The sequence below is a fragment of the Theobroma cacao genome, chromosome 9 (genome assembly GCF_053813885.1).
Source record: "Theobroma cacao isolate CCN51 chromosome 9, ASM5381388v1, whole genome shotgun sequence".
Taxonomy (NCBI): domain Eukaryota; kingdom Viridiplantae; phylum Streptophyta; class Magnoliopsida; order Malvales; family Malvaceae; genus Theobroma; species Theobroma cacao.
In genome coordinates, this window is record NC_142647.1 from 15,747,003 (window position 1) to 15,819,091 (window position 72,089).

General features: G+C 33.3%; 2 protein-coding genes across 16 annotated transcripts in view; one reads left to right on the forward strand and one right to left on the reverse strand.

Moving 5' to 3' along the window:
- The window catches only part of LOC18589353 (nitrate regulatory gene2 protein), a 6,774-nt gene extending 4,818 nt beyond the window's left edge, over positions 1 to 1,956 (reverse strand). The window contains exons 1-2 of one of the 2 annotated variants that reach the window (XM_007014292.3): positions 1,861 to 1,956; positions 1 to 620 (exon numbers count right to left, since the gene is read on the reverse strand). The exon at positions 1 to 620 is cut by the window's left edge and continues 618 nt beyond it. In XM_007014292.3, the coding sequence (XP_007014354.3) occupies positions 1 to 499 (499 nt within the window). In that variant the 5' untranslated portion in view covers positions 500 to 620; positions 1,861 to 1,956. Of the gene's footprint in view, positions 695 to 1,860 lie in introns of both variants that reach the window. The other variant, XM_088810353.1, reaches the window with a different exon arrangement.
- Positions 1,957 to 22,835: 20,879 nt separating this feature from the next.
- On the forward strand, positions 22,836 to 35,635 carry LOC18589356 (Pentatricopeptide repeat (PPR-like) superfamily protein). 14 transcript variants are annotated; one of them, XM_088810276.1, is made up of 10 exons: positions 22,836 to 23,915; positions 25,940 to 26,976; positions 27,343 to 27,464; positions 28,459 to 28,653; positions 28,754 to 28,987; positions 30,898 to 30,939; positions 33,173 to 33,234; positions 33,550 to 33,634; positions 33,747 to 34,842; positions 35,359 to 35,631. In XM_088810276.1, exons 1-2 carry the CDS (start codon positions 22,969 to 22,971, stop codon positions 26,889 to 26,891), a joined length of 1,899 nt encoding a protein of 632 aa, XP_088666402.1. In that variant the 5' UTR covers positions 22,836 to 22,968; the 3' UTR covers positions 26,892 to 26,976; positions 27,343 to 27,464; positions 28,459 to 28,653; positions 28,754 to 28,987; positions 30,898 to 30,939; positions 33,173 to 33,234; positions 33,550 to 33,634; positions 33,747 to 34,842; positions 35,359 to 35,631. The 14 variants fall into 14 exon arrangements, with proteins under 14 accessions (XP_088666402.1, XP_088666404.1, XP_088666409.1 ...); XM_088810278.1 differs by having other exon boundaries at positions 33,747 to 33,899; positions 35,372 to 35,626; XM_088810283.1 differs by having other exon boundaries at positions 28,733 to 28,987; positions 33,747 to 35,635.
- The last annotated feature ends 36,454 nt before the right edge of the window (positions 35,636 to 72,089 follow it).

Sequence of the window (72,089 nt, forward strand, 5' to 3'; positions counted from 1 at the left end):
GTCTATTGTTGGGAGAATAAGAGAAGAACGAAGAATTCATTGGTGAGGATTGCATTGCAAAAATACCATCAATGCCATAATGGTGTACTGGGGAGTAAGTTTCAATTCGGACAGTTTCAGGTGATTGAGGTCTCTCCTCAACTGAAACTGCAGGGTTGCCACCTGATCTCAGGTAATTTAGTTTCAAAGTGGACTTGGGATTAGATTGAATGGCTGCAGGTGAGAAGGATGAGGGAGAAATCGATATGAAACCAGGACTTGCTTTCTTGAGGGGTGTGAAAGGTGGGGTTATAAATGAATCTAATAAGAATTCACGGGGCTCATCTCCTTCAATATAATCTCGAAGAGCTGCAGAAACTCTTTTTAAGGATTGGATGTAGGCTACATGCCCCGAGGCAAATCGGGTTCTTTGCTCTACTGCCTGTTTAATGAAATTCTTTCGATCTTTACAAAGTTGAACTGCCTCTTCATCATCCAGTTTTGATGTAGAACATCCCATGATTTACTTCCTTCTTTACTCCCTTATAATACACTGTGAATTTTTAAGACTTGAACCAAAGCAGAAATCCCAAGGGTGCTCCTCAGTATTTCTCACAAGATTCATATGGATTTTTCCCAGGCTGTTCAGCAAAAACAAATGACTTCAAGAACTTGAACCATCTTGATGAAACATTATCAAGCAGGAAAAGATTTCCTGAGAAGTGAAGTTAAGGACAGGTAAATTAACACATAAACAGATTCTTTAGCTGATATGCTAGGGAACAATTTTGAAAAGCTATGGTGCTTCTTTCCTTAAATTTCAAGTCTTAGAACATTTCAAACCTGTGCACCAGAACAAAGAAATGGACATTCATTGAAGATTTCTCCATAAATTCTCCCAAAAACCAAAGAAAATGTTCAGAAAATTTGGTGTATCTTCCGAGTAAGAGATAATTTACAGAACACAAGCTACAAAGCCTAAGACAAAGATGAATAAATTTGTTATAAATGTTTGAGATTGCAGTGTTATAATTTAGAATAAAGAATATACAGTTTAACACAAATGATCAACGCATGAAAATTTACTAGCCTTTTAACAGTAATAACATAAGCTGACTGAAAATAAAATGGTAATAACCTAAGAAGAAAAATGCATAGGAACCTGAATGAAGATGAAAGACACAGAAATATAATCCAAAAGAGAGAGAGATTGCAGAATCACAATGTTCAGTTACAAGGCAGCCAGAAAAAGGACACAACAAAAGAAGGTAGATGAAAATTCTCAATGGAAAGAAAAGAAAAACATTAATTTAGACTTAATCAAATGTTGAAATTCTCAATGGTTTCATTTGATGAGTACAAAAACAAAGATGAAAATTCCAATCACTTGCTGCTATTGAAAATTCAAATGAACTGTTCATTAGAAGAAAAATCACCACAAACATCTGATTTTTTTCTTGAAGAAGGAAAGAATGAAGAATAAACAGTACCCACTTTAGAACTATGCAGAATGGGTTGGAAAAAAAAGATAATAGAAAAGCATTCCAAAGTTAATGAAAACAACCCACTTTTGTACATAAATGAAACATTAAAATAACTTTTTCAGTTACAAAAATAAAGCCAATAACCACAAGAATTCAAGATAGTAATCATATAAAAACATCATGAAAAAAACCCAGATAACAAAACAAAATTTAAAGTCTTTTGAAAAAAAAAAAGAGTCATTTAGGACAGAGAAACAACAAAAGTGCTTCAAAATGAAGCAAAACAAGCTAAACAAAGCATGAAAATTTAAACCCATAAAAAAAAAGAAAGAAAGATTTACCATTTCATTGTTATAATAGACTGTCATTACAAAAAAAAAAAGAAAAAAATTCATACCAGGGAAGAAATGTAGGCGGGAATAAGATGGAGTTGCTTGGGGTTTGATGAGAGAGAGAGAGAGAGAAAGAGAGACGTTAAGAAAAGCAACGGTCAAAAGCCAAGTAAAAGAGAAAGTGAGAAAATTAAAATATATAAAAAAAAACAAAAAAAAAGTTTCAGGTTGGAGAACTAACTAAAGTAAGAAAACGAGTGGGGGGACAAGGAATATGAACTTGTCAGAACGTTTGCCCTTCATGCTTGACTTTATTTCAATAATGCCACCCAGTCGTATTTCGTGAGTTCCGTCAAATGACAATTGTACCCATCCCCTACACGCTGGAATTGCCTTGCTGCGATTTGTTTGCTTTTGATTATTGTTTTGAATAAAATCATGCCACTTGCGTTTTAAACGGTTGGAATGTTTGGGCTTACAATGCATGATTGATGGTGATTGTGCTTTTAATATCAATGAAAAAACACAAGCTAAATACTGTTTTTATTTGTTTACAAGAGTAATATCATATAGACATAATATTTGAAACAAATTTTGAAGTATTTAAAAAAATTTAAAAATTAGAAGATAAATAAATAAAAGATCTTGGATCTATAATTAAAGATTTTCCATTAACTTTACTTTAAATTGGAAACATGAACTTGTGACATGTAAACTTTTATATTAAGTGAAATTTATACTTTATACACAAAAAACCATTCCATTAATGATAGTATTTGTTAATTAACATATATTAGGAAGAGATGGAATGATTATTGAGTTTGTAAGTAAGGGTCGCCCTTAGTTAGTATTATTGAGGCAAACCCACAATTGTTATGTGACCAAACATTGATTTAACCCATGCTCATAACATTAAATGGTTGAGATTTGATAACTAAGAATGGGATTTAGCCATTTTATCTCTCCATTCCTTTTGACCAACGTTGCAAAATGTAGCATACTGTGTTTGGTGAACCACTTAATACTTAAGTGTCAATAATTAAGGATCTTTGTCTTTGGCTTTTGACTTATTTTTAATCCTTTTTTTAGTACTTTACTCATTTAGGTATATGTAGTTCTAAATTTAGGATCAATGTGATTAGGATTAGCTACTTGATTCACAAGCTTGATAAAAGTTTAAAACAATTTACATATTCTTTATTTTCTCACTAAAGTTAACTTTTCCTTTTATCTTTTTTTTTTTTTTTCCATGGACACAAAGAACCTTCCATCCACTGCCAAGTGCCAAAAGGTGGAAGAGATGAGGATTGTACTGAACCGGATTTACATTTTAAACATCACTTCCAAAAATCAAATGTTTTAGAGCCGTTTGATTATATCCACTGATGGGTGGACCCATTAGTATTTTGGACACATGTCTTCTTGTCAATGGCTAATCATTGCATGATGAAAATAATTCTACCGAAAAAAGATGGTGCATAGTTTTGGTTAATTTAATCTCATTTCAAGGAGAAATTTGGCCCAAAACAATTACTGTAGAGAATTTTGAAAAGCAAAAAAGGGGAGTCGGCTCTAAAGAAAAAGAGGCACCACCGGTCCCAGAGAAAGACTGGGGATGCCTCGGTAACGGCATACTCCGAAATCCCCCACCACTTTATAACCAATTATCAGAAATGCCATTGTAGAGGAGTTCACTCATCCTACCACATAACAATTTGTATTAGATTTGTATCAGATTTGATCAAGAGTGGGTTTGGGTCCAGTTGGCGTCATTTTCTGTTCAAGTCATTTCGGCATTTATTCATTTGTTTGAATTATCTCGAATTTCGCTCATAATTAAACGGATTTTGTTTCATAAATCTTACTTAAAATTTTATTACTTTAACATGAATTAAATGTTTAGTTTTTTTAAATGAGCTTTTGCATGTAATTAAATTTTATATTTCATGAAAAATTATTTAATTTCAAGTTTGATCAATTTTAGTTGTTATTACTGGCTTAAGTCAGACTAATTTCGAATTCAAATCATTTTATATTAGGGTCACTTTGAAATTTAAATTTTTTTAAATTCAAATTTTTAATTAATTTTAACTTGGTTAAATTTAGATTTTTTTTGAGCAAGTATTGGAATTCGAGTTCATTCTACTTACCCTAAATTTGATATGTAACAAAAAAAATCCTCTATTATAAGTTGAAATGCAACCATTTATACTTAATTCTAACTAAATTAAGGGTTTCTTGCAGACCCTGTACGGTGGGATTTGCAAATATAAATCCCCCGTCCCCTCTCGTGCCCCACATTCATATGTTCACGCCATTGGTCCTTTTGTCTATTAAAATAAGATAATGGCAATTGCTTGTTGGCCCACTCCAGTTAAAAAAAAATAACCTTACTTTTTTTTTTTTGAAAAGGTGATAATTCATTCATCATAAAGATCATTGCTACAGCCAACAAGGAGGAAAACCAACGTCCAAGCTACCAGATAAAATTGCAAAGAAAACAAAGTACTTATCTACAACATCCAAAACCACCCTTGCCTTCCCCAAAAAGCAACATATACATCTCCCATCAAACAAAAAGAGATTAGCAAAACATCAAAACAAACAAGAAGAGGAGATCCGGACTTGACTCATAACTAAAATACCTATACAACCAGGTTGTTCATACACAATCTACAAAAGTAATAGCAAAAGTATAGAAGCTCCCTCGTACACTTCAAAAATCTTTTCTGTTCATTGGTTGTCCACACGAACCGCAACCTTTTCAGCCTCATGAAAACCACTTGTCCAAAGCGCCTCTAATGATCTTGAATAGACGGAAACAAAAAAAAAAAAAAAAAACCAACACAAACCACAATAGACAACAATAAGCTGCCATGACCAGGAAAAACCAACATTCATTGTAATCCTGATGCGCCCTCAACCCCTTCATCCAACTCATTAGTTACCCATATAAATTCTTTCGATCTTTGCACCTCGATTTTGGTTAAGTAATCTGCGACTTCGTTTGCTGATCTGGGTATTTTCCTAAAACTCCATCCCCTCAGTTGAGTTTTGAAAGACTCCATTTGCATCATTGTGATCTCAATCTCCATGGGGCCACTGATGGATCCTTTGCCCACTTCACTGCCTTTTTCGAATCACTTTCTATGATAACGTTAAAGGTGGTAGCCCATCATGAAGTTGCAACTATTTGAAGAGCCTTTTTGATAGCCATGGTTTCAACCGTATTAGCATTCATCACATCAACACACATCGAAAATTGTATTAAAATTCTACCCACCTCGTTTCTAAACACCACCCTAATTCTAGCCTCACCTAGATTACCATTGGAAGCTCAATCCACATTAAACTTAATGCTTCCGTTAAATGGTGGCTACCATGCCTCAATAGGTTTTCCAAGTTTGGATCTTTTTAGGGGCAGCTCTTATATTTGGCATTTGTTCCAAATTCGACACAGATATATTTAAATTTGGCCATTTGGCATTTGCCCACTAAGCAACATGTAACTTCATTATATCATAAACTTGTAAACAATCCCACATTCCGCTTTTAAAAAGAACATCATTTCTAGGAAGCCAAATTGACCATATTATCCCCAAAAATGCCATTCTCCATATATTCCCATTATTTGTTGTCTTACCAGCCACATTCCAACTAAGAAAATAGCCAAGTGGGTCTCTGTGATTAACCCACATCAGCCCCCAATTGTTTGCCCACCGGTGCCAAGTTTTCCATGTCTCATCGCAAGTGAAGAATAGGTGCGCCACAGATTCCAATTCTTTTCTAACACAATAAACAGCAGGCAACATCATGTCTAAGCAACCATTTCCTCATCAATTCCTCCCTAACTACAATTTTCCCTTCAATCAATTGCCATTCAAAAACCTACACTTTAAGTGGAGCTAGTCTCTTCCATAAATCAAGCATTCCATGGTTCAATTTCAGCACATGTCTACAAAACGATTTAGAGGTATATAAGCCACTAGTGGTGCCTTTTCAAATTAATCTGTCATCAAAGTTTTTCTTGAGAAATTGCTCATCTAGTAACATACTAAAATCAGCCCATTGGTTTTCCTCCCAACCAAAAGATTCCTTCTAATTTCAATTTGCCATTATCGCTTTTCCTCCACCCACTCTCCAAATTGTTCAATAGTTCCACGTTTAGTAGTTGCCAAAGTAAAAACTCTCGGAAAGCTTTCTTTCAAAACAACCCTCAATCTACTGTTCATTTCAAAAATAAATTTTTTTGCCATCACCAACCACAAACCTCATACCGTTCTTTACCACTCATGGCCTACCATCTATTGAAAAAAGTGGATTCATAATATTCTTCCAAACTCCCAAAATCATCTTATATTTCCTCCAATAAGCAACAAGTTTTCATTAGTACCTCTAATTTTTTCAATAATTATTTTCCTCCATAAGCTTTTGGACTCATTTCCAAAATGCCAAATCCATTTATTGAGCAACTCATTCCCAAAAATAATAGGACATTGCTCAAATATAAAAGAAAAAAAGAGAAAAAACACTCTCTGTTAACTCCATATGTTTTTTTATGATAACAAAATATTTTTTTCATTAATGTCTAACCTCACTATTTAAGTGTGTAGGATATAGTTTATTTCCCCTAACAAATTTGTTAATTAAGGGCAAGTCAAGATGCTTGCTAAATTTGAAGATGAGTTAATTAGTTAAAGAAAGAAGAAAAAAGTGATTAGTAAAGATAGAACATTATTAACTGATTAACAATGAGCCTTAACCAATTAAGGTATAACTAGACATTGACTTAAAGCAAGATAGAGGACCCTTAATCAGTTAGCACCAGGCTTAACTGATTAAGGAAGTGCTGGAAGCTGAATTTAAAGACATGCTATTTGGTTAAGAAGTTTGGTTAATCAGTTAGAGCACATAGACCCAATACCTTCAAATGCCAAAATCAAGTTTAAAAAGATAGTTGACCATTGAAGGGAGCCAAAATGGAAAAGTTCAAAATCTGAAGATTTTTAGTTAATTAAAGCTGATTTTAGTCAGCTATGGTTGAAAAAAGTAGAGCTTCAACCAGTTGAGGGAAGAGTTAACTAATTAAAGGAACACTATTGTGCAAAGAAAAATGAAAACAGAAAGTTTGTAATCGGTTAGAGCCTGTCGTAACCAGTTAGAGGAAGTTTACTAAACAAGAAAAGCTTGAAGACAGAGATCTCTTAATTGGTTGAGCCTCCTATAATCATTAACACAGAGCACATAGCAGTAAGACAGTACAAGGTAGAGAAACTGTAATCAGTTAGAGTTGCCTGTAACCAATTAGCCGAACTTTATCTATCCTTTTGAATTTAAATACTAGAGGACAAAATAACGGCTAGAATAGCATCAAAGTTGTTCGTAACAGCTAGAATTTGTCTTGAACAATAAAATCTGTCTTCCCAAGTATAAATTGAAGCTCCAACTATCAAAGAAGGTAGATTGAAGCACCAAAGAGCCATTTTGAGCAAAAAAGCCAAAGTACCTTCACCAAAAACACTTGTTTTTCATTTTTATCCTTGAAAAAGTGTTTGGGCTTGATTGTAATCTTTTTAAATCTATAAAAATAATTTGTTGTACTTCCTTTTCTTCTTTTTCTTGGGAATTAGAGTGTGAAAAGTACTCTAAAAACTATTATAAGGGATTAGAGCTTGGGTTAGAAGCTAACCTTGTAAAAGCTTAGTGGAAGCTGTTAATTCCATTGGTATAGTGAAGTTGGGTTGAAAATCCTTGATCAGGAGATCAAGGCAGTGGATGTAGGTCAAGGGGATCGAACCACTATAAATACTTATACATTGTTCACTTTTCTCTACTTTTCCTTACTTAGTGTTTTTTTAACTATAACAAGTTTTAAATTTTCCTTCCTCTAGTTAATTAGGAGCTCTATTAACTGAAAATGGCCAACTTTAAAATTTTTACTGCTATTTACCCCTTCTAACACACCAACGGGACCAATAAGTGGTATAAGAGCCAAACCCTCAATTTAAGACTTAACATCTTTAGGTGAGATCCATATGGGTTTGCCAAAGTCTGTTGTTACAAGCCATGTTAAAAAAGATTTTGTTGCATTTTAATGCCTAAAATATTATAGTTACTTACAAACTAAAACTTCAAATCCTCTCAACTCTCTTAATTTCTTTTTTTTTTTGACGATTTGGCACCGATTAAAGTGTTTTTAATATGTTTTCATAAATCAAAACACAAATTTTCTTATCTAAAATACCTATTTTGCCTAAAATAAAAAAAAATTCTCTTTGAAACCTTAGGTTTGTAAATTTAAAATTCTTGAGTTAATTGGTATCTAGCTCTCAAATTGATTTAATTAAAAGCTATTTCAAACACCTGTAATCATTTATATCATTTTAGTTTCATCCAAAATATCTAAAAATTAAATTTCTTAAATAACCACCCACCCCAAGCACATCAAAATTATCGCTTGGGGTTTTGAAAGAGCAGAAGAGAGAAATCGAGAGCATAACAGATGAATGCCAAAGAGAAAAATTGATAAAATTAGAGAGAACTAGATAGTGAGAGAAAAAAATCAGAAGTACAAATGGGGTGAAATTGTGATGAATGGTTTAATTTATTTGAAATAGTTTAAAGGATTTTTTTCAAGTTATGAGTAAATATGGCTAAAAATAATTAAATTTATTTTGATGGTTATTTTTGAAATGCTCTTATCAAGGAGGGTTATTCCTCACAATTTCCTTTGAAAAAAAATATATTAATAGAAACCAAAAAGAGAAGAGAAAGAAAAGGGAAAAAAAGAGAAAATGAGGAAAGAGAGATAAAAAGGTAATAGGCATTCATGTCACATCGTTAAATATCAATTATATATATTATTTTGAGGTGAATTATTTATTTTTTATATTAATAGACCAAAAATTAATTATAATTAATATTAAAAAGTAAGAGTAATTTATGTTTATATATGTTTATAGTCTAATTCTGCAAATGTAACACTTGCATACTCTTTTTTTCTAATTTAAAGTATTGAGAAAAACAAATCTACACAGAATTTTTTTCTTCTAATTTTATGTAAAACATCCATTTTTTTTTAGAAGCTTGTGCTTGTGCAAAACAAAATCATGTTGCAGGAGATGGTTTTTTTGATATCTCGGACATTGTCGTAAACAAAAACGCCATGCATATTACACTGCAGGTTTATTGAACGATTTTTTGATTGAAGATTAAGGATAAGAAAGTGTTTGAACAAGTATAAAATTATTACATGCTAAGTCAGTGAGTGAATGTTGATTTTTTTGTGCGTTTAGTGATTTGAATGCCATATTGTTTAAGAATGTGGTTTAGTGTTTTGTTGTTCAGTGTGCATTACTATATTCTGTTGAAAATGCATTTCAGATAGTACGAAAAGGTTGATATTAAACCGAATGAGGAACCGATCATGATTAATCCAAAGCTTCGAGAATGATGTAAACTAAAAATCCCTGATACGGTGGTGAATCGTAAGGAGAAAGATGTGAATCCAAAGCATGAACTGGTCATGCTACAGCAGGCCATATGTGACATGGCTGTGACATGGTAGATTTAGAATTTATGAAATGCTATGGTGAGAATATGTGATATGGCTGAGACACGGTAGGGTTTAGAGTTTGTGACATGCTATGGTAAGGTGAGAATATGTGACATGGTAGGGTGAGAATACGTGACATGACATGAAAGGAATATGTGAGACAACATGGTGAGAATATGTGACACGCTAGTGTGAGAATGTGACACACCATAATGTGAATATGTGACACAACATGGTGTGAATATGTGACATGCCATGGTGAGAATATGTGAGATAGCATGGTGAGCATATGTGACACGGCTGTGACAAGACAGAGTTTAGAGTTTGTGATATGCCATGGTGGGATTGTGTGACACGACATGGTGAGAATCTGTGACACGGCATATTGAAATCGTGTGAGATGGCATGGTGAGAATTTGTGACAGGCTGTGACATGGTAGAGTTTAAAGTTTGTGACACGCCATGGTAGGAATATGTGACACGACATGGTGAGAATTTGTGACATGAAATGTTGAAATCATGTGAGACGACATTATAAGAATCTATGACATAGCATGGTCAGAATGTGTGACATGGCGTGGTGAGAATCTACGACATGTCGTGGCTTGCATATGTGACACGCCATGGCTTGAAATAGAAAAAAATGCAAAAATAACAAGGAAACCGTTTGAAATTCCATGGCATGCATATTAACGGTTAAGGTGTTTAAAAGGCCTTCGCATTTTATTATATTATACTTTCATCATTCACAAACGTTTGTGTTTAAGGAAGTAAGAGAGTTTGATTTATTCGTCATTCTCAAAGGGACTAGAGTGTTCAACTTCGTTCTGTGCATACTTAACGAATCACAGTAATAATGTCAGTTCTCAATAAAGAGGTCAGTCAGTCGTCAATTAAAACTTTCTTCTTTTTGGTAATTTTTTGCTAGGTTGTTGTGATATGTTTGTGCTTTTGCATTTGCTTTTGCTATTTTCTCCCTGGTTTTATGGTTTCTGGGTAAATTGTAGAGAGAACTACAACATTTTGCTAACATGGTTTATGGTTGTACCAAAGTTTTGAAGAGGGTCTGCATATCGTGTAACTCGAATAAAAAGGTTTTTGATCTGACGTGTAGTGGGTTAATAAGCTTTTAGGGTTTTTAGCTTTTGTATGGGGTTTAGGGGGTAAATTGCATAATCCCTAGCTTATCACCACATTGGGTATTTTAGGTTAGTTTGTGAAACGAATCAGTAATTATAATTGGCGTGTCATGACATGGTAGGGTTGGCTTGTCACGACACAGTATGATTGGCTTGTCACAACATGGCTTAGCGTTGATGTGTAACAACATTTGACTTCGTATGCTATTGTTGAATTTTCTCACGCAAGTGCACGTATCGTTAACAAGTAATATAATAATGAAGTAGAGTATCGTTCCTACGGAGAATTGTTTAATTCCTACTGTTAACTACTAAAATTATAACATCCTAATTTTATTCAAACAATTAAAATAGAAAAGAAAAATTAAAACTAAAGAACTAAAATCAAATAGTAAATAAAACTCACTTAATTACCAGATCGAAGATTATAATATCCCTTAATACTTCATATGATTATTGTATCTCTTTCTTAACTTAGTTTAATGGATTAAATTGCTAACCTAGAGTCATAAATTATTTACAAGTCTCTGTCGAGTTTCTTATAAAAATACTTCTCCTTTAAGTCCTCCGAAAGGTTACTTTTATAGGCTTTCAAGTTAGGTCAAGTTGGGTGAATAAAGAAGTCAATTTCAGCTGACATGTCATCATCAGACTATGTAAGTCGCATCTTTGCCAAATTAATTAACATAAATCATAATTGCTTTAGGACTACTGTAGTATGTCAACTTGGATAAGATTTTTGACCATTTTAAAGATCAAACTTGGTAAAGTATTAAACATAAAAGTTGTAAATCTTTCTCTTAGCTTTCCAATGGTTCAATAATCGCTTCATTTGGATCTTTGTAGAGAAAGTTATGGCCAAAATACCAAAACATGTGCATTAAAAGTCTACACCTCGAAATTGCTCTCCTTCTTTTACTAAAATTCTTCTTTCAAACACCTACAAAAGCACAAATAAATCAATAAAAACCTATCTTAACCACATTAAATATAAAATTAATCAAGATTAGATTGACTCACTTAAAATAACTAATTTAAAATAATTAAATAAAATCTACTAATTTCTATGCATTACTACAAAAACTAACCTAAATTATTATCAAAATTAAGCCCAAATAACTCTATATCATAGAGTTATCATATGCCTAGCATGTAACAACATTTTTCTTGGTATACTTACCGTGTTAGCGCGTAACAACATTTTACTTGTATGCTTAACATGTAACAACATTTGAGTTGGTATGCATAGCGTGTAACAACATTTGAGTTGGTATGCATAGCGTGTAACAACATTTATTTCTTTCTTCAGTCTACTATATTACACATTATGGGTTAACTATTTGTTGGTTTATCTCACACGTGCATGTGTGATATGTTTTGTAGATATAGATCAGAGAGTATGATAACCTTGACACTTTACTTGTTTTGCCGAGGAAAAAGTGGGCATTCAAAGTCTCTATTAACACCCATTGTAAGTGGTTGCAACTACGTTACATCAATAAGATTCTCTAAGAGAAAGGGGACTACGATGCAATCAAACATACATGCTTCGTAATGCTGCTGGAAGTATATCCACAAAGCTACTTTTGCATTGGTCTCCTACAGAATATCATAATTTGTCAAATCACTAAGACAGAGTCAATGGACCATAAGTTATGGTTTGCCTCTAGTAAGACCTAGGAGCGTATATCAAAGCAGGAGTTCTGCCTTATCACCGAACTCAAGTTTGGTCCATTGCCCGATGTATTCACAATACCATACGAGGTGTTCCGATGGAATTCATGCTAGATACTGGAACGAGCAGTAAAGTGTTAAGCTGTAGGCATTTCTTGATATGTTTTATGGAGGTAACTTTTAGCAATCAGGAGACACAACCAAGATCGCACTCGTCGTGATTGCGAATAATATTTTATTTGGTCAAGACTACCGTAGATGGGTGACGCCTTGGCTCTTGTCATTGGTGGAGAACATCGATGCTTGGAATGTCTTCCTTTGGGGTCAATATATTTGGAGGCTGACTGAGGAGTGGCTATCGAAGGGGTTCGAAGTGTCTACCCTAAACTTGCAGAAAAATAATCGTTTAAGCTACAACATTTACAGATTTACATGGGTGATACAGGTACTGTCACGTAACATTTTCTTGTTTTTTTTTTACATTATAATTTATGGTTGGATTTTTTTATCATTTATAGTATGATAATGGTTACATTTAACTTGCAGTTTTGGGCAATGAAGGCAATTCTTGCCTTCTAAAAATTAGTTGCCTCTTTTACTCTGAAAGATAATGTCTACCCACATATGTGCAGGTGGCAATGCAATCAAAAGCCGAAATCTTCTACAAAGCGGTTGAGAAGTTGGAGTCATCATCAGCAGGTGAGTGAACAATTACTAATTTATGTTGTGAATTTGTATAATAATTATCATAAAATTTATCAAAATTCTTATTTTGTAGTTGTGGGAACACAAAACCTTGGAGCCTACCTCAGATGAGGCCACACGAGAATATTGTGTGGACATCGATATCCCCTTATCTGAGGGGCACCAGTATGTGCCAATAAGGCACATGGAGGATCGAGTGGAGTGAGGTTTAAGTGCAAGGGAAAAGATGAGAAACCTAAAAGAGAAAAGAGTCGCTGGTCCCGTTAAGCGGAGACACATTGCTTTTTCTGGAGATGATGAGCTGTCAAGCCTTGAGTTGACGGAGAAAGGGGACGACCATGACAATGTCAGTTAATCATCGATAAGGACGGTTTTTATGGATTATGTTCAACAATTTCATATGTGATTATCGAATAACACAGTAATTTTTATTATTGTAGTTGATAGATGTGACGATAGCTCCTCAACCACTGACAGGTCTTACTTAAACACACAATGCTAATGAGCCATTGGTAAAGACGGTTCTAACTATTTGTGTTCAACAATTCCATATATGATTATCGAATAACACAGTAATTTCTGTTATTACAGTTGACCGATGTGACGACAACTTCTCAACCACTGACAAGACCTACTCAGATGCACAGTACTAATGAGCTACCATTAAGGATATTAAAGTTCTAATGGTTTATGTTCAACAATTCCATATGTAATTAGCGAATAACATAATAATATCTATTATTGTAGTTAATCAATTTAACGAGAGTCAATAACGGTGTAGTCACCAAAAGTCAGTTGCAATGGATTATGCACAAGCATAGAAGAGACATGTTAGAGCTGAAAGCTTCAATTCAATCATTGAAGGACATAATGAAGACATTTGAGGACCGTATGGTTGGTTGGATTCTAGACGACTTGAATTTACAAGTATGTTAATCTCGCTTCATTCATATATTGGTGGTTTACATTTAGCGGGTGTAATCCTATTTTATATTTTCAGTTAATAGGTTAGATATTTTATAAGTTAACGAATTTTTTCATTTGTCTCATTCTATAAGGCGGTGCTTCATATCACCATGATGGTGAGCACCACAATGGTGCTAATGATGGGCAACATAATGAACTTGGTGTTCACATTAACCATGATGTTGTTGGTGCTGACGGAGAGAATGTAACTCATGTTGATAACGTTCTTGATAATATTGTGGCAGGAGATGTGACCCTTCAATCAGTTGATGCCGAAAGAGACCATACTCCTTAAGCCGATGCGATTATCCATGCATCTACGAGAAAGGAGAGGGATTTTCACTCAGTTAAGGCTGAAAGAGACCATGTTCCTTAGGCCAATGCGATAGTCAAGGCAGCTGCAGGAGGGGATGGGAACCTTGCATTAGTTCAGGTTGAAGGAAACCATGTTCCTTAGGCCGATACGGTAATCTAGGTAGCTATGGGAGGGGATGGTCACTTTGCATAAGTTCAAGCTGAAAGGGATCATGTTCCTCAGAGCACTCCTAAAGGCAAAGTGTTACAGTTGTCGTCACCAAAGTTGTTTGACGTCCATAATCGTGAAGCACTCATTTCAGACCCAATTGAACTAGCACAGGTCAAAATGGCCAGCAAATACATGGCAAGGTCATACGTTGACTTGTTGGTGAGCCGTCGGGATCTAAAGAACTTAATGGTAAAAGCGTACGAAGCTTTCAAGAAAGATGAACATGCGAGGTAAGCTTATAAATAACATTGCAAATACTATTTTTGAATGAAATATTAATCTACCAAGCCTTTTGAAATTCATTCTGTTACATGTGCTGGAGTAACGTTAAGATCTTAGGGGATCAAGAGCCTTACTTTTTCACAACATTAGAGGATCCCAAATAGGAAATGACAAGTGAACAAATTGACGCATGCTTTAACGTACTATGTAAGCGAATTACAGGGTCGAAGTCTAAGTTGTACAACACTCGTACATGCATGGTTGATACGATATTCTTTGTAAGTTTATTTGCATATTTTTCAATTATAAAAAAACTAAAGTTTTGGATTGCATGACATGTAAACTAATGTATACATATTTCACAGGACACCATCCGTATACTCTACACTACATATCCAACTGAAGCTAAACGATCGACTATGAAAATTTCAAATAAGTTACGGGGGTACGTGGAGGGTGATAGGCCGATATATGAGAAAAAATGGGAAGATGTCGATTTCATCCTCTAGCCTTGCAATGTGGGTGGGTACTGGGTGGTTACGAAGATCAACTTGGTCAAATGGTTGATCAAGGTGGTGGACTCCGCAAGAACTTTGACTGTTAAGGATAACGGAGTGCGTGCGACTCAAATGACATACCTTACGATGATGATGCCCATAATCTACCACCAATCTGGTTATTTCAACAAAACGCACAAGACATGAGATTCCACGCCAATGCCATTGGAAATTAATTTGCCAAAATCATTAGTGCATTGCCAAAATGATAGCATCAACTATGGTATGTTTACCATAAGGTAAATTAATGATATTTTGCAATCAGAACTGATCAGAGTTAAGTAGAAATTTTTATCAACAACTGTGAGAGTAAACCCTAAACCCTACACCATGAACATATCGGGAGTTGTATGTAGATTTTTTACAGATATAATTAATTTAATATTCGTACATTTTATACATTAATTTTTCAATTTAGACACAGTGCCTATAATGATCAGAAACTGATGTAAATTAAATTAATTGGTTATTTTACCTTCAGCCTGTGGGTTTTTTACTGATGGCATGTCACAACTAGCCTTAAACGACGTTTAACAAATGTGACATGTCACCATAATATTGCACTAACTCAATGTGCCACCACAAGATGTCAACAACATTTAACAATTGGAGCGTGGCGTGTCACCCCATAATACTAAAATGACTCAGCATGTCATCACAAGATGTCAACGATATCTAACAATTGTAGCATGGCGTGTCACCCTATAATACTACAATAACTCAGCGTGTCACCACAAGATGTAAACGACATCTAACAATTAGAGCGTGTAACAATATAATATGACTTAATGAAATGCTATTGTTGCTCAAAATTTGAGTCTTGTGAAATCATTTTTGGGTACGGTATCTTTCCATGACTTATTTATTTAAAATTAATTATAAAACTTGTTGAAAATTCTACTCATCTACATAAATTAAATTAAAATATTTGAATTAAATAATATATGATCTTACATAGTAAATTATCAAGTTCAGTAATAAACAATATGACAATTTTCTATTCATTGATCAAAACTAAATACAAAATTCAAATAATCAAATAATATATCTATAAAATAAATAAAAAAAAGACTCACCATATGTCTACATCACTCATGGATATAACGATGACATTTTCTTAGCCATTATTAACTAACAAACATAAAATGTGAATGAATGTAAAAAATTGCAAGAGGAAATTGTGAGAAAGGTATTGGACATGGCTCACACATTAGGTAGGCCAACAAACTATCTTCATCTACAAGACACCTTACATTCCTAGACATTGTCCTTCGTATTAGACAGGTGTTGTGTGTGTGATTGGTTTATCTGCAAGTTGAACATGCTTTTGGTCATTGCATTCGTGGAGGCGTCAATTGACTTGGAGATGATGCCGAATTTGTGGATGGAATTACAAATGGGGATGAGCAATTCTGTTTATTATGCTCATACCTCTTGCATTGTGAACATCTCCGTGGTTGGCTACCTTCACCAACCGATGGAATCCTTTTCCTCTTAGGTTTTCCCACTTGACCTTGCCAAGGTGGTGGCTAAAAGACGATATGTTTCACATGAATGGGGATGTCCCAGTCATTGGGATACCTTACTGGGCGAATGGACCTCACATAACCCTCCGCCAAAACGGTTGTCTTGTAGTAATCAGCACATAATTCAACGGCTTTACGTTTGCATTTACTGAAAAATACAATAAACTTAATGTTCAAGCACAATGTAAATGCTATGTTAATTGAGGTTCAAATAAAAAATAAAGATATATTAACCTTATTACCGCAATAGCATGGCTGCATGGCAGTAAATCTGTCTAGAACTCACAATATGAACATGTCTTTTTGGACAAGTTTACAAGTCCGTCCATCTTCCTGTTTTTAACTTCAAACTCTATTCCATTGCTAGGTTTAACTACAAAGTAATGTGCATTATTGAACCGTTTGCTCAATTGCTTGGTAGCCTAAGGGCTGAAGGGTGTTGTCACCTTGATGGCCTCTTCGTACCGGTTATGGAACCAACGCTAGAACATGTCTTTGATGAAATCGATCAGAACAATGATTGGCATTTGTCTTGCATGCTTCAAACATGAGTTAAGACATTCCGCAATGTTGGATGACATGAGTTGGTATCGCTTTATCGATGAACGTGTACGTGCCCATCCTCAAGCCTATTTTCATAAGGTCATAGTAGGTTCTCGCGTAAATATGCTTGAGTTGATTCATATGTATGTTGAAATCGAAAACCTTATAGTAGTATTAAAAAAGGGTGAAAATCATAGAATCGTCATCATGCTTGAACTTGTTTTTAAAGTTTTTCTTCAAGTGGTAACCGCATAAACCATGGTGTGTTTCTAGGTATGCATTTTGGATTACTTTCTTAATGCCGAGATGCTAATTAGAAATGAGCATAACATTTTCAAGACAACTAACCGCATCACGCATCTTGCTAAGAAACCACGTCCATGAGTCTTCGTCCTCAACATGGGCTAAGCCAAATGCAATTGGATATATGCATTCGTTCGCATCTTTGCATATAGCGGTAAACAAAACACAGTTGAACCTGCCTTTCAGATGTGTCGTACCAATTGCAATCGTAAGACGCATTACATCCTTAAACCTTTGGATACAAGCCTCGTATGACCAAAAACAATATTTGAATCTTTATGCCCTATTAGTAGCCACTACAATGATTGTGTCGGGATTTTCTCGTTCTAACATATAAAAATATAAGAGTGGTAGTTGAAATGACTCATTCGGGGGATCGAAAACAAGCCTCTCCGCATACTTCTTCGCTTGCCAGGCCTTACCATACAAGCATTCTAATCCCTATTGAACCCTCATTTCACCAATTATGTCCTTAGGGCTCAATGCTACTCCATTAGCTTGAACCTTCTGTGACATAAGTTAACCAATTATCTTCGCACTCGCGATTCGAAATCACCATTGCAAACGATCGACAATACATGCATGTACTTTGTGGAACGTCAGAACTTGACAATATTCTTCTTTAAGTAACTTCATTGCATACACATCGAACTTACATGCCTTGTCCTTGCAACCAACCTCAAAACGACCTTTACATGACCTTTTTACTTTTATCTCAAACTGTTCTTTTATAGCCAACATGTTTAAAGCTTGTTTCAGCTCGACTTTTGAGGAAAAAATGTTTCCTTTATATAAGTGATCATCGGTACATGTCAACTCCTCAATGGTAATTTTTTGGAAGGATAACCTTTCTGCACCTAAAATTAGCCACGTACAAGATATCCTTGCATTTCCCCTTTCTTGATAACTTTCATTGAGCAATGTCTAAGGAAAACGATCCTATTCTCACTAGCGATGGGGTTCTTGTATATGGGGTCATCACACTGAACATTTCCTATATCAACACTTCCAATAGGTTCCATTTCGCTTTTAACATTATTACAAATTGGAATGTCATTGTCATAAAGCCAATCATCATCTAAACTATCATCATGACATTCATCAAGCCCATTATCTGAATTGTTATAAGATCTATCTTCACCGCTAGGAACAAATCCTCATTTCCCTCATCAGATGCAGTACTATCCTTGAACGTCATAGTGTCATCCTCCAACATTGCAGTGTTATCCTCAAGTGTCGCAGTTTTATTTGAAAATGGCATTACATGCTCTACAGTTTCACCCAATCATTACATTTGTTGGACAGAAGCAAGTAATTGATTCGATGCACATGCTGATCAAAATTGTGCAACCAACTATTCTGTGAATGTCGTGTGTCTACTAAGCTGCACAAACTCGTATGCATATGTCAATTACTATTGTTGTGGGTTACGGATCTAATGTTGTGGTATATGAGAAGCATTGTAAATCTCATTTTGATTGAGCTGATTACCATATTGTACAGTTTCTTCATATGACATAACATTTGTATGGCATTCTTTATGTCACGACCCAAATTTCGGGCCATGACCGACTCATGGGCCCAATGGACGTAATCCACGAAGCCCAAGCAAGCCTATTAATTTGACATGTTTATCATTCCATCATAAACTGCTAAGTCACATTTCATAACTTAGAATCAAAATAATACTACACATTGCTATCTCATACTGGCATACCAAATGAGTGTATATACATTGTCTACAACATGTATCTTAACAATTTACATTAGGTTCATCTATACATAACAAAATAATACTCGACTTCCAACAAAGGGAGTCGGACGAATGTACAGCTACTGAATGCCAAGACACCTACCAAAAGATGGATACAAGTCTACAAGGACACCTCGTCTTAATTACTGGCTGCCTCGCGATCTGAAAACATGAAGTTGAAAACGGTGAGTACAAACCCAGTGAGTGAACAAGGAAGGGAACAAGCAACAATAAGGGAGAATTTAAAATCATGATGCACTTGTTTCAAAACAATACAATTTAGTTCCATTCATATTAAAAACCCCTCATCAAGGCCTTAATGATTAATCATTTGAAAATCATGAACCCGTACATAACGAACCATTGAAGAATGAAAGCTTCAATGATTCGCAAGCAAGTCGAATACGACAACGAATCTAACCACCCTGTTGAAATGTCCAAACCAACATGAAACGCATAACAATCTTTCACAATTTAACATGTCAAGTTTCATATGCATTACAACATATACCATTACTCATTAATTTCTATAATACACATATTTACATATGTATATATGTATACGTATACCCATCATCATCATGCACACCATCCCATCATCATCATCACCAGTTCATGCGCACTCCCTACTCGCACATGGCTGGGTCATCATCGGGTTATGTGCACTCCCTACTCGCACATAACTGGGTCATCCTCGGCTTATACGCACTCCCTACTCGCACATAGCCAAGTCAATGTCATTACACAACAATATATTCATATATATATATATATATATATATCAACACAATGTGGTAGTGCATGAATCAATAATAGTCACATGTCACAACATAAACCGTTTCTCAAGAGCTTGTTTCCAAGGCACTCATTTTTAAGAAAAGTTGTATAAAATCATTCAAACACTTTGTACAAAACAGTCACATTCCCAAAATAGTTTTGATAGGCAGTCCACTCACCAATTTATTGTTGAGCCTTTAGTTGACTCTATTTCCCCTAATGATCCAATTGGAAGGATGGGACTTCATTAGAACCTAGGATCACATTAGCATAAGCAATAGGTCAATTCACACACTATGAATCCTAAAAGCTATCTCTTAGCTAGTTTTCAATTGCCACATTAAATGGCTATCTATGTTCACTATCTTAATCACTAAAAAGTAATGAACATACTCAACAATAAAACAACTCATAATCCCAATTACTAGCCATTTTCTACAGTTAAAAATCAAGCTTAGTTCATCACTTACCCTATGACTCCTTTGTAGTTGAATTCTCTTCCAATAGCTTCCACACAAATAGGGTAATTCTCTTTTTCTCTCTCTAAAATGCCCAACTAGTGAGAGAAAGTATGGAAATAAGATTTTTCAAGGGTTTTAAGGAGAAAGAGTGGAAGAATACAAGGGTTCTAGTCAAAAGGGCTCAAAGGTATGAAAACTAGAGCTAGAGAGAGAAAATTATGCAAGCTCCATATCAAGCTTCTATGGAGGTTTTAAAGAAACGTGAGAGGGAAGAAGGAAGAAGAAGACAAGCTGCTGGAAAAATGGGAGAAGAAGTTGTTGGAAGAAGGATATTTATAGGCCAAACTTATCCATTCCCTTAAAATTACGAAAATGCCCTTGACTAGTTAGTTTGTTCTCATGCAACCCTTTGTGCAATCTTTTTACTCCTTTGACACCGAGACAAGGTCTATAATGGTCTAAACATACTCGGATTCATGAAAACTTAAAATTTTAACCCGAGGTGAAAAATGACCATTTTGCCATTACCGTGAAAATCATCAAAATTTTGGTTTCCTTTCCATTTTACCCCTAATTTCACCATCCATTTATGCCTTCGGCCTACTTAGATCATAATATTGTTTAAAAATCTTACTTTTATGGGCTTACTAAGGAAATGATGAAATTACCCCTGATCAGGGATATCGCGTATACTTCCCTTTACGAATCTATAAAGGTCAAGGTCTCACACTTTAATGGTGACATATACTACCAGAACATTCCTCTGTTCTAGTAAAATTAATGCAACATCCTTATCGTCCTTGATAATTGGGCGTGATAGCTCTTCGAGTGTACTGATCAATGCATGTAACTCAATCTCGTGAATTTCTGAGTTTATCCCAACAACATTTTTAACTAGCTTCATCAAGCTCGCAAATGACAAATCACTCTTAACCTCCGACATTCATGACTCTCCACCCTTATAAATGCCATCCACCCATTGACCACTGTATCTTATCACAAGTTGTATAATTGGAACCCCACTGAAATTTTGAAAACAAAAAATTTGTCAATCATTTTACACATTACATGTTGTGTTCTAAAACTTGTTAGTCATATTGTTACAAGCCATATTAAAAAAAAATGTTACATGCCATGTTCACAACATGTTACACACCACGTGATAACACATGTTATTTCAATATATTTTTTACACGCTATGTGCATTAGAGATGCATGGTGTGTAACAACTTTAGGCATTGTTTTTAATCCATGTTCTAATTGACACAAAAACTTTCAGAAATTAATGTGTTGTAGTAATAAACCCAATAACATACCTTGATGTTATCTCTACTCTAGGGTTTGTTTATTGATGATGATATGGCTAGATGCCGAGAGATAGACCACAACACGATAACGATAGTGCTCAACAGAGAGTTGACAGAGCTAATACAGTTCAGAGAGTTGATGACGATGGTGCTCAACAAAAAGTTGACAGAGATAATACAAATTAGAGAGTTAAGAGAGTTGAACGGATTGAAATAGCTGAGCATTTATTTTCTCTATGGCGGGAGGGAGATATCAGGAAATTAATTTGCCAAGATGTTGTTAAGGGTATTTTGGTTTATTCATGCTTATTTTTGGATAAAAACAGATAACTTTACATAAGTGGTTATTTCTAAAATTACTTTATGAGGAAGGTTATTTTTCACAATTTTCTCTAGAGAAAATGTAACCAGTTATGCAATTGATATGTAATTATGTTAGTTATTGAATTTTGAATGAGAAATACCATCATCACTATGATGCAATTGACGGGCAAGACAAAATTGACTATACATACATGAAGTCCATATTTTTTTATTCTTTTAAATAGTAAAATAAATAAGAAAAATGTTATAAACAAAAAATAATTCATAAATTAAAAAGTAATTGATATTCATACAAAGTAATTAATACTTTTTTCTTGGAACAAAATTTTTAATATATGATATAAAATAAAATACATTAATAAATGACTTTTAATTTTTTTGTTTTTTTATCTTTATATATAACCTGATGCTTTTTTTAAAAGCTTTACTTATAATGTCAAGAATTTAAATTGAAGGTATGCCATGAATTGACCAAATATGATGTTAAATAATTTAATTAAAGTTGATAAAACCTGAAATGATGCATTTGAATTCCATTTAATTTTTAAAATCAACAACTTGAGTTTGAAATTATTTGAATTCAAATAACTCAAACTTCAAAGCAAACTCAAATATCTGAATGTCGGAACTACTTGAATGATGTGAATCTAAAATATTTTGAATATGAAATGCCCAAAACTCAAAACATGGGGGAATCTAAAATCCACAATCCGCGTAAATTTAAAACCAAAAGAAGCAAACCCAGAATAATTCGACCCAAATACAAAGCAACCCGACCCGGCTCCATTGCCACCTCCCCGCACAACGGTTATATCATGGGTTGTTCAAGGTTGAAATGCGCGCAGGTGAGGTGACTACCCGTAGCCGCCATACAATGCTCAAAACAAAAGCCTCTACAGACCTGGTTTCCCGCCCAATCATCATTCTTTCGAAAACCCAACTCCACAAGTTTCGACAACAATCTTTTACAGAAAAGCTCTTATCCTTTTTGAAAAAATGCACATCCATCAAACTCTTACAACAAATCCACGCCCAAATGCTCATCAATTCCATCCAAAAACCGAACTTCCTTCTCTCCAAAATCATTGACCTTAACAACTTCGCCTACGCTTCCCTTCTCTTCTCCCAAATCCCTCAACCCAATGATTACGCTTTCAATGTCATGATCCGTGGCCTTACTACCACATGGCAACACTACTCTACAACTCTTCATTTTTATTATCAAATGAAATTTTTAGGCTTAAAACCGAATAAATTCACTTACCCTTTTTTGTTTATTGCCTGTGCCAATCTTTTAGAGCTAAGTCACGGGCAGGCAGCTCATTCGTCGGTGTTTAGACTGGGGTTGGACGTTGATTCTCATACTACTCACTCTTTGATTACAATGTATGCTCGTTGCGGTGAATTGGGTAGTGCTCGTAGGGTGTTTGATGAAATATCTGAGAGGGATTTGGTGTCGTGGAACTCAATGATTTCGGGATATTCTAAAATGGGGTATGCGAATGAGGCGGTTGGTTTGTTTGGGAAGATGAGAGAGGAAGGATTTGTGCCTGATGAGATGACGTTAGTCAGCGTCCTTGGGGCGTGTGGGGATTTGGGGGATTTAAGTTTAGGGAGGTGGGTGGAGGGGTTTGCTATAGAACATAAGATCAAACTGAATTCATTTATTGCGTCTGCTTTGATTGGTATGTATGGAAAGTGTGGGGATTTTGTATCGGCGAGGGGGGTCTTTGATGGAATGGAGGGGAAGGATGTGGTCACCTGGAATGCGATGATCACTGGGTAAGCAAGTCTTATTCTGTGCAGTTGTTTTGATATCTATTTACGTAAGTGTCAAACCTTAAGAAGTTTTCTTGTTGGCTTGGCCTAGTAAGGCCATAAGTTTGGGGATGGCACCTTAAAGACTGGGTATAACAATAAGAATGGTTGACATAAACAACGCCCAATTTACTAATCATATTAGTAACATGATTTTATTTATTAAACAAGTTATATGACATGACATGAAAAAGCCTGTTTATTTCAAACGGTGTGTGATAATTTTAATACTAGTTGACATGATAAGCCTGTTACATGATTTTATTTATTAAACAAGATATATGACATGACATGAAAGACCCTATTTAATTAAAATTAAAATGGGGTATGAAAATTTTAAGCAATGATAATGAATAAATTGGTTTAAAAAGGTTATAGGGGCTAACATTTTGATACAATTAATTAAATGGGTCAATGTAGAGCTTGTTTGGCCTAGTTTTTTTTTTAGCTGAAAAGTTATTATGAAGCTCTTATGAAAAATAATAGCTTTTAAAATTAATCTAAAGTTGTTTGATAAGCTGTTTGGCAAAATAAATTATTTAAGTTCTAATTTAAGTTAAAATTATCATAAGTCATGCCATCTTCTATCACCTAATAAAGCAAAACGGAGTAAATCTGTTTTGAGTTTATATACTTAAAATCAGAGAAATTTATGAAGAAACGGAATAACTCTCAAACTTGTATAGTTGTAATAGTATTAGATTTTTTGGTGCAGAATAGAGAAAGCCTTTAAATAGTACTTGAATGTAGCTTTGAATTTTGGATCTTCTTTTCTCTTAATCTTTGTGAGAACAAAAAAATCTTAGATTTTGTTATTCTGTTGCTAGGTCTTTTGTTTTTTGAATAGTCTTTGTAGAGAGAGATAAAGGAAAGGGAGATCGTGATTTTGTGTTGGAGAAGGGTGATTTCCAAAAGGAGGGAGAGGAGAGGGACATTGATTGAGAGGGGAGCATTTTTTGAAAAGCTGACGTATTTTTAAAAAACGATAAGAGAAAACTCATTTCTGGAGCTTTTCTTTAAGCTCTGTTTTTAGAATTTTGTTCTTTGAAATAAAACTGTTTGTTTTTTTTAAGAGCTTCTCAAAAATCTTGTTTGGCTTGGCTTCTGTTTTTAAGAGGTAGATAAGCTGAAAAAAAGCAAGGCCAAATTGGGATGCAGTCCATTTTGGATTAAGTGGCTCAACTCAAATTAGACAAAAAGTTTTGATTGGTTTACATGACTATCTAAACCTCAAATGTGCCTAACTATGTGTCGTGTTATTAGGTTGAGTCATAGATTACCAACAATAGTCAAAAGTCAAAACCACAAGTGAAGCAAAGGGGTTTTGCCCATAATACTTTATAAATTCAATTGTGAGGAGATCCATTGTATTGATTGGAATATGCTACCAACTACAAGATTTTGCTGTTTGAACTTGTGGTTTGTAATTATTCATGCGTGAAAATTAAATTGTTGCACTCCCTTTTCTTGGTAATTATTCATTCTAAAGAATTCAATCTGGTGTACTGATTGTTTTTATCCATAAGTATAAATGAAGCCTATAACAATGCTGTCTCTTTTCCTCCTGATATTTAACTTTTTTTCTTCTTTTTTAAGATAACTTAGGATGATAAAGTAGAACATATGGAATTGAAAAATAATTAAAGTCAGTTTACATCTGTATTAAAATTTGGAAATTATTCTGAGGACTATCTCAAAAGTGATTGATTAGTCAGCTTATTCGCTGAACTTGGATTCTTTTCTGACAGTTCTTATGTGAAAATGGTGGAAATTGATCCAACCAAGTTCTAGTTTGATGTTTGAGTCTTGTGTCAATCTTATTCAAGTCCAAAGCTTTCCTTTATGTTGTCTATAATGTGCACTAGAAATGCATTTTTTTTCACTAGCAATAAATTGTTTAAATAAGTTAAAGTTTTATCATTCTTATATCAAATGAATGTCTTTTGTTGAGTTCTATGATAAGTATCTGTGTTGTCAATACGTAACAGATATGCACAAAATGGAATGTCAGATGAAGCAATAAAGCTGTTTCATGGCATGAAGGATGCAGGAGTTATCCCAGACAAAATTACATTGGTTGGAGTTCTGTCAGCATGTGCCTCAATTGGGGCCCTAGACTTGGGGAAAAGGATTGACACATATGCATCACAAAGAGGCTTACAACGCAATATCTTTGTTTCTACTGCTTTGGTTGATATGTATGCTAAGTGTGGGAGCTTGGACAATGCACAAAGAGTATTTGAAAACATGCCTGTAAAAAATGAGGTTTCATGGAATGCAATGATTTCTGCTCTTGCTTTCCATGGGCGACCTCAGGAGGCTTTATCACTATTTGAATGCATGTCAAAAGAGGGTAGGGATGCCTGTCCAAATGATGTTACATTTGTAGGAGTACTTTCAGCATGTGTGCATGCAGGATTGGTTGATGAAGGCTGGCAATATTTTGAATTGATGAACTCTTCATATGGGTTAACACCAAAAATTGAGCATTGCTCTTGCATGGTTGATCTTTTGGCACGTGCTGGTCAACTTTATGAAGCTTGGGATTTCATTGAGAAGATGCCTGAAAAACCAGATGAAATTGTACTGGGGGCACTACTTGGTGCCTGTCAGAAGCGCAAAAATGTTGATGTTGGTGAGAGGGTGATGCAACTTCTGCTGCAAATGGAGCCTTCAAATTCTGGAAACTATGTTATCTCATCAAAGATATATGCAAATTCAAGAAGGTGGGATGACTCAGCAAAAATGAGGGTGTTGATGAGGCAGAGAGGTGTCAATAAGACTCCTGGTTGTAGCTGGATTGAAATCGAAGCTCAACTTCATGAATTTCTTGCTGGGGATGGCTTGCAGTATCATTCAATCAAGATTCATCAAGTCTTTGACTTGCTGAATGCGGAGATGAAGAGGGAAGGTTACATTCCAAAGGTTGATTGTCTATAGAGATAAAAAAAAAAGTTCAGAAACATGCTTTCCTCTTAATCTTTTCAATACTGAAGAAACATACTCGGAATTTCTTTGCTGTCAGGTTTGTCAGTTTGGGCAACTTATTTACTATCTTTTATTTTAACCTTATAAGTTGGTTATGTTTGCAAAGTTTTCATGGACGGCTTATCATCGCAAAAGCATCTGCTGCAAAGAAATGCTGTTTTGAAGAAGCGTGTCAATAGGTTAATTGTTTCAGTATTAAGATAGATCAAATATCTAAAAGTACAGGTTTCTTTAATTTAACTCTAGTAACCTTTACTCTCTCCTTAAATGTTGTCCTCCTGGTTCTGACTTTTAGCCACTTCTAGCTTGTCATCTTCTCACTTACAGAGTTATAGTTTATTGTTCTCTCTTATGGTTGATATATTATTATATATCTTATTTATGTCCAATCTAAATTATTCAGTTAAAACAATAAAGGTGGGGGAAGATCATGTCATCTGGAGTTATGGATCTATTAATCGTCAACATGGATAGTTGTTTGTGGTCAAGGACGGCCCAATGGTAGCCACACTTTATCTCTAACAAGTAGGTATTAAGTTCAAATCTCTGTACAACTTAGGTATTACATACATACAAACATACACACAGAGATACATATTTATTTATATTTGTATTGTTTTAGTAATTGGTGCATGCTATATTTAAATTGTTTTAGTAACTGGTACTAAGTACTGCAAATTATGGAATTGAATTCTGTTTATTTGTGCATTGTGTAAACTGGAGCATGTGTAGCCATTGTCCATCCCTTTATGACTGAAAGAATCTTCTTTGAATAGTCATCACTTCTTTCTTAAAGATAATTTTTATCTTTGGGCAGATGAGGTATCTTTAGGACTTATTTAAGTTCTATTTTAGCTGCATATTAATTAGACACAGAACTTCGTCGATTTTCTATCAATTCATGATTGTTAATCAACTTACTGCTGTACATTATTGTTCTCTTGAAAAACGTAGAGAAGAAAAAAAGAGCTTTTTAAATTAGATACTTCTTCAAAATTACATGCTGTAGTTTACTTATATTTTAGCCTTTCAAGTTTTGATAGCTTTCAAACTGGTTAGGCATTTTTTTCTTTATTTGTTTCACACTGATTGAGTTACTGCTTGTTTTGATAAACCAAGATTCCAATCATGTCTTTATCAATTATTTAAAATAATTTGGATATGGACTGTAAAAATCCCTCTTGTCACTTGCTTGAGCTGAGCATGCTTCTGGTATGCAAACAAACCAAGTTAAAACCTGACTTATTTGTGGCTCCAAAAAATAATGTGCTTGGTTTGGTGTAAGCTAGATAGGTGTAAATGAATTATAGATAAGGTTTTATCATTTATCCTCTCTTTTTCATTACAAGCATATCTATTTGTCGAACAGACAGTTCTAGTTCTAGTGGACCATTAATTTGTATGTTCATAAGCAGTACCTGTTGGCAAGGTCTGTGTTAGATGCACTGCATGACTGTTGTGTCTTCTGATAGTATTTTTTTTTTGTTTTAATTCTTTCTTTTACTCTGCTTGTTAACAGGTTGGTTCTCATGGGTTAACACTATCTCCTAATGTGTTTCATCAGGAATTGCCCATTTTTTAAGAGCTAAGACTAATGAGAATAGAAGACATGCCATATTTGATACATGTAAAAGAAATGGCTGACTATGTGGATTCAAGCTTAAGCTCTGAAGTGGAACTGCTATTTGTGGATCTAGAACAAGATACTCCATAGGTTGCTCCCTGCTGCACCCTTGTAGTTTATTTGATTTTTTATATTCTTTCTGAATATGCATCTTTTACCTTCTGAGAAGATCTTTGAACTTTTGTTTCAGATGAGAACAGTTGAAGACAAAAATTCACCAGGGGTGCTGCTTATATTATTTCAGAAGTTGTTCTCATGATTTTTCTTCTTCAAGGAATGGGAAATTATCTCCTGCCAGTTGACTGGACAAACACATGGAAAATATTAGTTCCTCCACTGAGCTGATAAATTCTTTGTTCTTTGTACTTATTGATGTCAGTAGCTGCATACCTGACACTATGATCACTGTACCAACTTTAAATGGGTAATTTTTCAATCATTCTTTCTGTCACTTGTCTTTCTCCTAGGATATGATTGCAATATGCTTATCACACTGTAGTTGTCTTATTCAATATTACTCGCTACCTTCTATGATGTTGAGGTGAATCTGAAATATCTCTGAGAATTTATGATGTTGACGGTTTAGGAAAGTGCATTTTGGGGTTGGATACATTATATTTACTTCTTACCTGTGTTACTGGGAGCCATTTTTGTCCATATCTGATCTAATCAAATTGTTGCCTTGCTGGAACTGTTGGCTAGAGGCTGCCAGGTTTGAGACCTCCTGTTGAGAAAAAAAACTGATGCATTTACATTTGTCTTTCTATGTGTATTTAGAATTCTGGATAAATAATATATTGTCTATATTAATATTGTACAAGCACTTAACCTATATTGTCTATTTATTAATTAAATGATTTTTAAAATGTAAAACTTCTAGGAAGTTGAATTTTGTTCTGTTTTATAGCAGTGTCTGAACATGGACATCCTCTAATTCATGCACTTTTTTAGCTGCACTGCATGCATTCTCACAAAGTATTATTCTAAAGGAAGGGAGAAGGGAGAGAAACTGGTCTCGAACAAGTCATTTTGAAACAAAACACTAGAGAAATAATCTGAAAATCTCAATCAAATTCACCAAACCTGAAATGTCAATAACAATTCTCAAGATAAAAATCTCAAAATAAAAATCTCAAAATATTTAAAGCATAAGGCTTAAAATTAAGTATTCCAATAATTCATCATTCAAAAATACTAGAAACTGAAATAAAGCAGGTACATATAGCCTATGTCACATGGATTCATCACTTTACCCTAAGTTCCTTAGGTACAAATGTCTGATACTTCTTGGACGCTTTAAATTTATATGGGTATGATGCTTGGATCCTCAAAAGGTAAGGCAAAAAATTGCCAAAAACATGACATACCTGTGTTCGAAACACTGAGTCCTTGTAACATAACTTATCGCTAAATTGCAAACTCTACTATAAACTCAGACCAATATAACTTTATTGTCCTGAAACTTGAAATAATTAGAATACTAATAATACTATAAAACGACCCAAAAAATCTAAATCCTAAATATATGTAACAATTACAATCAAAGCCAAAAAATATCACAAAGTAGCAAAAGAAAATCTTACATTATATACAGCCTCAACATCTTTCCATCTTGCATCAGACTCCCAGTGGGCACTTGCTGCCGAGGGTCAAGCTTTGTTTCTAAGAATTCATTGTTGTGTTCTCTAATAGTTTGTTACACTATTAGAACATCACAAATTCTGGGGCAGTTTGCTCTGTTCTTAAGTTCCTACATGAGCTTTGCTTATGTATTTCTGCTCAGAATATTGAAAGGCCAATACTGTAATACAGTAAAACCATTTTGATTTAGATCAGGTGGTTTCTATATTTATGATACCATATGAATGTCTTCTTGCTAGAGTACTTGGATTTATATTCTGCTTCAGATGGCTTCTTGGTTATACGGTAGTCTGCTTGGTCAGCAAGGATCATATTGGAGATGCTATAAATAACCTTTCCACCAAATCCCTTTTTGTCTACAGAATTTTGGTTTGCAGGTTTTATTCATCCTGATTCTTGTCTTGAGATTTGTTTAGCTACAATTATAAGAATGAAGGTCCATCTCGAATGGTATCCGGTCGGTACTAGTGCTAAGTACCTCTCAAATTTTTTGTTGTTTCTTTGTTAAATTTCCTGGAAATTGCATTTTCATCATGCTGAGTATGAAGGTTAATCTGGTCCCAGGAGTCTGAAAGTGTACAAAAGTCAAAAGTGTGTATTCTATTAGTACAATGTTAAGGAATCAGGTTGGAGAATAGCTTCCTCCCCTTATCTGAGTGTATTTACTAAACTGTAGTTCTTTGTTGGTTCCAGGGTAACTAAGCAAGTTCTGTTTCACACTAGTGGGGAAGAGAGGTCAGTTGTGTTATCAGCTATATTGCTTATTTTTATTTCTAGTAATTGGGCAGGGGATTTTGTATCTGTGTGATGAATGATAGCATCAATGAAAAGATGCACAAAATCCTGATGATTAAGAAATTCAAACAACACAAAAAATAGATTCTAACTTCAATTCGTTTACTGTCTGAGAAATAACTAGAGATGACATCATTTGAGAGCGTAATGTTCTCATGTATTGCATATAATCTTTCATTGTGAAGCGGATTTTGAAAAATGCAAGGGAAAATTACATGGAAAAATCTTTATCAAGTTATAGTATGTTTGTGGAATAAATAGAAATGAAATAGAGTAGTTATTTTGTGAGAATAGAATAGTTATTTTGTGTGAATATGATAGAATAGTTATTAGGTAGTTTGGTATGAAGAATGGAGTAGGGTATGATTTACTATTATTACTTGTTGTGTGTTTGATTAGTAAAAATAATCTTAAAATATAAAAAGAATAAATAATAAAATAAAAAAATCCTTTATTATTATAACATATATTTTTATAGAAAAAAAATTACCTTTGTTATAATTTAAATACATATTTATCCAAAAGAAAAAATTACCCATAATTAAAATTAAATCACATTTATCCCACTCGTTAAAATTACCCTTAATTATAACTTACTCACATATTTTTACAAATAAATAAAATTATTCTTGATTATAATTTAATCACGTAACTATCTCAAGTGTCAATTGAATATTGTGTAATGTTTATTTTTAGTTAATTCTTCACACATTATGGATAATTTTCATTGCATTTTATTAATGTATTGATTTTCATTGTCGATTTTAATTTTTATTGATAAGAAAAAAGTTATTTTTAACTCTTGGAAAGTGGAGATGCATCATAAATTGGTTATTCATTGATTAGGTCATAAATACATCCTTGTTTTCTTACAAACATTTTAACTGGACGCCAAATAATTGTAAGGAAGAACAGATCCATTGCATAGTTTGGCTTCATAGTAATAACATGAAAAACCATAAACAATATTTCAGGTTTTTTACTTGCAGTTTTTAAGTCATTTTAATCTCCCTCTCCCCTTGAACTTGATGCATACCCAAAGAAACTAGAAATTGTAAAAATTGAAGACAATTATTCATTTACTCTGTAACATCCCGATCCTTGGCATGCTAGAACGATTGAAGTTGCTTACTAGGCTTATGAGTGAATATAGGGTCCCAATTAAGAATATCAAAGATTTCAATTATGTGCTAAGTAGAAAATGAAGGAGAAAGGCCTAAGATAGATAAAAGAATAAAGATGGAATGGAAGGAGGATGAAATGGGAAAATAAAAGGAAGGTAACGAAACAATGGAGGATTACATTTTATTAATGGTGGGCTAAAAGTGAGTAAGTGAAGGATTGAATTGAAAAGAATTGAATACTAATAATAATAATAATAATAATAATAATAATAATAATAATAAACGTTTGAAGATCAAATTGAAGATAAAAAAAATTTAAATTAGACAAAAAAATTGTTGGAGGATTAAATTGTAAATAATAAAATATTTGATGACTAAATTGCAAAGAAAATAAAGTTTGGAGGGCTAAATTAAAAAAAGTAAGTAAAACTTGGAGGACTAATGAGTAATTATTCCAACATGTTTTATTTATTTTTCTTTTTGTTACTAAGACCGCATTACTTTGGCAGAATATACATGCAATTTTTTTTTCTTTTCTTAATTAACAATGCCAAGTCTTATTGGTAGCAAATGCAAGAAATCCTTATCTATTGGCTGTCTATTGCATGCAAATCTCGTCTTATTACTTAGATATTAACGGCAAGGATGGGAAAACTGGATTGAAAGGCCATTAATTTTAGTCTCTCTTCTCTTGCCAAAACTGAACCTACCTTGAAATCTAGAAACTAGAACACTACAAGCATTCAAAGTTTCAAGTCTCTCATACCAATGGTGAAAGATCGGTTGAAGCTAAAAATAGAAAATAGGGAAGAGAGGGCTCAGGCAAGAATAAAATAAAGGAGAAAGAGAGCTCGATTGAAAAGTGAAATGCAGAAAAATGGAGAAGGCTCAGCTGGAAAAAAAAAGAGAACAAAAATAATGATTGGGGTTTGACTGGAAATGTGTACTAGTTTTGTTGGGAAAATGGTAAGGGAATTCAAATAAAAACTGATATCGTTGACCTGTTTCGAATCAATTTAAAGAGTTTAAAAGTTTATTTATGTTTGCAGCCCATTCATATATAGTAAGCTGGGAATTTGGATTGGATACCAAGTTGCCTTGATTTCTTGAGGTAGGGAACCTTAAGTTATGATGCTGAAATTGAATCTTGGATTTTATTATTAATGAATGGAGCATGATAGATGGTTTTGAAATTATGAATATATATTGGATATTTGATGTTAGGAAAAATTGACAAAGATGTGGTATAGTGGCTGGAATGTTGATTTGAGGTTGAAATAAGTGATGTTATTGAAATTGATTGGCCTCCAAGGGTAAATAATTGGGTGTGAATATGTGCTATATAAATTGATGTGCAAAGTGATGATTGAATGATGACATGGGGTGCTTGAAATTGATCTAAAATATTGGAAATGCTATAATACAGGTTCGATTGAGAGCTTAAAGCTTGCTGGAGAACTAAATCCAAGGCCCATCAGTAAAGATTTGGTTGGGATAATTAATTCTTGAAGGTAAGAATGGTAGGTGAAATATGAGACCGAAGCTAAGAATCCTTTTGCTGGAAGCATGTGTAAAATGAAATGATATTGACATTTATTAATGTTTGTGAAATATTGTTGATAGGACTTGAATGAGCATAGATGCAAGCTGCTGGAAAATGTTTAGATGAAGGACTCATTTCCAGTTTTGAATTAAGATACTTGGCCCTTAACTTAGATACAGCATTGGTCATTCCAGGTGTATTTGGTATATTGGTGAGAAATCCCACCAATTGAGGTGAGTGGGTGAACTATCTTGAACTATACTTCCATACGAAGTATAATATGTATATATCTTCTCGGATACTTGAATCTATTGTGGAAAGTATGAGCTGGTAGAAAACAATTAGGCTTTTTTGTGATTGTGCCATTGTTTTATCAATTGTCTTGGAAAAAATTAAGTATGTACATACTAGACTATCTATATTGATTTAAAAGTGGGAAACAAGCCATTGACTGCGACTTTGCTTCAAAATCTGCCTTGCAAATGATTGTGCGTTGTTTAGGCCGAGAATGGCCATTGAGTGATTCAAAAAAAAAAAGAATTCAATTTTCACTCATTTGAAATTGTGAATATGCATGATGGTTTTTGGATAAGCACCATGGCTTTTAAATGAATTTGTGCATACCATATTGAATTATAAAGTATTTTACCTACTTCTCATTAGTGTGTTTTATGCTTGAAATGAGTATGATTGTACATTAATAAGCACTCGGGTATAGGTCCTATTGCCACACCAGGCTTGTGTGGTCTTTGTGAACAAAGTAATTGATGCATATTCATAATTTCACTCATTTGAAATTGTGAATATGCATGATGGTTTTAGGATATGCACCATGGCTTTTAAATGAATTTGTGCATACCATATTGAATTATAAAGTATTTTACCTACTTCTCCATTAGTGTGTTTTATGCTTGAATGAAATGAGTATGATTTTACATTAATAAGCACTCGGGTATAGGTCCTATTGCCACACTAGGCTTGTGTGGTCTTTGTGAATAAAGTAATGGTTGCTTGTTGATTGATGTTTGAATGTAAAGAGGAACTTGAAGCCCCAACTAGATATTCGGTGGCATGAGGAGTCCCACGAGTAGTTAAAGGGGGACTTGAAGTCTCGATTTATATTTGGTAGCATGGGGAGTTCTCACGAGTAGATGACGATGTTATTAACATGAAAAAGTAAGTCTAAGGGTTATATTAAACCTACTTGAGAGTCGTTCATTATTATCATCTATTATGCTATTCTAAAAGGCATGAACAATGGCATTGTGATTTGAATCTATTTTACATGGCAAGATTTTACATTTACATGTACTAGTGACTTGATTTAATGTCTTATATGCACAATGTTTTGAAACCACATTATGTTATATAATTTCCATGAGTTTTAAGATAATTCAAGTAAAATATTGAGTTTGAAATGATTTTAGCATCCTATGGTTATTATAAATTCTATCTATTACTTGGTATGCACATATACAAGTTATTTTGGAGCAGTTCTACCATGTAGCATATTTTAAAATAAGTATGGCATGAAACATATATTTTATTCATATTTGGAACCTTTAAATTTGCAAGGCAAATGTTATCATTGGTTAAAGTTTCTTTACTGTATACTGATTTATAAATTATCTTCTTTATGCTTGTTTCCCTTCCTCACCCTCTTACTGAGTATGAAAGGCTCACGCCAACTAGTTGACAATGGCAGATAAGTGAATTAATTGGAAGCAGCAATGGTGAGGGCACTTCAGCTTACTGCATAGGTAATTGGCGTCTCATAGCATTTCCCTTGTGTCACTCCGCTATCTAGATGCTAAGTTGTCTATTGTTTTTAAATAAAGTGATGTATTCATAAAACTATTTTCACGTCGAGGTCCTTGGATACTGTTTGATTAAATTTGAATAGTGTAATGTTTAAAGGTTTACATTTTAAGACGTGTTGTACATATATTTTAAGTCTCTTGTTAAGAATTTTCATGAGTGTTTGAGAATTAAATTTGCAATTTTGGTTATATAGCATTGTTAGTTTATGATAAAGGAAAGAATTTATTTGGTGAGATTGATATATTTAGAAAGCTTGTCGGGTTGTGTAGGCTTGCCTACATGACTTGTGCGCCGGTAACGATCGTAAGAGTGGGTCATTACATAATAAGATTGAATGGAATAATTACTTGATTTTATTTCTTAGATTATTTCTCTCTCTTTATATATATATATATATATATATATATATATATATATATCAGATTTACAAATATAACACAAATAAAAAGTTGACCTCTACAACTCAAGAGCTCATGTCTTTTTTTTTTTATGAAAGTTCATTGTGTATTAAAATAGAGGAAACAAAAATAGTTAACTGTTGAAAAAATAGAATTAAAACAAATTTTGATTTGGGATACCTTGAGTAAGGTATACTTCACCAAAATCCCCATAGAAACCTTGTCCAGAATCTATACAAGAAAACCTTGCCCAGAATCTATACAAGAAACTATGTCCTTAACCTTCCAAAGTAAACAAAACTCTTAACACAATGTATAAATGGAATCCATGGTTGGCTTTCCCCATTAATACATCCTTGTACAATTTGAAAAATTCTAGGAGAAAATAACAAACAAACATTCCCACGCAGGGGACATAACACAATCTTAAATATCCACAACTATACAACAAAAAGACTCCATTAGATAGCACCATCAGTATCAATAGTATTTGCCTTAACATCAAAAACATACATTCCCTTGATGTTTTTATCAAAACACAGACCTAACATCCTTCTTCACCCTTTAGCCTTTCTAGTTGAAGCTTGATCCATACTCATTCTAGCGTGTTGATGAAGTCATTCTCACATTGCATCTTTGCCTTGGCTAGCTTATCAGCCAGTTTGTTGTTTTCTCTAAAGGTGTGTTTTACCTCCCATCCTGTTATGTCAAGCTTCAATCTTTCAATATGAAGGATCCACTTGTTAAGTCTCAACGAGCCTTTCGATGGTTGATTGACCCATTTTATCGCGTTACTTGAGTTGCTCTCAATCATAAGAGAGGTGAGATCGGTACTATTTAGAGGCAATAACCATTATGAAAGCCATCATAATTGCTTTTATTTCAACCAGGTTCGCATTACCAATTTTGATACCCTTTGACAACAGAATTTTGACATACCCGTTCTCGTCCCTCATTACCCCTTCGATCCCTACCTCTTTTGAACTTCCTCGAACAGCATCATCAACATTGAATTTCATAACTCCAGAAGCTTGTCTGTTCGATCCTTCCACTTTTCTGTCTACCTTGTTGGTTATTAGAGTAGTTCTGAGTGTAGGATTTCGATACGTATCAATAATATCCCCATAGTCCTTTGGCCACTTTGCTTTGGTGCACATGGTAATTCATAACTTATTAAGCTTAACTACTTGATTAGAGTCCCATATTACTCCTCTGAAAACCATTTTATTTCTTTGAAGCGAAACAGACCATGAAATAACATAATAAGCCATCATCCATATTTGTCTTTCCCCTTTAACAATTGCATTGTCATTCCACAAGCTGAAAAAGTCCTTTATATTTTTTGGTGTAGCCCAAACAACCCCCCATTCCATACTCCATTTTGTCCAAACTTTTCAAACTTCCATATGATGAAGAAACAAATGACAAACAGATTCTTGTTCCTTGAAGCATAACGGAAAGCTTGCTACTTCATTGCTGATCAACCCTATTTTAAGTAATTGATATTTTATAGCAACTTATTCATGTAAGACTTGCCAACAGAAGACTTCAATGCGATGAGGAGCCAAATTAGACTAGGTCTTTTTCCATATACTTTCAACATTATTATCCTTAAGAGGTACTATTTGCATAAAGTTTTAACAGTGTACTGCCTTGATGTAGATCCTTTCCAAGCCACCTAGTCTTGCAAGTTTCTGTTTAGATAATACTTTGTAATGGAGTCCTTCAAATAAAGCCATTGGTTCTCTTTCCACCTCGAAAGGAATCCCTTTCAATTTCACATCCCATTCCCACTATTCACTTTCCTAGTTACCATAATCACATATAAACCCTTCCTTGTTGCTTGCTAGGGCAAACATTTTTTGGAACATCCCCTTTAAGATCCCCTCCTTCCACCCATTTATCATGACAGAAGAGTATTTGGCTATCATCACTAGCAACCAGCTGCATATTTGAATTTACTTGTAGAAAAAAAAAATCATTAGTTGGAACTAAAGGTTTCAAGATATTTTTCCATACCATGGATACTCTCTTGTTTGTGTTTGACTCAAGAAGAAGATTGGTGGGATTGCCTTCTATTTTCTCCACTATTACCTTTCTCCATAAACTTGACGTTCCACTCTCATGCCTTCAAAGCCATTTAGTTAACAAGTTTCTATTTTTCAACTCTAAGTTGACAATTCCCAACCCTCAATTCTCCTTATAGTCATAAACTTTGTTCCATTCAATTAAATAAATTTTTTGTTTCTCATTACTTTCTCCCCATAAAAACCTCTTTTCTATTTTCTCAAACTCTTTTATCACTTCTTTGGGCATTTGATAGATAGACATGAAAAAAATAAAAAGACTAGCCAAAACTGACTGTAGAAGTGTGACTGTTCCTCCAATAGTTAGAGTTTTTGCTTTCCATCTTGTTAATCTAGCTTCAAAATTTTCAATAATCGACATCCACATTTGCATAGCAAACTGATTACCCCTCTCATGGCAACCCTAGGTAGGTCGTTGGAGTGTTACCAATTCTACATTCTATCTTTTCGGCTCCTTCCTTTACCACCTTTTCATCAACACCCACACCTATGAGGCTGCTTTTTTGGAAGTTCATTCACAACCTTGACATTGCTTGAAAAATCCTTAGTACTCTATTGACATTGATAAGACTCTCCAATTTCGATATGCTCAGCAAATTGTAAATGGGAGATTTAAAGCTCGTTTGATCCTATAGGTATTCCCCTACATAACCCTTGTTCCATTCCTTTATCCATCAATTAACTAAAAGCCTCCTCCATAATATTTAAAAGGAAAGGGGATAACAAGCATATTTACTTTAGCCCTTTCCCTATCCTAAAAGGTTTAGTAGCCACTCTATTGACCAACATTGGGATTTTTGCGTTCGTCATTCTCCCCATCGTCCATTTCCTCTATTTCTCCCTAAATCTCATTTTTCTCATAACCAAATCAAGGAAGTCCAATCAACACTATTGTAAGCTTTTCAAAGTTGACTTTCAACAGAAAACCCCTTCTTCACCTTTTTTTAGCCAATCAATCACCTAATTTGCAATTAATACACAATCCATAAATTGTCTTCCTTTAACAAAAACAAACTGCTTTTCTCATATAATTTCCCTAATAACCAACCTTATCCTATTTGCAAGAAGTTTGGAAACAATCTTATATAAGCCGCCAATAAGGCTGATTGGTTTATACTCCAATAGTCCAATCAAATTTTCAACTTTAGGCATAAAAGTAATGAGAAACTTATTGACCCTTTGTTCAAGCTTTCCCTTCTTAAAGAACCTCATCACATATCTCATGACATTCTCTTTCATCACCCCGCATTGATTTCTGAAGATGTTGAGGGTGAAAACATTAGACCTCGGGACTTTGTTTCCATCATAACTACATATCGTTTCCCACACCTCTTCTTTTGTTACTTTTTTTTTCAAGAAAAGCCATGACATCCTTAGTCAATCTTTTGAAAGGGCAATTAAAACTACTTAAAGTTAGCATTCTCTTTCTTTTGTAAAATTTAGCACAATGCTTGGCTAACACATTCTTTATGCTCTCGAGGTCCATTAACTTATCTCCACCAACTTCCAATTGATGGATCAAATTGTGTCTCCTTCTTATTAATGCCATAGCGTGAAAAAATTTTGTATTTCAATCACCCTCTAGCACCCACCTCACCCTCGATTTTTGCTGCCATGATTTTTCTTCAACCTTGTAGGGATCCCACAATTCAACTTTCTTCCTAACCACCTCTTCTCGGATGTTACTTTCTCCCTTACCTTCTTGGAGGGCCTCATTTATGTTTTGAAGTTCACTTTCCAAATTAGAAATGTGCTCTTGAGAATTTTCAAATACTCTGTCAAACTTTGAGAACCACTTTCAACCCATTAAGCTTCCTCCATAACCCATTATTCCTTTGTATTCCATTACCTTCTTGGCTTTAGTATTATTTCAGCACTTCTTGGAAACTCTTTTCTTCTATCCAAAAATTAAAGAACTTGTCAAGTACTCTAATAAACTTGTCCTAGGCTTAACACTATAAGATTAAGCTCGAAAATGGAAGCTAGCAAACATCTTTGAATTAAATTGCTCTCTTTTTCTAGAATTTCAATATCCACTAGAAATCGGTTCAGTCAACTAAAGGAAGGCTCATATCTATTACTATTACATGTGAATTTGCCTCCAACTAATGGTAGGTCCATCAGGCTAACTTCATTATACCTCATAATTTTCAATTGATCTTCTAATAACACTTCTGCCGATTCACTCTTCTTATTTTCTTACTACATTAAAATCTTTTCCTAGTACCCATAGAATTTTTACTCCTTCCATAATTTCATCCCAAACTTCACTTCTTGCTAATTCTTCATTCGATGCATAGATATTGCCAAATCCGTTCTTCATATTGTAAACCATTAACTCTTCAATCATAATGATGAAATGTCTGTGCATAATACACTATTCTAATGTGAAAAAGCCTCCTGCCACATACACATCAAGTCGCCAAACCTCCCTACCAAGGCCATCGCTTTGCCACACACCCTCTTTTTTGGCCATAGCCTCTCGAACAGCCCCTTATAAACATTTTGCATTTTTGTTTCCTAAATGAATTCCATATTTGGTTTATTCTTCCTCAGTAGTTTTCATAGAACTTTTTGTTTTGTCCCCTGCCAATGCCTCTAATGTTCCATGTTATTAAACTCATAATTCAATAAAAAAACTCACCACATACCCCACATAACTGGAAACTTTCACTTGATGTTCAAATCTACCCACTTTCTGTACCTTGTTCTGAGAAGACTTTGAGCACTTCTTATTTTTCCTCCTTAAATTTAATCTCCAGACTATTGAATGTGTCAAGTGTTACTAACGCTTCTTTCCACATGATGTCATTCCTTAGTATAGTTTCCAAATCAACCTCAACAATTCCTCTTCGTATGCACCGATCAATTATTTCTTCTTCTCTATCTCATGTTGTTATCCTTTTCTTTCTTCTTGACTTCAATCTCTTCCTCATTGCTTATTGCTAGCTCAAACTTCTTTTCGCTTGCCATCTCCATTACTAGATCACCCCTATTAATTTTCTCATTCTGGCTCATCAAAACCTAACATCGTTGACTTCTATTCTCTCTATCAACTAAGCTTTCACGACTTCTTTTATTCGAGATTTCCCATCCTTCCTCATCTTAGACTTTGATTTTTTAATTTTAACCTTTGATTTCCCTTTCTATTTTTACCCCTTGCTCTTGATTAAATCCCTCAAAATGACATCCTTGGATATAGTTGCCCCAGGATCTTTCAACCTTGGACTTAAAAATTTTGAGTTTTCGTGTCTTAATTGTGTCGTGTCAATATAAAGTATTAGTGATTCTATGGGTAAACACAAACATGACACGAATAATTATTTGTTTCACATTTGAAACACATACATGGATATGTTTAATAATTGTGTAACACTACATGACACAACTAACATGTTTATTTAACGTGTCAAGATTTTATACGACACGACACAATTACTAAACACAATTAAACATAGTTTTTTTCTAACATGATTAACACGTTTAACACGATTAAATTAAAATATTTATAATTAAATATAATTTTATTATTCAAATTAAAATCAATAATTATAAAAACAATTATAACAAAATAATAATAACATCAAATATAATAAAATTTAGAGAAAATTGTGAGAAATGGTCAACCTTAAAAGGCCACTCCAAAAATAACCCCTAATATAAAATTAATTATCTTTACCCAATTTTTGCCATGACTTGATAAAAATGCCCTGAAGCCATTTCAGATAAATTAAACTATTTATCACAATTTTCCTCATGATTTCTCTCTCTAGCATCCGTTAACTATGCTCTTGATTTCTCTCTCTCGTCAACCAGTTCTCTCTAATTTTATTGATTTCTCTCTTCCGCATTCATCTGTTGTGCTCCTGATTTCTCTCTCTCACCATTTAAGTTTCTTTAATTTTACCACTATCACTGTCCCTCTCTATCTATTTCTCACCATATCTTCATCGATTTACAGACAAAAGAGTAGATAACATGAATGTATGTTCTTGGGTTTATTGATTTACATTAATAAAACCCCAAATTGATGGGTTGAAGTAATATAAGTGAAGTCTGTAAATTAGAACACTGTCTAGAGTAGTTACATGCCATGCCTGTATGTAACAACTTTAATGCACTAGGCTTGTAAAAAATCTATTGAATATGGCATGGTTTAAACATGGCATGTAACTTGATCTTTATCTTGTCTTTCATTAGGACATAAACTCTTGGAGTTAAAAACCTTAAACATGGCATTTAATAACCATTTTCTTTCAACATAACGTGTAACAACTTTTTTTCTCAATATACCGTGTAGCTTGGTCTCTATCTTTGCATTTCACTAGGACATAAACTGTTAAAGTTAAACACCTTAAACATGGCATGTAATAAACTTTTTTTTTCAACATGGCATGTAACAACTTTTTTTTTTGACATGGTGTGTATCTTGATCTCTATCTTTGTATTTCATTAGGACATAAACTCTTGAGGTTAAATACCTTAAACATGACATTACATTTTTTTTCAATATGGCATGTAATAAATTTTTTTTTCAACATGATGTTTAACTAGGTCTCTATCTTTGTATTTCGTTAAGACAAAAACTCTTAGAGTTAAACACCTTAAATATGACGTGTAACAACATTTTTTTTTCAACATGGCGTGTAACAACATTTTTTTGAACATGACGTGCAACAATATTATTTTTTAAACATGATGTGTAACTGTTGGTTCCATTAGTTTTTGATGATAATGAAACATTCTCATTTATGTATGTCTAATACCCTTACTTGAGTGTGCAGGAAAGTAATATATAAAATTAATTTATTGACTCTTCAAAGAGTATTTTTGAAAGAAAAAGAAGGACAAAATCAATAAGATGTAATTGAATAACAAGGAGGAAGCTTATTGGTGAAACAAGGAAGAACATTGGTTGACCAAGTTTCAAATTGGAGAAATGGCGGGCTGAAGAGTTTGAGAAACAAAATCAACTTAGTCGACCAAGACAGTCGACTAACTGCTCTCTGCCAAGATCTGTAAACCAGAAACAGAATCAACTTAGTAGACCAAGTCAGTCGACTAAGAGCTCTCTGTCTGCAATTTGAACCAGAGCACTACAAGACAGATTAATGGCTAGAACTCGCCCTCAACTGTTTCCAATAGCCATAAACTGTCAAACAACCATCAGAGTTGTATCTCCAAGTATAAAAGGGTTTTCCAACAATGAGAAACTAGTTTTTAGAAGCCTTGAATGAGATTTGAGCTATAGAAAGTAGAAAAACCAGAAAAGCTTCATTGCAATTGTTTGCACTTAAACGTCTACTCTTTGTATTTATATTTAGCACTCAATCCTGTACCAATCAGATCAACCAGTGATCATAGGTACCTTCTTTTACTTTTTCTCTTGTATTCTTAGAGTGAGGGAGTCACTCTAAGGGGTTGTTCAAGCTTGGGATAGCTTGATTGTTGTAGGTTGTGGTTGAGCCTTGGAAAACCACATTGGGTTTTAGTTGAGCCAGTGAAAAACTAGTGTAAAAGGTTGTGGCTGAGTCTAGTAAAAGCCATTATAAAGTTTGGTGAAAGCTTGTGAATTTCACTAGTCCATAGTGGATTTGTGGAAAAATCCTTGGTTGGATAATCAAGGTAGTGGATGTAGGTCTTGGACTGAACCACTCTAAATTGCTGTGCATCTTATACTCTGTTTTTATTTTCTTAAGTTCTGGAAATTAGTTTCCAATATTGTCAAGAGCCAAATTGTACTATTCACCCCCCTTCTAGCACATATTATAGGGACCAACAATTGATATCAAAGTTAGTTCCTTATTTTTAAGGCTTAACATCCTTTGGGAAGATCCAAATGGCTCAACAAAAAATCATAGTTGCTGAGGGATAATAAACAAATAGACCACCTCTGTTTGATGGCTCTAATTACGGTTATTAGAGTACTAGAATGTCAATTTATATTAGGGTTATAGATTATGAAATGTGAGAAATCATAACTGATGGACCTTTTATGCCCTCAATCGTGAATGTAGTGACAAATGAGTTGATGCCCAAGCCAAGGTCTGAATGGATTGAGGCTGAAACTAAGAAAGTTCAAATAAACTTTAAGGTTATCAACACATTACATTGTGCATTAACCCCCACTGAATTTAACAAGGTCTCAAGCTGTACAATAGTTTAACAAGTGTGGAAAAAACTTAGAATAATCCATGAAGGGACTTCTCAAGTAAAGAAGTCCAAAATTGCTCTCTTAACACATAGTTATGAAATGTTCAAAATGGAGCCTGGTGAAGACATCACCAACATGTTTGATAGGTTTACAAACATCACAAATAAATTAAGTCAGCTAGGCAAGCCTATCATTGAACATGAATTAGTTAAGAGACTGTTTAGATGCCTACCAAAATCTTGAAAGCCAAAAGCGACTGCCATTAGAGAGGCTAAAGATCTGAACATCATCACTTTCGATGAGATTTGTGGTTCTCTTCTTACTCATGAGCTGGAGCTAAAGGAAGAAGAAGAATAAGACCTAAGGGAAGCAAAGGAAAAGAAAAAGAGTATTGCACTTAAAGCCAGCATCCTTGAAGAAGAGCTGGAAGAGCTTTCCTGTGATGATGATGAAGAATTAGCTCTAGTTGTAAGAAAATTTTGAAAGCTAATGAGTAGAAGAAATCGAAGGCTAACTAAAAGAGGTTTCAGGAAAGACCAAGGTGCTTCATGGAAAATAAGGAACAAAAATGACTCCAACAAAAAAGAGGAGATGATCTGTTACGAATGCAAGAAACTTGGTCACTTCAAGTCCGAGTGTCCATTGCTGAAAGATGAAACCCCCAAGAAAAATAAGAAATCCAAGAAAGCAATGGTGGCTGCTGCATGGTCGGACAATGACACATCAAGCTCTGAAACTGATGATGAAAAATTTGAGAAAATAGCAAAATCTGTTTAATGGCACAAGAGGATGAAACAGAGGTACCTTTATCCCCCTGAATTAATTCTTATGATGATTTACAGGATGAGTATGAGTGCCTTTATGATGAATTTGAAAAGCTTTTTCAAAATACAAATCATTAAAGAAAAAGGCTACATTTCTTGAAAATGATTTGGAACAAATCAAACAAGAATTTACTTTTGTTTTTGAGCAACGAAATATTTTGCAATTTGAGTTAAAACACTCAAAAACAGACTTTGAGGTTTTAAAACTAAAGTTGGAAAACAAGTCTAAAGCCTTGCAAATAACTCTTGATGAAAATACAGCTCTTAAATGTTTAAAAAATGAATCATCAAAAAGAGATGCATACCACAATAAAAATTCAACTGAAGCATTACCTAAATGTTATAATTGTGGTAAACATGGTCATTTATCATATGACTATTTTAAGAAAAGAAAAGTGCAAAAAGTTAAGAAAATATGGGTTTCTAAGGGATCCTTTGTTGCAACTAACACTCAAGGACCCATCAAAGTATGGGTACCTATAAAGAAAAACTGAAATTCTGTTTTGTAGGTTGAGCTGGACTTAAAGGAGACATGTTCAAAAGCTCAACTCAAGAAAAAACAGCCGTGGTACTTGGACAGTGGTTGTTCACGACACATGACAGGACATGAAATGCTATTTGCTCATCTGGATAAGAGAAAGGGAGGAACTGTATCCTTTGAAGATGATTCAAAAAGAAGAATTCATGGTATAGATGCGGTTGGTAAGAATTCTCAAACTCAAATTAGTCATGTGTTGTTGGTTAAAGGCTTAAAGCATAATTTACTAAGTATTAGTCCATTATGTGATAAAGAATTTAGAGTGTGCTTTGATTCAACTAAGTGTGAAGTGATAGATATGAGTACAAATAAAATCTCATTTATAGGAAATAGATTGAAGAATATGTATGTAATTTTTCTTGAAGATCTTATAGTAAATAGTGAAGTATGTCTTGTTACAAATGCTGAAAATGATAGTTGGCTATGGCATAGGAGATTAGGACATGTGAGCATGAATACTATGTCAAAATTAATTAAGAAAAATCTTGTTGCTGGACTGCTTGAGTTAAAATTTGAAAATGATAAGATATGTGATGCTTGCCAACTAGAAAAACAAGTTAGGACATCCTTCAAGTCTAAGAAAATTGTGTCAACATCTAAACCTCTTGAATTACTTCATATTGATCTATTTGGTCTAATAAGCACAACTAGCTTAGGAGGAAAATCTTATGGCTTTGTAAAAGTTGATGACTATTCTAGATATACTTGGGTGTATTTTCTTGCTCATAAGAATGATGCTCTACAAGCATTCTTAAGTCATTGTAAGAAAGTAGAAAATGAAAAGGACTAGCCATAGTTAGCATAAGGAGTGATCATGGAGGAGAATTTGAAAATGATGAGTTTGAAAAGTTTTGTAATGAAAAGGGGTTGGATCACAATTTTTTTGCACCTAGAACACCCCAGCAAAATGGAGTTGTAGAGAGGAAAAACTGAACCTTGAAAGAAATGGCTAGGACCATACTATGTGAGAACAACCTACCTAAATATCTTTGGGTTGAGGCAGTAAATACAGTAACTTATATTCTTGATAGAGTCTCAATCTTGATTTCAAAGACTCCGTATGAACTATATAAAGGTAGGAAACCAAATATTTCTCACCTTAGGAGTTTTTGCTGTAAATGTTTTGTATTGAACAATGGAAAACAGCCCCTAAGGAAGTTTGATGCAAAGAGTGATGAAGCAATATTTTTAAGATATGCTTTAAACTCAAAGGCCTATAGAGTTTTTAACAAAAGGACCTTGACCGTTGAAGAATCAATTCATGTAGTTTTTGATGAGTCAAATGCATTGCAAAGAGAAGTTCATGATGATGATGATGATGTAGAAGTCTTAGAAAAACAAATGGAGGAAATGAGCTTAGAAAACAACAAAAATAATGAAGAAAGCTCACCTAAAAGAGAAAATGAAACTCCACATTTAGAAATATGGAAAGAGTAGAAAATCAACATGATGATCTACCAAGGAGTTGGAGATTTGTGAGAGATCACCCACAAGACCAAATAATTGATGAGATTTCACAAGGAGTTAAAACTAGGAAAGCAACTAGAGAAACTTGTGAGTTTTCAGCTTTTATATTTCAAATTGAACTTAAAAACTTTGAAGAAGCTGAAAAAGAGGAAAGTTGGATAATAGCCATGCAAGAAGAACTTGATCAATTCACAATGAGTCATGTATGGTCATTGGTACCTAGACCTTCAAATCACCCTATTGTTGGTATAAAATGGGTATTTAGAAATAAGGTAGATGAGCAAGGAAATGTAATTAGAAATAAAGCTAGGTTGGTAGCAAAAGGATACAACCAAGAAAAAGTAATAGATTATAATGAAACTTTTGCTCCGGTTGCTAGGATTGAAGCTATAAGGTTGTTGCTAGCTTTTGCATGTTTCATGAATTTTAAATTGTTCCAAATGGATGTCAAAAGTGCATTCTTAAATGGATTAATTCAAGAGGAAGTATATGTAGAACAACCACTTGGTTTTGAAGACTTTGAAAAATCTAATCATGTTTTCAAATTTCATAAAGCCTTGTATGGATTGAAACCAGCTCCTAGAGCTTGGTATGAGAGACTTTCAAAATTTCTAATTGAAAAAGGGGATGATAGAGGCAGCATCGATACTACATTGTTCATTAGGAGATGTCTAAATGATTTAATTATTGTACAAATATATGTGGATGACATTGTATTTAGTGCAACTAATGAGGCTTTATGCAAGAACTTTGCTAAGAAAATGTAGGGTAAATTTGAAATGAGCATGATAGGAGAGTTGAAGTACTTCCTTGGTCTTCAAATCAAATAAAGTGAGGAAGGAATCTTCATCAACCAAGAAAAATACACTCATAATATGCTCAAGAAATTTGATATGCTGAAGTTGAAATCAATTTCTACACCAATGAGTCCATCCACCAAACTCGACTTAGATGAAAAAGGTAATGATGTAGATCAAAAGCTCTATAGAGGTATGATAAGCTATTTTCTCTACTTAACAGCAAGTAGACCAGATATTCAGTTTAGTGTGTACTTATGTGCTAGATTTCAGTCACAGCCTAAAGAATCACACCTAACAGTTGTTAAGAGAATTTTTAGATACCTCATAGACACTTAAGAACTAGGAATATGATACTCTAGAGACTCAACTCTTAGCTTAGTTGGATATTCAGATGCTGACTTTGCTAGCAGTAGAACTGATAGGAAAAACACTAGTGGAACATGCCAATTTTTAGGAAGGATGCTTGTGTCTTGGTCCAGCAAAAAGTAAAACTTAGTGGCACTATCTACAGCAGAGGCTGAATATGTATCATTAGGTAGTTGCTGTGCACAAATCCTTTGGATCAAGCAACAATTAAAAGATTATGGAATAACTATGCATAATGTACCAATATACTGTGATAACACAAGTGCAATCAATATATCAAAAAATCCTATGCAACACTCTAGGACAAAGCACATTGAAATTAGACATCATTTTATTAGAGACCATTTGGTGAAAAATGATATTAAGATAGAATTTGTGAATGCTTTACATCAATTAGCATACATTTTTACCAAACCCCTAAGTGAAGATAGATTCTATGAGATTAGAAGAAATTGAGGGATGATTAATCTGAAGGAATTATAAGAAAACCTTTGGCTCTCACATAGAAACAAGAATGCTTTCAGTCGACTAAGGATTTCTTAGTCAGCTAAGAGTGGTCTAACGACCTTAAATAATAAGACTCAATGAGTTTGGAGAAAGAAGAGTAAAATGTGGTAAAAATTTGGGTTTATCGAGTGTAAAAAGAATAAAGAAAAACTGTCAAAGGTAAATAACCAAAATTTAGAGGGAAGTTTGAAATTATAAAGAAATAAAATAGGGTAGCACTTAAAAGGAAGGTAAGCAATTTTTCTGAGTCATAACTGTTAACTACCTCTCCTCTGAAACCCGTTGCTCTAAAAACAAAAACCTAAATCTTTCTGTTTGCCTCTGAAACTGACTCAAACCCTCAGAAATTTTTGTAACCAATATGGCTAGAACATCTCAAAGTAAAGAGATATCAGAGAAGAAGAAAGGGAAAAAGCCAATGGAGGAAGATACAGGAACAAAAAGTTTGAAAAAGAAACTGAAAATCATGTCTGGTTTAGTGAAAGATATATTCGAGAAACTAAGAGAAAAGAAGTAGAAAACTTAAAAGAAGAAAGAAACAGAGCCCTCACTCCATAAAGGTACCAGTTCTTCTTCATCAAAATTTAGGAATAAGTTGCATGAGTATAGATTTAAAAATATCGAGAATGCACCAATCTCTTATGGAAAATTCATTAATTGGAAGAGTTTTGAGGAAAATGTAGAAATCTAGACCAATCTATCTGAGTACTTTGATGAACTAAAACTAAAAGGTTACAACACCTTTAAGAATAGGCCTTATAGTCCAAGTCTGGTCAAAGAGTTCTATTCTAGAATTGCTTTGAAAGGAAGGAATTAATAGATTTTTGATGATTATGTAGAAGATGGTTTGAATATTTATCTGAATGGAAAAGAGTTTATTATGACTGCTGAGGATTTAGGGAACCTGCTAAAAATAGAGTATGAAGAAGGTGAATTTGAACTGCTTGAAAAATATGATCCGTCCTCATTGTGGGAGATCATCACTAGAAGAAAAGAAAAATATTCTTCAAAAAGTAATTCTGGTTTGATAACCTACCCTCAGATCATAATTCTACACTATTTCATTGCAACAAATATACAAGGCAGAAGTGGAAGCCTTAGCTACATCAGCCTCTAGGACTTTTGGCTGGTGGAGCATGCTTTCAATGGAGTGTCTCTGAATTTGAGAAGATTTATGATTGAGAAAATGAGAAGTACCTGCAGACTTGATAAGGTCAATCTGCCATATGGGAATGTGATTACATCCCTTGTGCAGAAGAAGGGAATATGGGCAAAGAGGTATGATATGGACTTGGTAAAAATAAGAGATCAAGCCATTTATTATGGTAGCTTGGTTAAAATGGGGTATGTGCTCGATGGAGAAAAGTTCATTAAAACCTCTAAAACTGGTCCAAGAAAAGAACACAGTCTGCTTGCTCAACTTGAAGAAGCTCCCTCCAAAATTTCAAATGAAGTGATTTTTAATTTGCTCATGAGGATTGATGGTAAGTTGACTGACCAAGGAGTGAAGTTACAGAAAATGGAAGATAAAATCACTGAGTTGGAAAACAAGCTGAAGGAGAAGGAAAACATGCCATCTGAACTTGTGGCTGCAGATAGTTCTGCCACATCCAACACTGCACCTGCACAACAAGGTGATAAAGGTTCAGCTAAGTCAATAAAAAAATCTGCTTCTCATGTTAGAAGTTCTAGCATTCAAGCTGAAGGTTGCACCTACAAATCTACTAGTCCTGCTCTGCAGATTGAGGACTCTCCCCAAGGGGTTGATCAGCCAACCAAGACACCCTCTCATGAACCTCAAAGCAAAAATGATTTAGAAACAGAGAAACAACAGACCGCTCCTTCAAATTCAGAAGAAGTTGCCATCATGGATATCTTCCACTAAATGGTAAAGGAGGGACAAGCTGAAAAAGACACTGTCAGGACGAAAACTCAAAAAGATGGTGAAGGTGTAGGAAAAGGAAAAAAATCTGCATCAGCAACCAGAGTAAAGCAAAAGCAGGGAAAGCCAAAGCCACCGCAGCACCACCAATTGAGGCAAAACTACCAACCAAAGGCAGGAAGACTATGGCAACCAAGACAGCTTTTCTCAAGAGAAGAAAGTCTTCCAGGTTGGCAGAGAAATCCATACCAGTTTCAGCTTCTTCTCCAATCCCTATCTCAGACAAGTTCTCACCAAAACCTTCCCCAATACGGTCATCACCTCTTCGAAAGCCCTCTTTTTTTCCTCTCAACCCTTTCTACAGCACTGAATCCTCACCCTTTGACACGTCAGATAAATAGAAGCCCCTCCCTTTGATGTTGATAAAAAGAGGGAGTAGAATGCAGGAATCAGAGAATAAACTTAAAAACAAAATGTTAGGGTAGAGGAACCAAAAATGAACCTAGGAAAGGAAAGAAGGTAGAATCAAGGGTGAATGAACTTAGAAAAATAGGAGAGAGGAAGCAAAAATAATCTAAGGCCAGTTTCAGAATACTTGTTGATTAACTGTTATTTGTGCCATAGTGGCACTTAAACACTCAGTTTTAATTCTATTATTTATGTGGTTGTATGTGAAAAATGAATGCTGATATGACTATGTTGCTTAATTGCTAAAAATGGAAGTCTGCTGATATTTTGCTGTTTTGGTATTTTGACTGTCATGAATAAAATCTGCTGGTCCTATGCTTATATTGATTTACATGCTGATAAATGATTTTGTTATGGCATTGTGAATAATTTCTGTTTGAAAATAGATATAGATGGTGTGAATAGTATATCAATTAAGACATGAATGATGTATACAAAATCTGAAATCAATAAGCTGATTGACAGCTGCTGGAACTTTGATGAAAATTTGACAACATTTACTGTTGAAAATTTAATGACAAATCTGTTAATACTTACTTGCTGCAAATCACTCTATGTTGATGCACATATGTATACTTTAAATGCAAAATATCATTTTCTATATGACGAAAATAAAATTTGCTGGAATAAAATAAGCAAAATATGCACACACTAAGGGGGAGCTTATACTTAAGGAGAGCAATCCTCATTTTTTGTAGAAAACTAAAAAGAATTAAAATGATACTATGCTGTTAATCAAGGAATGTTTTGTCATCATCAAAAAGGGGGAGATTGTTGGCTCCATTAGTTTTTGATGATAATGAAACATTCTCATTTATGTGTGTCTAATACCCTTACTTGAGTGTGCAGGAAAGTAATATATAAAATTAATTTATTGACTCTTGAAAGAGTATTTTTGAAAGAAAAAGAGGGACAAAATCAACAAGATGTAATTGAATAATAAGGAGGAAGCTTATTGGTGAAACAAGGAAGAACATTGGTTGACCAAGTTTCAAATTGGAGAAATGGCGGGCTGAAGAGTTTGAGAAACATAATCAACTTAGTCAACGAAGACAGTCGACTAACTACTCTCTGCCAAGATCTGTAAACCAGAAACAGAATTAACTAAGTCGACCAAGTCAGTCGACTAAGAGCTCTCTGTCTGCAATTTGAACCAGAGCACTACAAGATAAATTAACGGCTAGAACTCATCTTCAACTGTTTCCAACAGCCATAAACTGTCAAACTACCATTAGAGTTGCATCTCCAAGTATAAAGGGTTTTCCAATAATGAGAAACTAGTTTTTAGAAGCCTTGAATGAGATTTGAGCTATAGAAAGTAGAAAACTAGAAAAGCTTCATTGCACTTGTTTGCACTTAAACATCTACTCTTTGCATTTGTATTTAGCACTCAATCTTGTACTAATCAGATCAACCAGTGATCATAGGTACCTTCTTTTACATCTTCTCTTGTATCCTTAGAGTGAGGGAGTCACTCTAAGGGGTTGTTCAAGCTTGGTATAGCTTGATTATTGTAGGTTGTGGTTGAGCCTTGGAAAACCACATTGGGTTTTAGTTGAACCCGTGAAAAACTAGTGTAAAAGGTTGTGGCTGAGCTTGGTAAAAGCCATTGTAAAGCTTGGTGAAAGCTTGCGAATTTCACCGGTTCATAGTGGATTTGTGGGAAAATTCTTGGTTGGATAATCAAGGTTTTGAATGTAGGTCTTGGACCGAACCACTTTAAATTGCTGTGCATCTTATACTCTGTTTTTATTTTCTTAAGTTTTGAAAATTAGTTTCCAATATTATTAAGAGCCAAATTGTGCTATTCATACCCCCTCTAGCACATATTATAGGGACCAACAGTAACTTGGTCTCTATCTTTGTATTTCACTAGGATATAAACTCTTGAAGTTAAACACTTTAAACATGGCGTTTAATAACTTTTTTTTTCAACATGACATATAACAACTTTTTTTTTTCAACATCATGTGTAACTTGGACTCCACCTTTGTATTTTACTAAGATATAAACTCTTGGAGTTAAACACCTTTAAATTGGCGTGTAACAACATTTTTTTTCAACATGGCGTGTAATATCATTTTTTGAACATGGCATGTAACAACATTACTTTTTAAACATATGATGTGTAACTTGGTCTCTATCTTTGTATTTCACTAGGACATAAACTCTTGAATTGAACACCTTAAACATAGCGTGTAACAACATTTTTCTAAGTTTTCTAGGTTAGTCTTTTGTTTTTTTTCTTTAGTTGGTGGGGTTGCTATGAAGGATCAAAAAGTTTTGATAGTTGCAGCCTTGAACATAAACTCTTGGAGTTAAATACCTTAAATATGATATGTAACAATATTTCTTTTTTCAACATGGTGTGTAACAATTTTTTTTGAACATGGTGTGTAATAATGGTAATTTTTAAACAAGACGTGTAATTTGGTCTCTATTTTTGTATTTCACTAAGACATAAATTCTTGCAGTTAAACACCTTAAAATGGTGTGTAACAATTTTCTTTTTCAACATGGTGTGTAACAATGTTTTTTCTAAGTTTTCTGAGTAGGTTCTTTCGTTGGAGCTTTTGCAGCAAGTACATACAACTAGTACATCCTTAAAGCTGTAGCTATCAAGGCTTTGGGATCTTTCCGTAGCAACTACACCAACTAAAGAGAAAAAAAAATCAAAAGACTCATCGAAAACCAAAATAGCTTTGTCTCCATTTCTCTTTTTCTTTTTCTTTATTTGTTCGTTCGTATGTATGAGAGGATGATTATGATGATGACACTTTATTCTTCTTTTTCATTTTTCTTTTTTGATACTTTATATCTTTTGTTATTAGCTTTTGTAACTCTGTATCATTGTTCATGAGCAGTGGTGGTGTTGATTTGTTCTTTTTAAAAAAATCAACATTTTTTTGTGCTTGAGTATGAAGAGTTTTCAATAAAAGCAATTTTATCCAAAAATATTTTCTGTTGGCTAAAAATAGTTAAAATTAAAAAGAAAGTTATTTTTGAAAAAAACCTTATTTTTTAGGGTTAAAAAAATCTTTTCTAACATTTAACATAAATAACATACATAAAATTCATTGTCATACTAATAAAATCCATCATTAACATCTAATCTTAAAATACTAACAACATCTAAAATTATCGATAATTTTCAACCATAATTAAATACATATCATTAACAACATCATCAACCATGAACAATTTTAAACACCCAAACCAAAATTGAAAACCCCATTCGCCAATGTCACATTATTTCGGTGTCACCAAACCTAATAATGGAATGAAAAGAATATATTAATAAAATTGGATCAAAATAAAAAATTTAGTTTAAAGCATTACCTTTCATTGATGATTAATTGACATCAATAGTATTAGACCAATCATATGATGCCATTTCTTCTTTTCTAATATCCAAATTTAAAGCATTAACGATAAGATTGTTCACTTCTGTTTCTACAGTTGCTACAATATAAAAAAAGTTTATTAAAAACATGTAAATAAATCAAACTTACTCTAATCATGCAATTAAACACAAGAAACATAACAAAAAAAAATGAAAGATTGTATTACTAATTTCTCCAAGTAGCCAATCTCTACAACATAAAATTGCCTCCACAACATCTAGTTTAAGTGAGCTTCGATATTAATCAAGAACTCTACCATCAACACTCAAAGCAGATTTGGAAGCCATTGTCAATACAGTAATGACCAAGATATCTCGAGCCATGGCAGAAAGCTCAAGATGGCGAAACTGATTTGCTTTCTAAAATTGTAAAATATCCAATTCAATTTTAGTTTCAATCATTTGTTCATCCAAATATTGCTCTAGTTGAGATTTGTTGGCAGCCCTAAACTTATGTTCAAAATTGTCAAACTCCTAATTATGAAAAACAAAATAATTAAAAAATATTAAAATAAAAAACAACAAAAAAATATTAAATTTAAATAACAAATAATACTTTAAAAATAAAAAAGTTACCTTCAAAAACTCTTTTTTTCCCTTTTGCACCTTTCTCCCATAAAAAATTGTGTGATTTAAAGAGGATAATGGAGTATCAGAAACCTTGACAACATATTCATTATAAAAGAGCAAATAAATTATCTTTAACCTTTTTAAATTCAACTGAATTATTCCCATAAAGCTTTATGTAACTCCAATTCACAAGCTGAATCTTGCACCGAGGATCAAATGTCACAACTATATCTAAAATCACACTAAATTCAATATAATACTTCTCAAACTTAACAAACATTGGAGTAGCCATATTTTTTACATACGCAACATCCCTACTCATATGTTCTTGTAAGATCATTCGTGTCATGAATACCAAAGGAAAGTACAAGTCAAATGTGGAATACTTTGTTCCATAAAACACACGAGTAACTCATAAGAAACACTCAAGAACTTGCTAAGTTTCTAGGGTTTTTTAAAACTTTTTTTGAATATGATCTGCCTTTAAAGAAAATCTCTAGGGTTCTTTCTTTCTTTATTTTTCATAAAATCCTTTTTGTTTCTTCTACTGATTTTCCTTTTTTTTTTTCTCTCTCTCTCTCTCTATCTCCCATTGATCTAGAAAAGGGCAGTAGGTGTTGGTGGTGTGGTGAGTTGTGCCCTCCTCGGCAACTTGCAAAAATGGTCTTTCTAGATGGAAAAAACTTGCGTCTGGCAGGGCACAATTATGCCTAGTTGGGTGCAAATGCACCTTACTGTGCTAGGCATGGCTTTGTCAACATGCCTAGTTGTTTTTCTTTCTTTTTTTTTTTTCAAATTATTTTTTCTTTAATTTAATTTGCCATAATCTTGTTTTGTTATGTTTTGATCCATTTAAAGTTTTAATTATTTAGATCGACTTGTTTTTGGGTTTGACTATTGGGCCTTTACAAACTAAACTTGAAAGCCCCAAAAGATTAATTGGATATATGATAAAGCCCAAGTAATAAAAAAAAATAACAGTAATAATAAAAATGATTAATTTGGTGTCTACAAATGTCCCTTTTTACGCATTTTCGAGAATCAAGGATTGTGCAAAGACATAGACATCGTATTCATTCTAGTGAAGATACATAAGTCCACATCTAAGGCTTTGCAACTTTAAAAATGATTTGAAAAGATAAAGAAATCCTCATTCGAGGCTTTACAACTTTAAAAATGACTTGAAAAAGATAAACAACTCCTCATCTGATGCTTTAAAATTTTAAAAATAAATTACAAAAGACAAATGGAAAGATAAATATCATCAAGATGCCTTAAAATAATTATCCAAAGGTTTAAGCATGATTGTTCAGAGATTTTAATAATTTTCCTTAATGCTGATTCACGGTATATTATGATCCCTTCATTGATCAATGGGGAACAAACAAAGAACGCCTTCCTTTTTCATCCACTTGATTCGATGCTCATGATTATTTGCATCTCACTTTCTGCATAGTCTAATCCTTTCCTATTTCTTTTCCATTCCCTCATATTATCGAACCCCATTTCATTTTTTGACCAACTTTGATTCCTTTTCGAAGCAATGTGAATATATACTTACTATTTTTTATCTTTTATTAGATATCATTCAAATTCTCATGACAAATGCAATGCATTTATATTCCTTTTATTTACGGAGTGAAAATAAGAACAACAATAATAACATAATGGGAGAGAAGGCTATTTCATTAAAATATGGGAAAGGTTAACATTTAAGCACAGTGACAAAGAGTATTGCATAGAGGCAAAATTCAATTCAAATAGGGGTACAATTCTTTACTAATGATTGCTCGGATAGACTTGAACAGTGATATGAGATTTTTTTTTTTAAAATTGGCACAAGTGTCAGTTCCCTTGTCTTTATCTCAACATCTTGGATCATGGTTTCACCCTTTTTGTGCCAGGATTTTGTAATTCCTTGATAGTTGTCCTCATTCATGCCTAAACCACCCTTCTGGGTTTTCAATCTAGACATCTCTTGGATCCAAGTTGCCCTTTCAAGATTTCAACTTGAATCCCTCTTTTTCTTTTTTGTTTTTTAGACATGTACTTCTTGACAACATTTGCATTTACTAGGTTTGAAAGCTGATAATTCTATAAAATAGAATTATTTTTAATCACATTTTGTTCTTAAATGTTAGCTAAGTCTTTAAATTTTAACTAGAATTTAATTATTTTTAGTTGTTCTTCTAATTAGTTTATTTTTATTGAGTTATTTTAATTATATATTTATTTACTTTAATTTGGATATTATTTATTAGTTTTTATGCTTTTGTAGGATTTAAAAGAATAAGGCTTAATTTTAGAAAGAAAAGTGTTTAAAGGACTCCAAATCCTGCTCATACATACCTTAGTATTTTAACTATAACTCTCACCCAAATGTCCAAATGATGCGATTCTTGAGACATTGGAAAGCTAAGAGATAGAGATATAGCTTTCATGAAGACTACATTGTTCAGTTCTGCCTTGAAGATAGAGAAAATTTCATTAGAAAATGATTGAGTGAAATGCTGCAAGAATGGCAATTGAAGGATGATATTTGATGTTGGGCCTCATAATACTTCAAAGCCTAAAGGTTAGAGTCATTAGGTTAAACTATGTTTAATTTTGAGAATTTTAGTTCAAGATTATTAGTATTTAAAGGGTTCTTTTAGAGAAGTGAAAGACACAACCCTAAGAGATTCAAGAGCTAAAAGTTGAAGATGAAGCTTGGAGAGCAAGGCTACAAATATTTGTTTTATCTTCTTCCTTGGCTTCTATTTTTCTTGTTACTCTTAATGGTTAAACTTCACATATTTTTATTTATCTTTGCAATTATGAGTCTCTAATTTTATTTTTCTAGGATTACAATTGAACTCACTTGTAGTCTGAATTTTTAATATCTTTCTTGCTTATTTTCAATAGAATTGAATTGTTAATTCCAATTTATTCTAATACTTTTAATTACTCTGCTACCAATTAAATTGATCTAAAAATCTAAACAAACTTGGAAAAGGGAGTTTAGTGTAGATTAAAATTGGAATATCATATTATCATATTTATTTGATTGAATGAATAAATTGAATCATGTATAGGATAGGAATATACCTATATGTTGTATCTAGTAAGGATTCGAGCCTAAACTTAATGAGTCTATCTCAATTTGAATTCACATAGGAATATAATGTTTTGATTAAAATAGATATTTTTATAAGACTGTTCGGGAAATCTTTGTAAATAATTTAGGACTCTAAGTTAGGAATTTAACCCATTGGATTAAGTTAAGAGAGAAAGGTAAGGTTTAAATAAAGTGTGAGGGATATTGTAATCCTAGGCTTATTTCTATTGAGTTTTATCAGATTTTATTTCTGCTTTGATTTTTATCTTTGTTAATTACTTTTGTTAATTTTAGTTTAAATAATTATTTGCTTTTAAACCATTTGGATAAAATTAAATTGTGTTAATTTTAATGCTTGGTAAAATTTTTATAACAATTCTTTGTGAGATTGATACTTTATTTAGCATTATATTATCTTTGCAATACACATACTTACGTGAGTAGAAAATTTTAGCTAACAAAAGCCCATCCCTATCATTTTCCCCGAGAATCCATTTGGTTTAGGATGATTATTTTCAATACTAACTTTCCTTCCTGAAATTGTCAAGGGTGCACTTTTTTACCATATGCTCCCATCATTCTCCTTTGATACAACTGACCGTGGCAAAGTGCGGTCAGTTTATTTTCTTCAACAAGGTTCAATTACTTATAACGGGTATTGACTCATTCTGCTTCTTCTAGCTCTATGTCTTTAAGGACCCTCAAAGAAGAAATCTCTACCTCAATTGGTAACACTGCTTCTATCCTATATACTAGTGAGAATGGGGAGATCATGGTATAGCCTAGCCATATGAATTCATGGTTATCCTAACAAGTAATTGTAGGAACGGGCAATGTCCATGATTTGAAACTCTATAGTGAAGGCATAAGGGTCAACCTCTATAGGTATCTTGATATCTCCCACCACTCATCTTTTTGTTCCATCGAAAGCCTTCACGATCATATGTCTTTTCCTTATATAAGACCTATCAATCAGTAGATAGGTCAAAATTCTCATAGGCATCACATTCAAGGATGACCATTATCAAGTAGCACTTTTGCAAAAGTATAGCCTTTGTATTTGGTGGTGATATGCAAAGCCTTGTAATTTCCCCAACCATCGAAAGGATTTACTTCATCACTGAAGGAAATGATGTTACATACTGAAATGTTCCCCACAATATAGTCCAAGTTCTCCACCGATATGTCGTGGTTAACATATGCCTTATTCAAAATCTTCATTAATGAGTTCCTATGTGGCTCAGAACTAAAGAACAAAGGCAGTAGTGAGATATGAGTAGTTAATTTGCTCAACTATTCAACCATATTGTATTCACTATGTTTAATAAATTTCAGAAACTCTGTAGCCTCTTTTTCAATCACAAGCCCTTTCAGGCCGTTTGTCGATCCTTGAGATTGCATCTTGTCTTCATTTGGGCCTATCTCTTTTTTGAGATTCTCCAAAGTTTTCAGTGTATAATAGAGTCCGTTACAGGTAATCCCTCCAATACTCATAATATTTGTAGAGCTAACTTAAGGAGTGGCTATCCTTTTTCCCATATTGGAAACTTGTATGGTATAGTTAAAATTCCAAGGTACAGCTTGTCACTTTTGTAAAGGAAAGGTCCAAAGACTTTAATGATGACTTTTGTCTGCATCTTGTCTTTGATTGGTTTTTCCTTCTTTTCATAAAAAATAGTTAGAGGCCTTATCTTAACCTGATAGGTTTAATCCTATACTGAGTCTTCCACTATCATATTCACGGATGGCTCCGAAGCTTCTACATAGAATTCAATCAACAATTCATCCATCATTCATTGTATCTTTTCCTGAAATGAACTGTACACTTGTGTAATCTGTGTTTTCACACCCTAAAAATTAGCCTAAATCTGAATTTGTACATGAGATATAATATTTTCTTCTATGATTTATTAAAATCGGGTTGAGCATGCAAAATGTATATGTGTATGAGTTTATATGTTGGATTTAGAATGTGGTTTATGCAAAACGTGATTTCTGATTTGGAAATTTGTTCATGACTTGGTATAATGTATACGTATATGTTTTCGCGAATATAAACATAAATATTTAGTTTAAAACGAATATGCTTTTGAGGTGTATGAGATATGTTTGAGAAATTTGATATACTGTTTTATGAACTTTGGGTAATCTAAAAATATATATTTCTATTTTGTCTCCTAGTATGGCTATGCTCTGACCCTGCCAATGGGGGTTAAATGTTGGCCATGTCGACATGTATTCTGTGATTAGAGATTGATCTCTCAACCACACCACCGGTTACAGAATAGTGGTATTTATGATATTTGTTCAGTACAGCCAATGGTTGCTTTTGATATGCTTTTGACACGTGCTATTGGGGTTAATTGTGGTTCTATTTTTGACCTATGCCACAAGGGTTAAGTGTGGTCGTAGCATGTTACAAGAGACCATTAAGATTTAAAGTATTTGTTAAATATGTTTGTTCAATTATCTGAAAGTGAAAATTTTGAAGTATATGATTATGAATAAGATTACCCAATATTTTGTCTTGGCATTCATGAATGATATTTTGGCTTTAAATGTTTTAAGCATGCTTAATCCAGCTGAAGGGATATTAGTTACTTGCTGAGTGGTTGTACTCATTCCTATAATCCTTATCATTTTTACAGATTTCAACACGTATTCATGTGTTAGGATTAGACTTGTTCGATGAGAGCTTTGGTTAGCAAGATTTGTACATGCCTTTTGACATTTACAAGTTTTGATGTATGTATTCAGTTTTTAGTTTGTAAAGAGATGATAGCTAGATGGGAAATTTGTAGCTTTTGGAGGATTATATATATTGTACTATTTGGAGATTTGAGATTTAGTAAAGTCTAAAATTTAAAGAGATTTTGGAATTATTACATTTAGTTTAGTAAGAAGTGGTTGCCTTACATGCTTATGGGTTTCATCTCATGAGTATGTGGCGTCTGTTGGGTCAAAAACTTGGGTTTGGGGCTTGACAATCTACATCTAGAATATGAATCAATTTTGAATCAGGAGGAATGTAGAAATTCAAGGAAAAGTGCTAGAAATGGGGGACCATAATACTCATTACTTTCATATTAGAACAATGCGACAGAAAAATAAATGTAAAATCCTACGTTGTCATTCTAATGAAAGAATTTGGTGTAATGATCAAGAGATGTTAAAAGTGCAAGCTATGAACTTTTTTAATAATTTATACTTTTCAGAGGGGAACATTCTTCTTGTATTTCTTATTCGAAGGGCTTTTCCTTATCTTGATTAAACCGCAAATGGTAGTATGATTAAACTAGTTAAAGACAAAGAGGTTCATGATGGTTTGTTTGAGATGAAGCCTTTTAAGGCCCTAGGGGTGGATGGATTTCTCGCTTTGTTCTTTCAAATCCAGTGGTGCATAGTAGATAAGACTCTTATTAAATATGTACATAGTGTTTTTGAGGGAATAGATATAGGTAATGAGTTATGTAGATTCTTTATCACATTAATACCAAAACTAATCCTCCAAAGTTCATTTTTTAGTTTTGATTGATTAGTTTATTTCCTTTGGTTTTAAAGTTCTAATGAAGGTAATTACTAATCAATTAAAACCTCATAAGAGTTATTTATAGGAATGGCAATGGGTACTCGATTAGAGGGTACCCTCGAATACCTGACCCGATTATATAGGGTTAGGATACCCTATAATCGGATTTGAGATGGGTTCGGGTAGTGATTTCACTACCTGTATCGAGTTCGGGTAGGGTTCAGGTATTACCCCTTGGGTACCCGTTACCCAAACTTGATTACTATTTATAAATATTTTATTATTATTTTAATAATTAAATTAAAAATTTATAATTTTTACCAAATTTACAAGCAATTTTTTTGTTAAAAACTAACAAATATATGAAAAGTATGGTTACTCTAATTATTAATATGATGACATTAATATATTTAAATTAAAAAATTATTAGATTGTTAATTATGTTTAAATAATTTGAATATTATATCATATTATAAAGGTATATTATTACTATTATATGTACATATATACTTTTAATAATAAATATATTTACTTTCTATTTTGTGCTAACATTACAAAAATTATGACTTATAAAATTATTAATTATAATATATATACCATTGTTTATATAATCTTATAATATATATACTTAAAGAAAGCTTTTGAGATTAGAATAATTTTGGAATCTAAATATTTTTTTTTAATTTCATGAAATTAAGAACAAATCCTTATAATTAATTAAATTAATTCATGAAACTATTATTATTAATTAACTTGTAATATCTTTTAATATATATAGTTTATATATTTTGTTAATTTATAAGAAATATAATTAATATTATATATATTAAAATATTTTTAGTATATATATACTTTAAATATAAACATATTTACTTTCTATTTTGTGTTAACATTACAAAATTATAACTTATAAATTATTAATTATAATATATATAATTTTGTTTATATAAAACCTAGTTATTTTTTTTTAATTTTATGTAATTAATTCATGAAACTATAATTATTAATTAACTTGTAATGTCTTTTAATATTATATATATATATATATATATATTAGATTCATTTATAAGGAATATAATTTCTATTTTATATATATTAAAATATTTTTTATGTATGTGTGTGTGTGTGTGTGTATGTGTATGTACTTTAAATATAAACATATTTACTTTCTATTTTGTGTTAACAATGCAAAAATTATAACTCATAAAATTATTAATTACAATATATATCTTTGTTTATATAAACTTATAACATATAATTCTAAAGAGAAGTTATGAGATTAGAAAAGTTAATTGGGTAATTGGGTACCCATGAAGAATATTTTAATAATTTTTTTATTTAATCGGGTATTTAAACGGGATAGGATAATTATGAGGTAGTGGGAATGTATTAGGGTTAGGGTTAGGGTAGTAATTTTTAAAATTATTTTGGTAGTTACTAAGGTTAGGGTATTTGATTTTTAATAGGGTTAGGATGCGAGTACCTCAAAATTAATGGGTACCCTACCCGTTGACATCCTTAGTTAGTTAGTGGCAGAGACACAATCTAGTTTTATTCCTATGAGGCATATTACTAACAATATAATTATCACTTAAGAAAGGGTCCATTATTTCAGGAAAAAACAAGGGAAATTGGGATGGATGGTGATTAAGATTGATCTTGAAAAGGCATATGACCGTCTTCAATGGGATTCATTCATGACACTTTGATGAAAACACATATCCCTGAACCGTTGACTGATATTATTATTCACAGTTGGAATTACTATAGTTCCCAAATTCTTTGGAATAGGACTCTCTCAAATGGTTTTGTCCCTTCTAGAGGTGTGTGGCAAGGTGATCCATTGTCACCATATATTTTTGTCTTATGTACGAAATATTTTGTGCATGGTATTAGGGCAGTAGTGTTGCAAGGATTATGGAAACCTATTAAGCTGAGTAGAAAAGGACCACCCCTCACGCATTTATTCCTTATAGATGATTTAATTTTGTTTGTATAAGCTCAACGTCTCAAATGGAGGTAAGTAAAGGAATCTTAGATGACTTTTGTGCTTGTTTTAGGGAGAGAATTAGTATAAAAAAATCTTCCTTTTATTGTTAAGAATATTTCTAGGGATTTTATCAAAGAGTTAGCTACAAACTTAGGTTATGCTTACTCAGAGGATCTTAGAAAGTATTTAGGGGTTCGTTTACTACATGGACGTAGAGATGTTCATTCTTTTTGATATCTAGAAGAAAAAGTTCGTGGAGTTTTTGAAACTCTTAGAAGGCTTGTTCGTTATCCTTTGCAGGTAGACTCACTTTAGTTAAGTCTGTTTTGTCCACCATACCATATTTTATAATGCAAATAATAACTATTCTAGTGGATACCTGTAACAAAAGTTGAAGCTTCAGATCAAAATTTTTAATGGGGAAGGGACTTAAACAATCGAAAAGTGCACCTCATGAACTAGAAAAATCGGTGCAAATCTAAGGAAGAAGGTGAATCGGGTATTCGTTGTTTAAGTACAATAAATGATACTTTTTTCCTCAAAATATGTTGGTATTTGGTGACTAAACCAGATACAGTATGGGTGAAAATTTTGAGATAAAAATATAGTATGAGATCTACTTTAATTTCGGATAAGGTACATCAAGTGGGGGCTTTTCCATTTAAGTCTTTTATGAACTAGTTTTGGGATGACTTCAAAAAACATATGCAATAGGCAATTGGTGATGGCCAATTGGCACAATTTTGGAATGGTATTTGGCTTAAGGAACGTTCTTTAATAAGGGCAGCTAGAAGGATGGGAATGTTTTTCGAGGATCACAACAATGTCAAGGAGTTTACATTGTGGAATGATGATTGGGACTTAAGTCAGCTAGTTAACTTATTAAGCACTGATGAATTTAATTTATTATCGAATTCTCTCCCACCTATTTCTTCGTGCTTTCTTGATAAACCTTATTTGGCACTCTCATCTTTAGGTTTTTTCATAGTGACTTCAACCTATAATATGCTAAAAAGAGCATCAACCTTAAATGGGGAAGCAAACAGTGGCTTGTGGAAGTTAGCGTGGCAATGAAATGGACCATAGAGGATCAAAATGTCTTTACTTCGATGTTTTCAAGAATGTCTCCTTACTAATAAAGAAAAAGCTCGTCAACATCTGTCGTACGAGACAATTTGTCGACAATGCCATTTAGAGGATGAATTAGTGATGCATGCATTAAAAGATTATCCTTTTGCAAAGTCTATTTGGACTAGGTTATTGCCTCAAGGTGAGTTCGGGCAATTTCATATATCAACCACCTTATAATGTATCTCATTTAACCTTAGTAGAAGTAGGTTGCTAGTGAATAATATTGAGTACTTTTCATAAATGGGATTGAGGCATAAAGCATTTTTAAAAATGGTTCTCCTTATAATTTTATCTGTTTTTAGCCAAGAGAAAAAAAATTGGATAAAATTGTTCTTAATGAAACCGACCCATTCGCTAGGCTCCGCGTCTCAACCCGAAATCTATTAATAGGTCAAGTATGTTTAGGTTTGCACCTCAAACTAACTCATATTTTTTGAGCTTTCCTCACCAGACTATCATCTCTGAAGTATTCCTTACCAGAAAGAAAAACGTTTAAGCATTTTGAGCATTTTGGAGTAGTTTTTGATACACGAAGAAAACCTGTGAGCATTTTGAGTATTTTTAAACATTTTAAAGTGATTTTTGATATATGAAGAAAAACTTTTGAATATTTTGAGCCTTCATATTTGTTAATTATGTTGTTAAATGGAATATGGTGTATCGTTTGAAGTTGTTGATTTTGTTAAATGGAATTCAGTAGTTTTGGTGATTTTTGGGAATTATGTGACTAGTTTTTAGGCATTGCGTGACTGACTTTGGATATTACGCGACTGAATTTGGGCATTAAGTGACTGATTTTTGATAAAGCATTGCATGACTAGTTAATAGGTATTGCGTGATTAGTTTTTAATAAGGCATTGCGTGACTAGTTTCTGATAAGGTATTGCGTGACTAACTTTGGGCATTGCGTGACTAGTTTTTGATAAGGCATTGCGTGACTAGTTTCTGATGAGGCATTGAATGACTAGTTGATAGGCATTGCGTGACTTGTTAGTAAGGCATTGCGTGACTAGTTAGTAAGACATTGTGTGACTTAGACATTGCTTAAAAATCAGTCACGCAATGTATAAAAACTAGTCACGTAATGCCTAAAACCAATCACGTAATGACTAAAAACTAGTCACACAGTGATTAAGTCACACAATACTTAAAAACCAGTAAACTCAATTTTGGGGTTCTATGAATAAACCAATAAACTCAAGAACCTAAAACATATTTTGTTTTTTTTTTTTTTTTGCTAAGCCATGAAATTGTGTATTTCATAAAAGATAGGTTACAAAACTCCATAACCCTCCAAAGTAAGAGAAAATATATCCTTATTGGGAGGTCTTGCTCACTCCCCTTATACAAAAACAAAATATACCCTCTTTACAAAATATTCCCTGAACAATTTCAACTCAAAATCCCATAAAAAAAATCAAAATCCCTAGTAAACATGCTTAATAATCATCCCAATTCCAAACACAACAAAATCGTGGACCACCATAAAACCCATCAAACATGTTTTAGCTGTTCTTTCTCCCTGAGCAAAATCGCTGCCTGTAAAGAGCAAAATCGCTATTCATCATCCTTAAGAACCCCAAGATCCACCATCCAAAAAAATAAAATAAAATAAGAAAAAGTTTGATCTCATATCTGCGAATTGGATGGTGAGATAGATATATATGAGCAGAGAGATAAATCGAGATTTAATTTTGAAATTTTTATCTAGATGGCGGGAGAGAGAAAACTGAAATCATTTTAATTTGTCTGAAATTGTTTAAAGGGTATTATTGTCAAGTCATACAAAAAATTGATCAAAAATAGTTAAAATTATAAAAAAATGATATTTTTGAAATGGGCTTATGAGAAAGGTTATTGCTCACAATTTCCTCAATAATATTCCATGGACCATTATTTTTGGAGTTGCATGCTGGTTTTTATGGAAATGGAGAAACTTATCTATCTTTGGAAGTAAGGTAATAATTGTGGAAGGGTGTATGAATTTGATATATAGTTTGTCTACTGCTATTGAAATATCCCATACTTTGATATGGTGATAAATAAAGTTGATCGAATGCAAATTGAGGTCAATTAAAATGTTTAGAAGTGATAAAAGACGAAAGGAGTAGTTTAGGATAAAATATTTCGCAAGTGAGAAAATAATAATAAAATAATAATAATGTTATCGGAGGAGAATTTGTGAGATAAAAGGGGATTTGGAAGTCAAGTGAGGCATAATAAGGTATTTTGGGTACCAAGGAGACAAGATAAAATTTTTAGAATAAAATAATATTTTATTAATAAAATAATATTAAAATATTAATATTTAGCCGAATATCGAAGTCAATCAAGAAGAAGGATCATATGGTTGATCCAAGTGGGGGAGAAGATGACAAGCCCGACTCTATAAAAATATTTATCATGACATACATGTGATGGATAGCATGTTTGCATGCTAGGAGAGTCCTGAAAAATTTACAAAAGTCGGTATTGTACCTAGAGGTACAATAAAGTTGATTTAAGCCTCGAACTAGATCAAATAGAAAATTTACGATGAAATTAAGAATTTTAAAGTCCCAGAATGGTTTAATATGGTAATTCGGAGTTCAAAGATCAATTTGGAGACAAATCGAAATTTTTGCTATCTAGGGGTAAAATGGTCATTTGCCACCTGGGGACAAAATGGGAATTTTTAGAAAATGGTTTTGGCCCCATTTGACTTATTGGAGTATGATTTGAGGTTTAGAAGTGAAAAAAATTTTAATTCCGGTATAATTCGGAGTATAGGGGTAAAATGGTAATTTTACCACCCTAGGGGCAAAACAGTAATTTTCCACCACCAGGACATTTTTCCAGCACATGGCCATCTCTTATCCTCATTTTGACCATTGACTAATTGTGTGGTGGAGATAAAATGGATTAAAATTTTAAAGTTTTAAAAACGGGCCAATGACATAATGCCACGTGTCATGTCTTTATTAATTTATTATTTTTCTTTTTAAAAGGCACAAAAATCAGCTCATCTTCCACCCCATGGCCGGCCAAACCAGCAAGAAGAGAGAGAAAACAAAAACAAAACCCTAGAGAGAGAAAATCAAAGAAAAAGTGTGAATTTTCAAGGAAATTAAGTGAAAAAGGTGAGATTTTTTCTATTAAGCTTGAGTTTTCTTATTCCCAAGCATTTCTCTTTATTTTTCATGATTAAATTACATGTTTTCATGATGAATTGATGGCTGATCAAATGGGTTAGGAGAGAGAAAGTTGTTAGATTAATTTGATTTTAAGTTATGTTAGTGTTTTTAGTTAGTTTAGCATATTTAGGAACAAAATAATAAGAAAAGAATTTATTTTCCTCCACAATCATTAATGGCCGAATTTATCATGTGTTGAGTGAGGATAAATTTGATTTTCATTTTAGGAGAATTGGTTAAGAAATGATGAATTATGAGCCTAGAAAAATAATAGAAATTTTCGGAGTAAAAATACGATTTTACCCACTAGGGGTATTTTCGTAATTTACTATCGAGACTGATAAATTGAATCTCATTCACAGTCATGGAGGTAATTTAGTTATAATTGGAGTGTAGAAAGTGAGAAGAATTGATTTGGAGTTAAATTGGAGATAATAGGTTGAATTAGGTCAGCACCGCATTTAAACGGTAGTTGGATAAGTTGTATATCATATCACGCATATATACCGAGCCTGAATTGATTTTATAGTGGTCAAGCATTGATGTGGTGAATTATGTATTGTACATTGTGGATAGGTGGTGAGCAAAGTACACTGGTAAAAGTACAAAAATTGTGCTTGGAGACTGGGATTAGGAGTATATCGACTCCTAGAACTGTGAGTAAACTTATTATCGTCTTAATTATCTAGAGTAGTTTTATACAACTGTGTGATTTTATGAAAAATGGGTTTAAATGGTAAATTGCTATGTTTTAAGAGAAATTGTAATTTTATAAAATGATTTTATAAATTTTCTGGAAAATCGAATATTGATTTTGAAAATAGAGTAATTGGAGACTGCTAGTTTGTGTTGCAAATTTATGGTTTTGAATTGAATGGCTTATGATAATAAATGAACATGAATGGCTAAACTGATTTTGGTGTTAGAATTATTTATACTGTGTATTCAGCCTTGAGAGGTTAGGTTGTGATAATTTGCCATGTCATGCTAGAATGAATTTTATTGATTGGTGGATTATATATTAATTATTTATTGCAGAGGGGGTTCTGTGGACCAGCTTATTAGAGGGGCATGGTAAACTCCATTATATTATTACCTCGAACGGAGAGGCGCGTAGGGTATCTCTTGGGGTAAAGCTTTGGGTTCACTTTACGCTAAACCACCACGTTAAGGGGAACTCAGCCAACGCCAAGGAACGACTGTATTTTCTGAAACTAAAATATATTTTAAGTGTATATGAAATTTTAACAGCCTTAGCGGACTCGGTTGGATGCCCTGCGCAAGGTATCACCGAGTATGAGTTTTGGCACGAGCCAAAGTTTTAAGAAATTTATAAGCCAAATTGATTACTCGATTTTTATGGATTGATTTTATTTGGTTGAAATGAGTTGAAAGGTAATGAAATTATAGTATGATGATTTATTTTAATTGTCTCTATTTACTCGACTTTAGATAGTTTAGATGGTATCTGTTTACTCACTGTGATTTTATAATCTCACCACCCTCATTTCCTCACATTTCAGGCTCGGGGAATTCCATAGTTAATTGACTTTGACAAGGACTTTCATTTGGACTTGAATCTGTAAAAGCTGTAGGTTTCCAGCTTCCGATGCATTTTGGTTAGAGGTGGGCCCACGTGTCACTATAAAGAAATTTTATGCTTTGGTTATTTGCTTTATAGTATATATGAATATAATTAACTTTTACGCTATAAGAATTATGTACCAATAGTTTTACGAAAATTATTTTACAAGAAAATAGTTATTTTATTGAATATTTTTATTATATTCAAATGGTCAAATTTTCATTTCAAATGAACGTTTTAGATACTTAATTTATTTTTAAATCATTAAATATATATTTTCTGCTTACCTACTACATTTTTAGCAAGTTTCGAGGTTTTCGACAAAACTGACGAAAATACCCGTATGAGCCAAAAAATAAAATGTTATGTTCTTATTTGGAAATGATTTGTAGTCCCTTGAATTTTGATATTTGATAACTATTGCTCACCGGGGAAGTGCAAAAACTGATATGAGAGCCTTGTAGGGTTTCGATCGGCATTCGGGGTGAAGAATGTCTGTCGAGACCTAGCGACGGTTGTCACGGGCTCGATGGGGAGTTTTGGGTCGTGACAATTTGGATTGGTATCAGAGCATGGTTTAAAGATAAGATATTTTGATTTTAAGCATTAGATTTTAAAGCCTTTGGTTTTAAAGTTGTTTTAAGAAATCCACACTGACACTGCATGGCTCCAAGTCCAGTTAAGTTAAGTTAAGTTAGGTTAGATTGAATAGAATATATGCATCTACATATAGAACTCCACCTACTTTTGAGATACATAAATAATTAAACAATTACTATTTGATTGCATATAGGTTTTGAGGTGCGCTGGTGACACGTACACCATGTCTAGGAGAGACAATAGTCCCGACACCTTTCATAGTATTAGCAAGGGATCGCTAGATTCTACTGCTAGGAGCCGATGGCAGTCCGAATCGAGTAGTCCAAAAAGTACAGATAGTGATAATATTAATGTAAGCATGAGAGGTTCCCTTTTGAGAGAATCTAAGAAACATGCTAAAGAAAGGGGGAAATTAAGGATAGTCGAAGGAGGTATTCGTTCTAGGAAGAGCGTGACAGTAGTCCGACACTTTCCACTAGGTTGTGGGAGAAATGTAAGGGAACAACCAGAAAAGAATAAGGAGAAAGTAACAGTGGTAAGTAAACCCCGTATGGGGGTGAACGTTGTACGACATTTTCCTTCTGGTTGTAGAAGAAATGTTGCACTGATAAGTGATGAGGAACGTAGGAGAATGCAACAAGCCTGGATTGAAGAACAAAGGAGAAAATCTCAGGAGGAAGAGGATCCATTGATGTGCCCGGATCAAGACAATGAGGAACCTAAAGATGTTTAATACTTTAGTTGAAGTTGTATTATCATAAATCTAGGCAAGTGTCGTTTAAGGAAAAATGTGGTAGTTACTTGTATAAAGGGTTAGGAGTGGCTTTTATTTTGTATGACTCGAACGAAATGTAAAATAGCTGTTTAAATAATTAGATATGTATGAGAATCTTTTAGTATAACAGAGATAAATTGGTAATATAATTATTGAGGAAGGTTATAGAAGAAAGCAATAAGGTTATAAATGACATTCGAAATGGGTAACGTGATTAAGTTGATGATTGTAATTTAAGCATGAAAGAGATTACTCAGTGATGCCATGATACTATGAGGTAATAATTGGGCACAAATATACCCCAATGAAGTTAAATTATGGAATATGAGGAATATAAAATTTTGATTCAGTAAGGATTGCGAGAATAAAGTGAGGAGAAAGCTGGGCTGTTTTCGTAGTTAATTATACCGAAAGTCAATAAAATTATCGGAGTAGAAGACAAAGAAGATAATTGGATAGGGATGATAATAAATTTGAGGAAAGTTGTAGATAGTAGGCAACTTATGTGTGGAATGGTATATGTATTTTGAATTTATTACACTGTATGAAAAGGATGTTTTGAGGTGGAATTTTATGAATGTTGATAAACGTCAAAAGATGACATGAGATGAAAGTATTAATCTGGCTTAGTGTGTATGACAAGAAAATAGAAGGTACCTATACTTATGGAACTCATGATATATATATCTAGAAAGGAAACCACTGGTTGAGAATGATTGATATGGTGACTTTGAATGCAGACAAATAGCTTTGATGAGAAAATTTCTAATAGCTACAGTACTTCAGCATTGACTGCTCAACGCTATAATGCTTCGAATACCTCACGCTTATGATGCATGAGTAAGATGGGAGTGACACGATAATGAGCTTACAAATTGAATTTTGGTTGTTGGTCATTGTGTTTTGTTATCTGGGAGTCTTAAATATTATGGAGAATGTTTACCCAAATGAATTGAAAAACTTCTTTATTGCCTTGTATATAGGCATATAATTAAAAGAAAAAAATTTGAAAGATTCTTGAAATGACTATATTGAGATGAGATACCAAATAATGAAAGTGTGAAGGAAGAATTACGAGACTGGTATAGAAAATCAGTTTATATAGAATATCATTACGAGAATTTGTAATATCTGTATTGATACAGTAAAATGACAAGGGTTAGTAACAACATGAGGCTAATTGTGTGACACCCTAGAAACCTATGAAGACGAGTTAGGGATTGAATGGATGAGTATGTATTTATATATCTTTAAGAGT

Coding starts and splice junctions, on each gene's coding strand:
- LOC18589356 (XM_088810283.1), top strand. CDS start 22,969: ATGCGCGCAGGTGAGGTGACTACCCGTAGCCGCCATACAATGCTCAAA. Junction 23,916..25,939: donor TGGAATGCGATGATCACTGG/GTAAGCAAGTCT, acceptor AATACGTAACAG/ATATGCACAAAATGGAATGT.